At 40.0% G+C, this 72,089-nt stretch overlaps 2 long non-coding RNA genes across 2 annotated transcripts; one reads left to right on the forward strand and one right to left on the reverse strand.

Moving 5' to 3' along the window:
- Positions 1-4,842: 4,842 nt before the first annotated feature.
- Positions 4,843-31,473, reverse strand: LOC140502033 (uncharacterized). The gene is made up of 3 exons (XR_011966486.1): positions 31,267-31,473; positions 12,917-13,009; positions 4,843-5,492 (listed from the first exon to the last, which is right to left on the reverse strand). It is a non-coding gene; the product is annotated as an uncharacterized lncRNA (long non-coding RNA).
- On the forward strand, positions 30,567-37,584 carry LOC140502032 (uncharacterized). The gene is made up of 2 exons (XR_011966485.1): positions 30,567-30,834; positions 37,270-37,584. It is a non-coding gene; the product is annotated as an uncharacterized lncRNA (long non-coding RNA).
- The last annotated feature ends 34,505 nt before the right edge of the window (positions 37,585-72,089 follow it).

The following is a 72,089-nucleotide window of genomic DNA, read 5'->3' on the forward strand; positions in this document are numbered from 1 at the left end:
AGTTTAAATCCAGTTTCAGACACTTACTAGCTGCGTGACCCTGGGCAAGTCACTTAACTTCTGCTCAGTTCCCTCGTCTGTAAAATGGGGATAATAATGCACTCATTTCCCATAGTTCATATGAGGATCAAACGCTGTCTCAGTGTGAGATATCATCATTGTTAACTTTAAAGAGTTATGAAAATGTGTTTTATTATCATTTCTATTTGAGCCACTGTGACCAACGTGTCATCAATTTGGGAAAGTACCAACTACAAAGAAGAATAGATTTCCCAGATCTCTGGATGGAGAATCAAGGCATTAAAAAAGGGGCATCTTTAAAAAACAACCCAGGTCCTGTGTGCCATAGAGCTCCTCTGACATTTGTATGCTTGACACAGCTTATAGGTGGGAATTAGGCAATGGTCCAGAGTGCTTATTTATAATTCCATCTGACAAGTGATAACATTTAAAAATTGATTTTCCCTGAACAAATAAAGGCGTGGTAAATCATCTCTAATCTACATCTCCCTGAATGCCAGAGAATGAAAGAACTTAGTGGTAGTAAAGAATCCATATCGGAGACCCTTCACCCTATAGAAGACAATGCCATGGTTTCATCAAATGGAGACAAAGCTCTAGGTGAGAAGGATACCAATCATAACTCATGCTGAACCTTCACAAAGCTGGCATAGAACCTCACAGTGGTGAGGGACCTCGCAGGACATCTTCATGCAATCAATATTGGAACAAGAATGGACCAAGCAAATAAATGATCATTTAAAACTTGTTTGAAATCTCTGGCTTAGGGGAACCAACTGCCCCCCTGAGACAGCTCATTCAGCTTTTGGATAGTTCTAATTATTAGAGTGGTTGCTTCCTAACAACTAAATCCACCTGTGCCATTCCCACTCACTTTTGTTTTTTGAAGCAATCAAAAGTTTAAGTGATTTGCCCAGGGTCAAACAGCTAGTAAATGTCTGAAGCCAGGTTTGAACTCAGGTCCTCCTGACTCCAGGGCCACCATGCCCAATAGCTTCCCCCATTTCTACTCACTTTTGTTATTTCTGTTTTCTGGATTCAATCTGAATCATTTGAACACCTCTTCTATATGACAGGGCTTCCGATATTTGTAGACAACTGTCATATTCCTTATCCCTTTCTTCTATCCTCCCTACACCAAAAGTTTCCTCTTCTCCAGGCTAAAAAACCCCATTGGCTTCAGCTAATCCTCCTGTGGTACCATAATGAAATCCTGCACCACTAGCTGTTCCTTCTATGCCCTCTCTATAGTTTATCAATGTCAGTCTTAAAATATAAAATTACTCTATTTCAGATGTGCTCTGACCAGGAAGATCAAAGGAGATTATTACCTGATTCATCTGTCAAACTGATTTTCCTGAAGGGTGGGTTTGGTCATATCACCCCCTGTTCAGTAAACTTCACTGATTCCCTGTTACCTCCAGGATCAAATCCTCTGTTGACTTTTAGAGCCCTTCATAACCCAGCTCCTTTCTACATTCCCATTCTTCTTAGGCATTTGTGACCTGTCATATACTCTTCTTAAACTTTGCAACCCACCAAGTAATCTGCAATCCAATGACACTGGCCTCCTTATGGTCCCTCACATATAAGTTTCCATTTGTGAACTTTAGGTATTTTCACTGGCTGACTCCTATGCCTGGAACTCTCCCCCTTCTCATATGCAACTCCTGGATCTCCTGGCTTAGGGAAGAAAAAAAAATTTACATGATAACTTTATTATATATTTTAAAGGCATAGCAAATTACACACAATACATTGACAGCTTCATGTGCAATCATCTTTTTTTATTCTACTATGTTATGGAAATGTTTGTTTTATTTCATATATTAAAAAGAAAATAAATAAATAAAAAGAAGGAAAGCCCAGCATCTGTAAGAAGCTCTTCCCAGTCCTCCTTAATGTCTCCATGCTAGTGTCTTTCCTCTGAGACCATTCCCAATTTATCCCATAGAGATCTTGTTTGTACATGTGGTTTTGTTTTTCTTCATTTGACTGTGAGCTGCTTGAAAGCAGGGGCTATTACTTTGCCTTTCTTTGCATCCGCAATGTTTAGTGCATCCCTGGTGTTTAGTGTCCGGCACTTAGTCAATGCTTCTTCACTTGAACTCACTCATTCAATTTAGTATTCCTCTCAAAGCACCCTAACTGAATCAACTATTCTGACTGCTATATCACACACACACACACACACACACACACACACACACACACACACACACTCCTCTTTTAGATGACCTACCATCTAATCATGCCTAATTATCATGTGAAGTTGATTTTCTGAACCAAATCAATGACTTTACATTTCTCTCAATTACACATCTTATTAGATTCTGGCCAATATTCTACCCTTTGGGGATCTTGATTTGTCATCCAGAATGTTAGCTGTTCCTCTCAGCATTGTATCATCTGTAGAGTTGAAAGGCATGGTATTTATAGCTTTTTCTAAGTTATCAATAAAAGTGTTAAACATTAAGGAGCAAAGACAGGTCAGTGAAATACTCTATAAAAATTTCTCTCTACCTCGACATTGACCTATTAATGACACTCTTTGATTCTGGTTATTCAGATCCACCTGTCTAACTCGCATCTCCCTATCTCTATAAAAATATCATGACAAACGTTGACAAATGCTTAAAGAAGTCTAGGTGTAGTAGAGAGACTGGCCAATGAAAGCCCAGTTCTTTAAGTATACACAAATATTCTCTATCCTCCATTAGCCCATGTGGAATTTTGGGCAACTTTGATTTCCAGCCATGACTACTTAAAGTTTGTACTGTAGAATAAAAAAAGGTCTTCAGATTGGCTTCAGAGATGAAAGAATTTGTGACTCTGGAGAGAATGAGCCAAGAGTAAGTACATATACAAAAAAGATGATTTTTCTCCAGTAGTTTGGGATGCAGCTCATCTGGGACTGGTGACTTGAACTCATCAAGGACAGCTGTGTGCTCTTTTACTATCTGTTTATTAAGGCATCAACTCCCTTTTAACCATTATCATTTTTTTCTTTTCTAGCTAAAAATTCATTCTCTTTGGCATAAAAAATCCAAGTACTGGGTAGATAGCAAATTACACATAGATAGAAAGCTAGCCAGAAAGATCTGAGTTTGAGCCTTTCTGACATACTCTGGCTATGTCTTACTGGGCAAGTCATTTGATGCCTCCAGGCAACTATCAGACTAAGAAGCTTGGAGAAAAGACGCCAACCTGCGCTAGTAGAGGGACTTTCCTCACCAGAAATTCCCTATTCCAAAAAAATTACAGGTTCAGTCTTTATCCCTTTCCTCAATAATCATTGGTTCATGCCCTCACCCAAAATTTCCCCTGGCGATATCTGAGTTTAGCTCATTTTAAATTTTCCCCTTAAGGGTATGATTCATTTTTCCTGTTTACCAGCTAAAGCTACCAAGACTTTTGAACTGAGATAACTTTACTACGATGTATAAAAGGAATAGAAAAAAGAAGCCCCCTAAACCTCAAGCTCTCTAATCTTCACGTCTGGTTCCTGTAAAGACTCACATTGCTCTTGTGAGTGATGGGAGGAGGGCAGGTGAGCTGCCTTTATCACAGCTGCCAGCCCTTGTCGCCGCCCATCCTGTAGCTGTGGGCTTGTTGCTATTTGAATCATCCCCCTGAAATTCACAAACCTGGAACACTGGTGCTGGCACTCTCATCACCTGTGTCATTTTTTTGGTTTTATTTTTAATTTTATTTTTAAATTTTTTATTAATTTTCAATTAATTTTTAAAATTACATTTAATTATTTTAAATTATTTTTTAAATTTTTTAAAATTTAACTTAATTTTTTAAATTAACAAACATTTGCTTTTTTTTCTCTCCCATCCCACTTTGAAAGGAGAAAAACAAAACTTTTTAACAAATATGCATAGTAAAGCAAAAAAATTCCCACATTGGGCATGTAAAAATATATGTTGCTTTCTGTTTCTTGAGTCCATCACCTCTTACAGGAAGTAGGTAACTTTCTTCATCCCCCATCCAACCATCTTCTAGAATTATAGTCAGTCATTTGTCTTTGCAACGTTGTTGCTATGGTGTGTGTGTGTGTGTGTGTGTGTGTGTGTGTGTGTGTGTGTGTGTGTGTGTGTGTGTGTGTTTGTGTGAATTTTACTTGAATAACACAATTACATGAGGTAATTTCCCTCACCCTATTCCTTTCCCCTGGCTTTTCCTTTTTTCTTTTAAGATCAAACAAAAAACGATCTCACTCCTAGGTCCTCTGTTCTATTAAACCCCCTTTATGGCCCTGGATGATGGAGTTCAGAAAGGGGCACATCTGGCATCTTCCCATATTAAAATACAGAGTTTAATCTTGTTTAATCCCTTGTGACTAATGATTTACTCGCACTTATCTTTTTGTTTTTCTTGATTCTTGTGTTGAATTTCAAAGTTTCTACACAATTCTATTATTTTCACTAGGAATATTTGTAAGTCTTCTATTTCTTTAAAAATCCTTTTTTTTCTCCGTAGAATTATACTCAGTTTTGCTAGGTAAGTTTTTCTTGGTTGTAAACACTTTTGCCTTCTGGAATATCATGTTCCAGTGCTCTGTTCCTTTGCAGCGATGGCAGCTAACCTTTTTATCATCCTAATTCTGACTCCCTGGTCCTTGAATTCTTTCTTTCTGGCTGCTTACAGCAATATTTTCTATGACCTAGAAGCTCTGAATTTTAGCCATAATATTCTGACAAGGTTATCTTTTTTGTGGGGCTATGTGGTTCTTTCAGGAGATGACTGGTGAGTTCTTTTTATTTTTTACTTTAACCTTTAGTTCTAAGAGTTCTGAGAAGTTTTCTCTTGTGCTTCCTAGAAATATTATGTCTAGGCTCTTCTTTTGGTCATGGCTTTCAGGTAGTGCAATGATTTTTAAATGTTCGCTTCTTAATCTGTTTTCCAGATCAGTTGTCTTGGCTATGACATATCATATAGTCTTTCTACATTCAATAATCAGCCAGTATTTATTCGACCTTTGCCATGTGCCAGACGCTCTGCTGAGCACAAAGGACACAAAGACATACAAAAACCTAGTTCCTGCCCTCGAGAAGCTCACATTCTAATGAGAAAAATATCATTCAAAAATTAGATACATTTTGATAAATACAACATAAATGCAAGGTATATGGAAGATGTTAGAAGTCAAGGTTTCTTCACTGGTTATCACATTTTTAAGACAAACTTCAGGAGAAAATGAAAAAAAAGTCTTCTATTTGCTCTACATAATAAAGAAATTCATTGGCTTCCTTCACCCAGTCTTTCACAGTCACTTAGAACTGATAGAAAGTCTCAAAGTCAACTGTCCCTCTCACCCATTTGTGCCAGATCCTCATTCATTTGCATTATATATTTCTAGAATATTTATACTTGTATTGTTTGTGCCAGATCCTTATTCCATATGCATTATATATTACTCATCTTTTCATGGATTACAGAGGGATTTCTTGAGAAGTCTGGTGCTGTGGAAAGAGGACAGGAAGAGTCATGAAAAGACCTGAACGTGTAACCTTTTCATGGTATTTATCACATAGCACTTTGTATTAAATCAGATGAGGCAATCTTTGTCAAGTACTTGACACATAGTAGATACTTGCCTGGCACATAGTAGGTGCTTAATAAATGCTTGTTTCCTTCCTTTCCTTTGCTCCCCTTGTATTGTCCTTATATGCACAGTGCATCTTCATTTTTTGAATTCACAAGTAGGAAAGATGACTTATTCCTCATTCAGTAGCTCGTCATGGTACTTTACATGCAGTACTAGTTTAGAGTTACGCAGCATTTTTACCATCAATTTTTAGTCAAAGGACTTGAATTTTAATCCACTTGTGTGACCTTGGGCAAATCACTTACCCTTCCTGGGACTCAGTTTCCTTATCCATAAAATGAATAGGTTGGACTAGATGGCTTCTGAGATCCCTTTCGTGACCACTGGATCTATGATTCAATGATTATAATAATTCTGGGAGGTCAGTAGTTCAAGTAGCATCATTCCCATTTTAGAAATGAGAAAACTGAGGCCCAGGAAGTTAAAGCAACTATTTCCATATGGAAATGTGAATTGAGTGATGCCCAAGGAAACCTACATGGCTAACAGTTTCCCTTTCCCCAATCCCTATGTGACCAGTGATTAGGAAAAATGTGTCTTGGAACTTGTAACCTTATGGTAATGCCTGGAGAAGATGCTGTCTCTACAAATAATGAAAATATTTTCCCTTTGTAGATGCCGGCTTCAAAGCAACAAAAAATTGTATTAAAACAAAACCCTTAATCAACTGCACAGTGTACTGTCATTCTCGTCTACATTGGCATTTCTTAACCAAGAGTCCACAGACTTCCAAAATTTCCATTGATCCTCACACTTAATGGAAAAAAAATTACGTCTTTAGTTTCACTAACATCTAACTGGGATTAAGTATTACCTTCAGTTATTTGAAAGAATTCTCCTGAGGAGTCCATAGGTTCCATCAGACTGTTAAACAGGTCTGTGATACAAAGAAGAGGAAGAACCCCCATCCTAAATGTACTATTCAACATCCTTGTTGTTTAGGATGTCTTATTTGTGCAGTAGGAGAGGCTCCTCGGTGGCACAAAAGATAGAGAACAGCGAGGTGGTGCAGTGGATAGAGCCTGACCTGAGCCGGACCTGAGCCAAGAAGATTTTAGTTTGAATCTTGCCTTAGACACTTGCTAGTTGTGCAACCCTGGCTAAGTCACTTAATTACTGCCTGCCTCAGTTTCCTCATCTGTAAAATGGGGGTAATAACAGCAACTCCCTCCAAGCATTGTTGTAAGGATAAAAGGAAGTGATATTTAAGAAGGCACTTTACACACTTTAAATCACTGTTATAAACACTAGCTATCATTATTCCATTTTGGCTCTTGTTGTCCAGTCGTTCAGTCCTGTCAGACTCTCTGTGACCCTGTGGACTCTGTCACACCAACACATCCATGAGGTTTTCATGCCAAAGATACTGGCGTCATTTGCCATTTCCTTCTCCAGCAGATTAAGGCAAACAGAGCTCAAGTGACTTACCTAGGGTCATGTAGGTAGTAAGTGTCTGAGGCTGGATTTGAACTCAGAGATGTTCCTCACTCCAGACCCAGCACTCTACTCACTGAACCACCTGGCTGCCTCCAATTATTATTATATAGTGTCAAGATTAGTCTCTCTGTCTCTGTCTCTCTCTCTCTTTCTCTCTTCCTCTTTTCTTCTTTTTCCTTCTCTTTGCCCCCCTCCTTTCTCTTCTATTCCAGTTGGCTTAATATTTCTTTTTTTTTAATTGAGAAAAAATAGAAAATTCCAATTTCTTTTCATAGAAAATGAATGAGGATCTGGCCATTAGATTTGCAGTAGTTGTGAATCCCTACTTTATTTCTATCTAATTGGGAAAGACTTCCTGAAATCTATGGAGTCTCACATGGGCTCTGGGACAATTGACATCTTCCCAAAGAGCTGCCAAGAAAGGTCATTCTCTTTGCTTCTGAATTAAACATATTGGGATTGAAGGAAAGCTGCCTACATAAAAATACTTGATTGGGTAGGTCTGTTCACCTTGGAATGAGTAACTAGGTGACACAGTGGATAGAGCACTGAGCCTGAGATCAGGAAGACCTGAATTCAAATCTACCCTGTTTGCCTTAGTTTCCTCATCTGTAAAATGAGCTGGAGAAGAAAATGGCAAACCACTCCAATATCTTTGCCAAGAAAACCCCAAATGGGGTCACAAAGAATCTGAAACAAATGAATAACAGCAAAATTCTCCCAGGCATGATCTCAGTAGAAACAATGCTTATATTCATGAACCAGGCCAGATCTATCTTCTCTACCTTTTAGCCCTGCAGAGAATTATATAAAATACCAACCAAAAGATTTCTTCATTGTCAAAGTGGTCACATCAACTGAGCAACAAGATGGTGGACTAGATTTTTTCCTGATCCTTATTATTAAAAGTAGGCCAGAGATCTGATATGCTATTTCATAATTCCAACCGTGCCCAACCAACCAGTTTCCTATAGAATTGCCCTTGGAGTATAGAATGCCAGAAATGGAAGAGGTGTTGTAGGGGTCTTCCATTCCATCCTCTTGCCTCTGGCAGAATGGCCCCTAAAATGTCATCATGGTAACACTGGGTACCACATGCTTCAGAATATGGAATAGAATGTACTCTCCAGCTCAGAAAGGGTTGCCTTTTGGAGCAGATGCCTTGGGAATGCCTTTACAACCTGCCTGCTTTCTCCTCTGTAGCATAGGTGATTATTTTTCTTAATTAGCATTGCTTCGCATCTTGTTACATGAGCTGTCAGCATCTTAATTTAGTTGATGGCCTTTCCACAATCATTTCAGATTTACTTGGTACCTAATTTACTTAGTAAAGCTTTTGCTGTGAAATGTTAATCAGAGGCCCCCAAACCCTTAATAAGCTCAATATTTTGCTGTGAACACCACCGTTAGGAATGCTCCTGCAAAATGACACTAGAACTGAAGCTGGAGCTTCCAGAATCAATAATGTAATGGCAAATGAATTAGGAAGGTCTGAAATTTACACTCCAAACATGCCATTGCAGAGGCATTTGGAGGCAAGGATGCATTCCCATTAATCTGACCTCTCTGCACAGGGAACATTCTATGCTCTTACAGAGAATGAAAATCGAACCTACAGAGCTCAGTAATTGAATGATCTTTTCCCCCTTAAACATGGTGGAAGGAGCTGAGATTTCATCAGCATGGCAACTCCTGGTGTGAAGATTCCATTCACTAGCACATAGCCACCCATCACACAATCTTTTAAGACTAACTGTTAGATTCTAGTTCTTTTTATGCTACCCACCCTCCCTTTTAGTTCAGGAAGTGTTTTGCTTGTGAATATCACCTCATCATATAATACTCCCTGGGAGCTGTCTATGGCACACAGAACTTACATGACTAATCCAGGGTCTTTCAGTTGGTAGATGCCAGAAGTGAAATTTGAACCAGATCTTCCTGACTCTAAACCCAACACTACATTCCTTATGGCACATTGCCCCCTCTTTGCCCATAATTGAATTAATATTTTCAAAAGTGAATTCCTTCAACCTAGAAATTTTCATTTTGAGAACAGTGTTTTCATGTTTCCATTATCCCTTGATTTTTACATCAGTAGAGACAATATTTATGTCAATAGAGATATTTGTAAAGTGTTTAGCACAGTGCCTGGCACATAGTAGATACTTACTAAATGTTCGTTCCCTTTCCCCTTCACCATCTAATTGATTAATCAATTAGCATTTATTAAACTCCTACTATATATTCCAGGCAATCTGCTTGGAACTGGGGGTATGAGAATAAACATGAAATAGTTCCTGCCTTCAAAGAACCTACATTTTATCAATTAAAAGAAATCTTTTGTGTAATTATACACATATATACACATATACACATATACACACACACACACACACACACACACATATATATATATATATATATATATACACACATATAAAGCTGGGTGGTACAGAGTGCTGGGCTTGAAATCAGGAAGACTCATCTTCATGAGTTCAAATCCAGCCTCAGACATGTACTAGCTGTGTGACCCTCCCTGGGCAAGTCACTTCATTCTGTCTCAGTTTCCTCATTTGTAAAATGAGCTAGAGAAGGAAATAGCAAGTCACTCTACTATCCTTGCCAAGAAGGGGCCATGAAGAATCAGATACAATTGAAATGACTGAACATCAACAAAAACAAATACACTTATGTGTATATCTCATATATATGTTAATTCTCAGTATTGTACAGGCAGGTTAAACAGACACAACTCTAACCTTTGAGAATCTCACAATAGAAGAAATGCTAAGATGAACCCCCAGTTTAATGGAAAGGATACTCATTTTGGAGTCAGGACGCCAGAGTTCAAATCCTGGCTCTGTTCCTTATGACCTGTGTAACCTTAGGTAAACCATGTCCCTTCTCTGGTCCTCAGTTTCTTCATCTACAACATGAATGATCTCTACATGTTACCTTATGAGCATCATTAATATGTATGACGAAGTAAAGAGAGAAAAGTGCTTTTCCATTAGTAGGGAGAAGGTGAATGGAAAGGAGGAACTGTACCTTTTACAGACGGTGAGGATAAAGGATGTTTGCTGCCTGTTCAACACTTAACACAGAGCAAGTTCTCAGTAAATGCTTGTTGTCTCAATGATTCTCCACCTTATGAAGGTTTTATGGAGGAAGTACGACTTTGGGAATTATTTGAAAGAAGGAAAAGGAAGCTTGACTAGGCTGAGAAAAGATCATTCAAAGCTAAGGTCTAAGTCTGGGGGAAGGTTCAGAGGTGGGGGAATGGTGATGGATGGAATGGGGTGATGTGTAAGAGAAGTGGAGACAGAGAATAGGAGACAGAGGAAGGAAGGTTGCCCAGAAGAGGCTGATAGAGGAAGAAGGGATGGGGAGGGAGGAATCTTGATGTAAAGGGAATCTACTGCGTGACGTGACCACAGTGATGGGGTCTGAGCTGAGCTCTGGGTGTGGAATCAGAGAGAATCAAGATGGTGGATGGGTGTAATGAGGGGTGATTCTGGAAGTGAGAGCCCAGCTCAGTAAGAGATGGCATTAATCCTAGAGGGAGAAAGGCTAGTGGTTGCGGTTGTCTAGTTGTTTCGGTCATGTCTGACTCTTCATGAGTTCATGTGGAATTTTCTTGGCAAAGATGCTGGAGTGGCCTGCCATTTTCTTCTCCAGTTCATTTTACAGATAAAGAAATGGAGGTCAAATGGAGTTAAGTGACTTGCTCAGGATCACACAGCTAGTAAATATCTGAGATCAGATTTGACCCCAGGCCTGGGGCTCTATCCCCTGCACCACCTAGCTGCCCCAGAAAGGCTAGGGCCCTGGGCCAAAAATAGAGAGACAGTAATTGAGAAGAAAGGACAAATTCAGATTTCTCTAAAGAATCAACAATAATATTTGGTAATGGCCTGGGAGAGCAGAGCAAAAGACAGTAGTGAGTCAGAAGCTAGGGTTTTAGTTTTTTCACTTGGAAGACAAATGACATAGTAGTTTAGTTCTCTGTGATATTGAAGCTAGGTAAGAAGAAATACTTTGGAAGGCTTCTAGCCCTTGAATGTAAAATAAATTGCCCTGGTCTAATTTAAGAGATTTTTCAAAAGTTTTTTGTAAGAGCCCAGTAATCTCTTACATTTGTATAAGGCTTTGTATTTTGCAAATCATTCTTATATACATGAAAATATATACACTCCCCTTAAAAAAAAAAAAAAAAAAGACCAGGGTCTCCCACTGCACCCAGGGCTGCCACCATCATCCTGCCCTTTGTATTGCTGCTGGACTCCAATGACCTTGGAGGAGAGAGTGAGGGTGGTGACTTTGCACAGCCCTGCCTCACTTAAATCCAACTCACTTCCAAGACAAGATGTCACCCTCCTGCAACAATATTATCCCATTTTATACCATCACAACCCTGTGAAGAAACTGAGTCAAAGAAAAGCTGTGATTTGCGCATGGTCACACAGCTGGTTATCAGCAGTCAGAACTAGAATCCAGATCTCTTCAATCCTAATCTAGCATTTCTAGATCCACATCAGTGGCTGCTTGTGAATAAACCAAGTACTAAGATTTAAATATCATGATAAGGCCTATGTCCTTTGATGGAAGCCTACTTAAGTGAATAGGAGATCAGAGCAAACATTTGGCAGGATTCCAACCTTCCTTGCCTGTCTTTCCTAAATATAATTCACACAAGAAATGTAACAGGAATTATATTTTCTCTAAATTGTCTGCTTTTCTGAAGGATAGTACACAACCAATTTTTTCTTTCTTTTTCTCTCCTTTCCTTTTTCTTTCTCTTACTTTTTCCTTCCTTTTCTTCTTTCTTTTTACTTTTTACTTTTTTCCTTCCTTTCATTCTTTCTTTCCTTCTTCCTTCCTTTCTTTTTGCCTTTCTTTCTGCCTTTCTTATGATCAAAATAATCCACTTTGCTTCCTGTGATCCTGTCTCTTATTTAGTCATAAATTCTTCCCTTATCCAAAGATCTGACAGGTAAATTTTTCCATGTTCACCTAATTTACTTTTGATGTCACCCTTTATATCTAGATCATTTATCCTTTTTGACCTCATTCTAGTAAATGGTGTGAGGTGTTGGTCTATGCAGCCTATCACTTCTTGATGAACTGGGTATGCTAAAGAACAGAATAGTTAGCCTTGTGCAGGACTGAAGCTTGTGGTCCTTTCACTTTAACATGTTATCCGTTTTGAATAGATATTTATCACTAAGCAGCAGAAATCAATTGACTTGAGTTGATATGTTAAGGAGATAGGAATTTGTTTTGTTTTATCCCAGCTCCTTCTAGTTGATCTGTTTTTGATTGGTCCTGATTTATGTTCCTTTGACCGTGGGCGATGGCCCACTTTTGGCTTCCAAAGGGCTAATCCAATTATAGGGTCTTTCTCCATGATACTTTCCTTCCTCCTGAAGAACAGGTACAGTGATTACACAATAAAATTAGGAGTTCTGTGAAGCAAGCTCTCAAACTAATGAAGTCTTTTTCTCTAAATAGAAGTGACCTCATCCCTCCTCTAACATTGTAAGCAGTTAGTATAATGGCCTTGACAATGTTTTAATATAAACTTTTTATCAGAGCCAGACACATGGCAAATACATATTTTATATAGTCCCATCATATACATATATGTCTGTACACTGATTTTATAAGCTACGTTGTACACATCATTTGTTATATGAACCACACACTTTACTCATTAATTATCTACTATTTGGCATTATCCCAATTATTTTCATCTAAATGTTGTCTTAGCTCCCTGAGGTCAGAGACCATGGGAGGCAGAGCAGTATGGTGAGAAGATCATTGTTTCTAGAGTCACTGTACCTGGGTTGGTTCAAATCCTGCCTCTGATCCCTGACTACCTGTTGTTTTACCTTCGACAAGTCACTTAGCCTCTCCAGGCCTCAGTTTCCTCATCTGTAAAATAAGGAGGTTAGGGTTAGATGGCCTCTGAAGCTTCCTCCCGCTCTAGATTTCTAGTCATTTCTTTTTGTTTTCTAAATCTCTCTCTCTCTCTCTCTCTTTCTCTCTTTCTCTCTCTCTCTCCCCTCAACCTTCCTCCCTCCATGAATTATATAAACTATTTGGTTTATCCATAAAAAACCTGATATATTAGAAAGAAGTCAGAAAGTGTTAGAAGGTCTGAGTTCCTATGCCCAAAGGGCTACAAAAACGTGCAAACCCTTTGACTGAATAATATCACTTCTAGGGCTATCTCCCAAAGAGGTCATAAAAATGAGGAAAGGACCCACATGTACAAAAGTATTTATAGCAGCTCTTTTTGTGGTGGCCAAGAACTGGACATTGAGGAGATGCCCATCAGTTGGGGAATGGCTGAACAAGTTGTGGTATATGAAGGTAACGGAACACTATTTTGCTATTTTAGAGACGTCATTCAAATCAAGTCTTGTAACTTGATTTAGCACCACACAATGCTGTGCTAGAATGGACTTTAGAGATTAGCTAATCCAACTCTCTCCCTTTTTATTGAGAAAACTTCAACCCAAAGATACTTAAAGATATATTACTAGTGAATGGAAGAGGTGGGACCAGAATCCTGAACCCAGTTCTCTTCTGAGAACTGGTCTATACCCTCTCTCCTGCGCCATGCAGTCAAAATGCCATAGTTCATCTTTGAGTTATTTTCTGTTATTACTAAACTGTATTTATTAAGGATATATTATTAAACTTTATCAGGTAGGTAGTGACTCCACGGATAGAGGGCCAGGCTTAAAGTCAGCAAGACCTAAGTTTCAATCTGGCCTTAGACATCTAGTAGTTATGTGACCTGGGCTAGTCATTTAGTTTCTGTTTGCCTCACTTCTCTCATCCATAAAATGGGCATCATAATAAGACCTACCTCCCAGGGTTGTTGTGAGGATCAAGTGAGCTAATCATTGTAAAAGGTTTAGTGCAGGGTTCGGGACACAGTAAGTGCTGTATAAAGGTTGTTACTATTTTCATTTACACATATTCTTAATGGTCCACTGATGAGGAATTCATTACCTCCTGAAGCAGCCCATTACATTTTTGGACAGCTTTAATTTTCAAAAAATTTTTTCTTATATAAAAGAGATGGATCAGGGAAGCCTTTGATCAAGGAAAAGAGATTCCTAAACAAATGGATTATATTATAGAATGTAAGATTTTGAAATTTGACATTAGTCTTGGGGCATTAGCCTCAGGAGTTGTTGTTCAGTCCTGTCTAATTCTTCATGACCCCATTTGAAGTTTTCTTGGCAACAGTTCTAGAGTAGTTTACCATTTTCTTCTCCAGCTCATTTGACATATGAGGAAACTGAGGCAAACTGGGTAAAGTGACTTGTTCAGAGTCACATAGCGAGGAAGTATCTGAAGCCATATTTGAACTGCTGCACTGGGGCAAAGTAACCCTTCTTTTGTTAACTGTTCAATGCCTTGCAGGTGCCTCATTCTGTCCCAGCATCAAACCTTTACTAACAGGGTCCTTGGCATTTGGCTTGCCTCTTAACAGCCTCCCAGGCTGCTGCTGCTGCATCCCAAGAAGGGAATGACAAAGGCTGAAGAGCTACCATGGTAGAGGTAAAGATTTTAAGGTAAAGACCCTGAGGCAGACAGAAGATCAAGGCTTGTCTGAGGCAAGAGAGATGCCCAAGAAAAAACAGGATCCATTGGGTTAAGACTAGAGGCCCCTGCTGTGAAAACTCAGAAGCTGCTTAGGTCAGGCCAAGAGACTGATCTCAAACCTTAGCACTTACCCCAAGTTGTTTGTAGAACAATTCAAACAGATTCCAAACCTTTCCCTTCCTCTTTTCCAGGATCCTTCCCAGCCTGGGAAGAGATCTGGATGGATAATTAAGTGAAGCATTCTACCAGAGGTGAGCACTTGGTAAGCACCTGAGCAATCTGACCTTGTTATTTTAAACAATTATATGGCTCCAGAAGAATCAAATGCCCAGGTCTGATACATGAAGTTGGTGGACAAAGACAAGAGGCTTGCCATTAATGACATGGGGGTGAGTCAATTAAGATTTTCAGAATTTTAATGTATCAGAATGACATTCCATTTTAGTAGATCAATATTGAATCAAGGCCAGTGCCCTAAGCTCCATGAACCCTTGGAGTTCCAGGAAGTGGGAAGCAACCTGAGTTTATAGGCTGATGGGTAGTGATGAAATTATAACCTTTGAGGAGGTTTGCCCAGTAGCACTAGTGTATACCCTGATGGAACCACTGCATGCCTCGTGTGTATTAGTACCTGGTGGCTAAATTCTATACATCTCTGCCTTTCTGGTTGATCAATTAGCAAATTAACTGAAGAAATCAGCTCCTTCTCTGTAGGCTTGCAGGAAGCAGGTCATACATGAGTCATGTAAGCTACTAATGCCACTGCATGAGTGAATGAATGAACAAGCATTTAATAAGTAGTTATTTGCTAAGCACTAGAGAGACAAATAGAAAAATCTAGAAAATCTTGGCTCTCAAGGAACTCGTATTCAGAAAGGAAACACATGAGAGATTTCTATTATGGGGGAATGGAGAGGTTTGGAACTCCTAAAAGCACAGCAGTGGAACAGATGACAGGGACCAGGATCCTTAGAGTCACGGGAAGGTCAGATGACGGTATGGGGGTCTGGAAGGTAGGAAACAGGGAAGATAGTAAGTCCTGGATATCTCCTGGATTTCTGGCATTGGAAGCAGGGGAGAAGTTCAGTGTCCATCTAGAAGGGGAGACGGAAGGAGGAAATATGGATGAGAAGACTGGAGGCAAAGAGTATCCCAGGGCATTTACTCTGCTGGGCTGTTCAATGTCCAGATGCAATCTGGGAGGCCTGGGGAGAGGAAGGAGCAAGGCTTGGTTTTTTTTCAGATCATCTGGCCCAGATGGGCAAAGGATAGCCTAAATCAAGGAAGGCAAAGAAGAGTAAGATGTCTACACTACTGGGCAGTCCTCCTGTCCCTGCAGCACCTCAGGTGACACCTGCCTAGGGACACATTGCTGCCTAAATGTATTGTGCATCCCCCACTAGCCTATTTGTATAGGGCTCTTGAGAACAAGGAGCTTGTATAAAATAGGCTAGTAAGGACCATGTTTTACTCCTGATACTGTCTAGCACAGTGGTCCCTGCATAATGCCAGTCTGTAGCACTGAATTTAATTAAATTAGCTCTGAAAGAGGATTGTGTTACTCCCTTCTCCTCTCACCTCCCAAACTGCAGTGTCCTGTGAGGCAGGTACATTTTCATCATTGTCTCTGTATCTCTAGCCTAGCAAGGTATTTTACGTATAGTAAACATTCAGGGTTCCAGGTTTGGCTGGAGCCAACTTGAATCTGCTTGGCATCTGAGCTCAGTATGAGCATTTCTGCCTCAGAAATCAGCAAACTACAAAATCAGGGCTTGATGCTTCATTTTGTTGATTGTCTAGACTCAAAAAAATGATGAAGAAAATGTTATAATGCATATTAAACTGAAAAGTATGTCATTTATATGTGGTTTTTTTCCTGGAGAGCCAGTTGTTAAACATTTACCAACACATCCATGCACATAAAATGGAAAAGATTGCCAATTGACTGAGAAAACACCTCTTGCCCTCAGCCCTCAAGCCTAGTGACAGCTTGGGGATTTCTTGGCAGTCAGCTCTCCAAACCTCTCTCTGCCCTCCCTCCAACCTCTCTCCTTTTCCATGGATGGATGGCACTGTGGGACTTCTACATTTTCAAAGCACTTTCTTAGAGCAGATGTTCCCTTCCCTCCTCCCCTGTGCCCTTTCTGCACAAACAGCAGATTGCCTCACTTCTGTCATTTCAATCTAGGAAGGAGGGGAAACATGCTAATCATGTTATTTTTCTTTTCCTTCTGCCTGGCAATTAGTGTGAGTGGAAAGCCTTCCTTCCTCCTTGATGCTCTCCCCAGCACCAGCAGTCCCTGGAAGTGTTTTCTTTGGGCCTTTCTTACCCAGATCTATTTTTCTTTCCTTAAGGTTTCTTCCATAAACTGAAATCTTGTTTTCTATGGAAGTTCTGCTTTTCTTAACCTTCCAGGAACCCACAGAAAATCCCCAAGTTTTCTCCTTTTCTGCATTAAGAAAAGACAGAAAGGTCTTGCTTTCCAACCCACTAAATAGGCAAACCCTTGTTCATCAGGAAGCTAGGAAATGGGACATTTATCTAAGGTGAGCACAGTGGATCTCCACACTCACATGGGTCCAAGCAATGACTGAGTTAAGTATGTAACACAAAATCCACTGGAGGAGTTTGGGGGGGATAGCAAGGAGAAAGCTGTCTTGAGACATCTTTAAGAAGAATGACAGCATATCATGAAGACACTGAAGCCAAGCTAGAATACTTGGAAATTGAAATTTAAGCAAATTAAATATAATGTAGAACTTCCTGACATTGAAGGTTGTTAAATATTGGTGTAATTTGTATAGCTCAGAGTTCTTTGTTTCTTACTAAAATAGTACATAGTTGAATGTAATTCTCGTTAACCTCACTCTCATTTTTATTTTATTATTTTTGGTAGAGGCAATCAGGGTAAAATGACTTGTTCAGGGTCACAGAGCTAGTAAGTATCTGAGGCAGGCTTTGAACTCAGGTCCTCCTGACTCCAGTGCTCTGTCTACTGCCTCCTAAAATAGTAAATGAAAAGAATGCTTTGGCTATAGCTAACTTGGAATTGAGAAAGCTTTTGAGAAAGTATCTCATCTTCTTGTAGAGAAAATGGAGAGGTATAGATTAGACAATAATAGAGTTAGATATATTCAGAATTGGTTTGATGACTGAACTCAGAGAGTAGTTTTTCATAGTTCAATGTCAATATGGCAGAAGATCTCCAGTAGAATACTCAAGGAATTTATGCTTGGTCCTCTGCTGTTTAATATTTTTATCCATGAATAAAGTCATAAGCAGTTTGCTTATTAAATTTGCAGATGACACAAAGTTGGGAAAGACAGTGAATGTACCAGATGGAAGTCAGGATTCAAAAGGATTCTTGTCAGGCTAGAGCACTGAGCTACATCTAATAAGATATAATTCAACAAGGAGAAATGTCAGGTGTTACTCTTGAGAAAAGAAAATCAACTTCACAAGTATAAGATGAGAAAGTAGGGGGAAGCATTGTCTGCCAGCAGTTGTTCTGAAAAAAATCTGGGGGTTTTAGGGGACTGCAAGCTTAATTTGAAGCAGAAGTGTAATGTGGAAGGCAAAAAAACTAATAGTATTTTGGATTGTATTGAGAGGAGCATGGCTTCCATGAATAAGGAAATGATAATCCCACTGTGCTCTGCCCTTTTAGACCTCATCAGAGGTATTGTGTTCAGTTCTGGGCACCATTAAGAAGGATAAGGATAATGTCAAGAGGAGGCCAAGCAGGATGTTGAGTCCATGACATGAGAGCCAGTTGAAGGAACTGGCCTTGTGTAGTCTAGAAAAAAGAAGATTTGGGAGGAATATGATTTCTTCAAATGGGAAAAAAATCAGTTTGGTGGACTGTCACATAGAGGATGGATTAGACTTGTTCTATTTGGTCCCAGAGTGAAGAACAAGAGGTGGAAGTTGAAAGAAGCAAATTTAGGCATGATAAAAGGAAAAACTTCCTCACAGTTAAAGCTATCCAAGCCCCAATAGAATGGGCTGTCTTAAATATTGGAAATTGAGGAGATGTCCGTCAATTAGGGAATGGCTAAAAGAGCTGTGGTATAAGAATGGAAAGGAATTCTATGTTCAATAAGAAATAACGAATAGGGAGATTTCAGAAAAACCTGGAAGGACTTGTCCAAACTGATGCAAAGTGAAATGAACAGAACTAGGAAAACATTGTACACACTATCAGCAACATTGTGGAATGATTAACTATGAATGACTCAGCTCTTCTCAGCAACCCAATGATGCAAGACAACTACAAAGTATCCATGAAGGAAAATGTATCCATATCCAGATAAAAAACTGATGGACTCAATGCAGATTGAAACATTTTTTCTTCACTTGCCTCATTCTTTCTCAGGGCTTTTTTTCCTTTTGATCTGTTTCTTCTTTGTATGACAAATATGAAAGTATTTTTACATGAAAGCACATGTATAAACTACATCAAACTGCCTGCCATCTTCAGAAGAGGGGAGAGGAGGGAGGGAAAAAAATTTGGAACTCAAAATCTTATAAAAATGAATGCTAAAATTTTTCTTGAAATGTGACTGGGGAAAAATAAAATGCTATTAAACATTTTTTAAAGGACTGCCTTGAGGGAGGTGGCTTCCCTCTCCTTAGGGGTCTTCAAACAGAGACTAGACAGCCACTTATTGTGTATGTTATAGTGGGATTCTTTTTGGGTATGATTTGGACTAGATTTCTGCTTAAGGTTTTTCCATTTCTCAACTTCTGTGATTCTGTGCCTGCTATTTTGGATTTAGAGTTAAGCTTTTTAACTTGAAGTTTTGTTAATGTTTTTAAACTTTTCTTTGATTTCCAAAAAGCCCCCCATTTCTGACCTTATAAGAACCCATCCTTGCAAGAAAATACAGTTAAACAAAACAAGAGCACATATTAACCATAGCTGACAGCATATGCTGCCTTCTCTATGTATACAGTCCACTATGTCTCTTCCAAAAAGAGTGCATTAAATTTCATCATGAATCTTCCATAGTTAAAAACAGATATTGCATTGATTCGAGTTCTAGCGAATTTATCTTGTTTTCCTTTCCATCCCTGTGAACATTGGTGTATGTTGTTCTCTTGCTTACTTCACTCTGCATCAGTTTATATGTTTTCCCAAGTTTCTTTGAATTTCTCAGATTTGTTTTTTAGAGAAATAATGTTTTTAATTTTATCCACAGACCTCAATTTGTTCAGCCATTCCCCTGTCACTAGATGCCTACTTTGTTTCCAGTTTTTATCAAGAAAAATGCTGCCATAAATACTTTTGCATATGTAGAACATTTCCCTCTATCTTTGACCTCCTTGGGCTATCTACCTGGTCACATCACCAGGTCAAATGATGTGAAAAGGGTAATCTTTTTTCTAGAATAGTTTTAAATACTTTTCCAAAATAATATTGCGAATTCACAGTCCTACCAACAGTGTCCCTCCAACATTTATTATTTCTGTCTCCTATCTCCTTTGAAAATTTGATAAATGTTATATATAAATCCTCACAGTTTCTGTAATTCACAGATCTCTTATTATTAGTGATGTGAAGCACTTTTCATAGTTGCTAATCATTTTGTATTTTTTCTTCTAAAAACTGTTCATATCTTTTGACAACTTTACTAGAAAATAGTTACAAGTTTTATATGCTTATGTCAATTCCTTATGCAACTTGAGTATCAGATCCTTATAAAATATATTTGATTCAAAGATTTTTTCCTAGTAAATTATTTCTCTTGTTCTAGTTATTTTGGTTTTCTTATATGGAAAAAGCTTTTTAGTTTTATAATATCAAAATTATATATTTTGTCTTCCATGATGTCCTTTATCTTTTGTTTATGAATTTTTCCCCAAAACAGCAGATCTGAAAAGTATATCTATTAGATCGCCCCTACTTTTGTTATTGTTGACATGGTTTCATAACATATCCTCTCATATCAAGATCCTTTATCAATTTGGAGCTTATTTTAGTACGTTGTATAAGATGCTGGTCTAAACTTAGTTTCTGCCAAACTGCTCTCCAGAAGTTAGTGTGCAAGTCAAAGTCCTTCCCTCAGTAGACTGAATTCTTGGGTTTAAGGGACCCTGGATTTGTTCTTGCTTTTTGTCTATATGATTTACTTTCCAATATGTTTAATTAGTACCAAATTATTTTGATGATTACTGTTGGGAATATAATACTCGTTCTCTTTCATGCCTACTTTGTTCCTGGTTTCCCTTGAGAGTCTTGACTTTTATTCCTCCAAATGAGTTTGGCTGTTGTTTTTCTGGCTTTATGAAACAATCCCTTTATAATTTTCTGCTTCTATAAAACAACCCTTATATAATTTTATAACGCTAAATATTTAGATTGACTTGATCACTATTGTCATTTAATTCTATTACCTAGCTTAACAATGAATAATGTGCATCTCTCCAATGGTTTAAAGCTTCCTTTATTTTTGTATGGAGTGCCTGGAAATTGGATCTATATCAATCCTGAATGTCTTAGTAGGTTAACTCCCAGATATTTGTTCATCTTGTAATTATTTCAAATGAAATTTCTCCATCTTTTTCTCTGGCTTTGTTAGTAGTATTTGCATTCAAAATGTGTCCCCATTCTGTTCAGCATAGGTAAGCACATTCCTCACCTCTCAGGGGCACTTCCTCTACCACCATTGCTCAAGCTATCCTCCCTTGGGATTTACTCTATTTGTCTTGAGCACCCAGTCCAGATCTTCATTGCTATAATCTACTAGCCTCCAGATTAATCTCCAATTACTGCTCCTGTACTTATGGACTTCAGGATATACACACCTTCATACATATACACATATACATGCATATACACACACACATGCATATGTACACACACAGTATACACATGCATGTCCATACATATATACATTTACACACATACATATATACACCCACACATACATATATGTGTGTATGTATGTGTGCATATATATATATGTTGATGTATATGTTGATGTCCCCTCAAACACTGTGGTCTCTAGTGTACCAACTTTCTCAAACTCTATGACCTATATTCCCACTCTACCCCAGCAATCCACAGGCTTCTCTAATAATTGCTTTTTTTCCATGACCTGGAATTCTAGAAATCTTCTGTCTGATCATGACATCCTCTTAATGCTTGTTATCTATCTACCTACCTACCTACTTCTCCTTCCTTGGTTCCATTGCTTCACTCTGTTTAGATCTATCCTTTATTCTCACTTTGGCTGCCAATCTCTCTACCATGTGGATAGGTATAGAAAAAACCCATCCCTCTTTCTCTGGTCTCACTTTTACCCCCCTATAGATACCAACATAGTCAACTGATTCAAATATTTTCTGCTTTGTCTTCGAAAGGGTGCTCCCTTGTTCTAATAACACTTTCAACTTGCCAAACTTCAGCCCTGCTTTGTCCCCACTATCTACCTTCCCTATCCCTACTTCCATGCTACTTAATATTAGTCAGTAGACCAGTCAACAAATATTTGTTAATGTCCCACTATGTGCCAGATGTCACTGCAAAAAGTAGAACAATTGTACCACAACTTGGTCCACTCTCCATTCGGGTTATCTCATCTCTACTGGCCCCAGGACTATCTTTTCACTGTCTCCTTACTGATTCTCTGACACATTCTCAGAAGGTTCTATTCCAAACCTTGTCCTTTCTCTTCAGGACTCCTGTACCATCACCTCCCTACTACTCTTAGCAGAAGACTTAACCTCCTACATAGGTGAGAAAGCAAAGATTGTTTTCTAGAAGTATTCTCCTCTCCTCTAATTCTACCTCAAAACTACTCTATCCCATCCCTCCTTTCTTCCTTTGTTCCTCAGTCTCTGAGGCATAGCTGGTCCTTCTCCATGACGAGACCAAATCTTTTATTTGGTCGTTATTCCATCACCTTCTATCTATTCTTTCAAGTTCTCTACCTGTTCTCTCCTCACGGACTACAAACATATCCAGGTCTCTGACATCTTTTTTTTTAAAAGCCCCTCTATTTGACCCTGACATTCTCTCAAACCATCCTACTATATTTTTTTCCTCCTTGTCAGAATCAAAGTCCTAGAAAATCAGCTATTCTTGGTGCTTCTACTTTCTCATCATTTACTCATTTCTCGCCCCTTACAGTCTGACCTCCCACTTAATTAAAAGTGCTCTCTCAAGCATTAGCAAGAACTTTGACTGATTTTTCGTGATCCTCTTTAACCTCTCTGCAGATTCTGACACTGCTGACCACCCTAATCTGCCTTTTTTCTTTCCTTGCCTTTGATGATATTGGACCATCATCCATCTCTCTCCTCCTCTTCCTTTCTTCTCTTTCTATATTCCTTCCTTTACATGACTTCTTCCATTCCCATGGTTTCAATGATCACCTATGTGTATATGACTCATATATCTATATAATTAGCCCTAATCTCTCTCACGAACTCCAATTCCGTATATTTGTCTGCTTGCCAGATGTTGATTTTATCTGCATCTTAAACTCAATATATCCAAAAGGAAACTCATTATCTTTCCCATAAACCTTCTCTTCTTCCAGTTTTCCTGTTTCTGTTAAGAATACCATCCTCCTTCCATTCATTTAGATTTATGTGACATACAAAAAGTTTAAGAGTTATGGTTTCTGAGTAATTAATCACTTTATTAATTATGGCTAGAGATAATAAATACAAGGATCATTTGGCTATCTCTCTTAAACCAAAGACTTCTCATAGAACCCCTGGAAAAGTGAGTGTTTCTGAGGATAGAAATCAACTCTGATTCATTAATAAATAATCAGAGAATGAATATTATAATAAGAGATGAGGTTATCCTAATGAATGTCTGGGGGAATATGACTTGGATCACTCAGTTTTGGACAAAAAGACTTATCTATACCCATACCACCTAGGGTAATCTAGACAAAAGTGGGCATCAGCTTCCACCTAGACCTATCTAACTAAAACCCAATGGGCTGGAATCCACCAATTCACATAAACTAGAATTTATTTACCTTTTGATCAGTGTGTCTTACCCAATATTTCATCATTCCATCAACCCAGCTAGCTGGATAACCCACAGGGACTGATTTCTGAATGAGGAAATAGGAAGGGGACAATCCTTGGTCCCAATTCAATAACTGGTTAGTATAAAAAAGAAATGGTCATTTCTCTCATTTGTAACCTTATAGTCATCCTGGACTCATCCTTGAGCATCCTTTCCCACACCCCTATCATATGCAATAATTTATCAAGACTCCTTAACTCTCCTTCCATGACATCTCTTATACCTATCTTCTACTTTCCATTTCCATATATTCCACATTAGTTTACACTCTCAATTCTTGCCTGGTCAATTGCATAACTTCCTATTTAGTTTCCCTAATTCCAGTGCCTCCCTTCTCCGGTCCATCTTCCATACAAGTTGCCAAAGTAACCTTCCTAAGATAAAGGTTTGACCATGTCACCTCCTTTCTCAAATGCATTCAGTAACTCCCTATGTTTTCTAGAATAAAATATTAATTCCTCACCTTAGCATTTAAAGCCCTTCACAATATGTTCCAAATCTACCTTTCCAGGCTTATTTCATATTATTCATATTCATATTCCTCAAACATCTAGAACACAAAGACTAAACAAAAAATTCAATCCACCAAGAAACTCTATTTGTATAAGCATCTTTGTTAATCTGGGATATGGTATCTTAGTAGAACCTACTAAAGCACAATCTACTGGCCCACAGAACAAGGCTTCATCAATTTCAGGTACCCAGTCTCCATGATACCTAGCAACTTCATTGAAATGACTAATATTCTGCCATAATCTTACCTGAAAACAACTGATGTGCATTTCAGCACCACCACCACCATCCTCAGAATAGCTAACATGTATATTGTGCTTTCAGGTTTGCAAAAATGCTTTATATTCACGAACTCATTTGATATTTGCAACCCTGTATATAAATGCTTATTATTATCTCTATTTTATAGATCCAACCCAAACTAAGAGACATTTATTAAGCACCAACTGTATGCATGACACTAGAGATATACACACAAAAGGAAATAACAGATGAGGAAATTGAGTCAGGGAGGTTAAGTGACCTGTCACACAGTAAATAAATGTGGGAAGCAGGCTTCAGTTGTAGGTTTCTCCTGACTCCAAATTCAGTGCCCTCTCCTCTGTGCTTCACAGTTACACACATTCATGCTTTGTTATTGTAACTTTAAAATTCAGAAAACAGTGCATCAGGCAGAGTCACTTATGGCCCATAAGAAGCACTCCTCAGTTACCATAGCAACAGCCCTCCTCCTGCACTCCAGATAGACTCTCTGAAGGGAGGAGACAAGCAGAGAAACTGGCTAAAGAGAGGCCACCTATTTGCCTACTCTTATGTGGTCTTAGGAAGTACCTTGGCCAGGTTTGATCATTTTTCATCTTGAACCTTTTTAGAGAATCCTTGAGACCTTTTTCATAGAACTTGGATGACTTTGATTTGGATCTGAACATGAACTTGGAAACCATGGCAATCAATATACTATCCTTTTGTTTTTCTTTCCTTTGAGTTTTCTTTCCTTAATCAGGAAGTTGGAGTCAAAACTCAAAGGAAATATATTAGCACCTTGACTGGTATTGAACCCAGTGTAGATCAGAGTTATAACATACTTTAGTTTGTGTACCTGAGAAAAGAAGAACCAGTCTGGATCCTCTCATTCAAAGGATACCAACAGACAGAACATATAAACACAACATGACATCCTGTGACCCTCCTCCTACTGATGCCCCAATGTCAAAGCAAGACCTTTCACTACATCCTGCCCTTTTCAGAAGTAATAGAATCATGGGATCATAGGTTTATAGCTAGAAAGAGTTTTACAAATGATCTAGTACAACTTCCTAATTTTACAGATAAGGAAACTGAGGCTGGGAGAGTTTAAGTGACTTCCCCAGAATGATTATAGCTTATATGTGCTGAGGCAAGATTTGAACTCTGATTGTCTTGACTTAGAGCCCTACACTCTATTTACTGTGTCCCCTAGCTACTTACCTAGTTGCTTAGATTTTAAGAAAAGCCTGAGTAGAATTGGAAGCAGGGGTGGGGGGATGGGGGGAGAGGAACAGGGTGCTGTTGTGGGTGAAAAATCTATTATGCTAGGCTAACTCAGCTTCATTGAAATGCACACTACTGTAGTTTCAGGATAGCAAACAAGTCCAGGTCCTGTTGATTTACACAGGGTAATAGATGGAGGAATCAATCAGCCCTATAATAAATTAATGAGTGTCCTTGGTAGGCAGATTGCCTCCAGAATAATAATGGATGGGACCTTTTACACATCATTTTGGCTTTAGCTGACACATTGCTGATTATTGTGGAGATGACTCATCTGAGCCTTATGGAACAAGCTGTTCTAAGCCCTAATTCTATTACCCTTCCCCTTTTATGTTTTTAAAGCCTGTACCTTTAGAATTTACAGGCATTCAATCAGTGTCAGAATAAGAAAGAGGAAATGAAATTCGGAGGCTATCACTGTCAAATCTCCACGATAGATCAATACACGGAAGATCCCTTCCTGGGCTCTTGGCTTGAAGGCTGATTTCTGTGGGAAGATTATATCGCCCTGTCCAGACTGATGTCCTTGGTATTTAGTGACCTATAGGTCACTCTCCCACTTTGCTCAAATGATGACTTCAGTATCTGGCTCAAAATCTTTCTTTTCCTTGCATTCCTTGCTATCATCTTAATGGATGCACTTTTTACATCATGTCCCTGCAATACCCTCAGTTCTTCAACCTCCCTAACCACTACAACCTCTACCTTCATGCCACCTCAACTACCCAAAGGGTGGCTACACTTTTAACCACAACTTGCCCACCATCTCCCTTCCAGGATACTGCCATCTGAAATTTGATCTTCTGATTAGTCTCATTTTGTCCCAAATCTCCCAGGCTTACTCCTCTAGACCACATTTTTTACCTTCATGAGAACATTAATTCCTCAATCTCTTCCTAGTTTCCCAGTTCAATAGCCCTTTCTGGCTTTACTTTCCTCCCTCCATAGCCTTGATCCAATAGGGCTGCCTTCTATACCTTGAATTCTGTGCCCTTCAGTTCCTCCACAATTCCTCCCCAGCTAATCCCTGACCTTGGATCACCTCTACAGTAAGCCATCTCCTCTCATACTCCTGAGTCTTCTGGAGAAAGTTACCCAAATATGCTGACTGATTTCATAACAAATTCATATATTCTGGCCTCAAATGGGCTCTCACCAATGCAAAGTGGTACTTTTTATTAATTTCCAAATGACTCCCTATCTCATTCTTCAGTCTCATCCTTTTCATTTCTCCGACATTCTCCAAATTCACCCCCAATTAATGACCTCAACCTTCTAAATTTTTAAAATTTTTATTGAATCATCCTTTCAAGTTGCTGTCCCATATCTCTCTGTCTCTTTACTATTAAATTGTTCAAAAAATAGCCTACATTTATTGCTTCCTTTTCCTCTAGAAAAACTATGTTCTTACAGAGTATAAGCTACTTGAGGGCAGGAAATTTTTCATTTTTGTCTATATACTTGCAGTATCTCTCCTAGAAAATGTCTTGCACAGAGTGGATGCTTAATAAATGTGTATTGTATTGAGTTTATTATTACCAGTTTCTCCTCAGTCTCTGTGTACCAATCCCAGCACGCCGCTGAAATTGTCACCTGAAGGTCACCAATGAGCAGCTATCACCAACTGCTAAATCTAATAGCTTTCCCCAAGATCTCATTCTCCAGAAACTGTGGCATTATTGACTTTGTTTGGGCTGCTCCCCAAACATAAAATACCTTCCCTCTCTTTGCCTATTGAACTCTATTCAAACCCAATTGAAATGTCACCCCAGAATATCTTCCCTTATTGCCCCCAGTGAGAACCAACTTTCTGGTTGGTTGATGAATGATGAGATGGATGTATAAGCATTTATTGAGTGCTTCCCTACATGTAGGGCTAAGGTTAATATATGCTAAGTATAAGGAATATAGAAATACAAAAATCAAGACGGTCCCCAACCTAGAGGACCTTATATTATAATAGGGAAAGACAACATATATAAGGTAAGGGTGGTCAGGGAATGGAATATCTAGGAAGTTACAGGGTTGATGGACTGGGGGAATCAAAAAGATCATAGGCATGGCAATTGACCAGCCCTTTCCAAAAATAATGGAGCAATGGCACTGTGAAGTTGATCATTCTGCCCAAAAACAAAATGTAAAGAGTTAAGGGGATGGGGGCATGAAGGGAAGGGAGGTGGGCAGAAGCAAGGTGTATGTACAATGCACAAGGCAGCAAGAAGATGGCAAGATGGCCTAAGTGAGTGCCTGGATGAGATGCGAAGGTATGGACTTTTGCCAATTAAATGTAATGCAGTAGATAGGTTTTCTCTCAGTCATTCAAAGTCTGAAGTTGAGAGCTTGAAAGATTAGTAGGTTCCTTATAAAGCCTTACATTCTTTTCCAACTGTCTAATAACTTATATAACATATATAATGATATAATATTGTATATTTCCACGATGTGAACTATATCTTATCTAAACTTTATATTACTCCCCAGTACCTAGCACAGTGTTCTGAATATAGTACATAATGTATATGCATATATAAAATCATATATATGTGCATATATATTATTACATTCAACGACTTGGACTGTAAGAACTATAAGATGTGACTGACCCACCATTGTCAGTAATCTTTAAATGAGCACTGAATTAACAAAAAATATATAAACGAAAAGCCAATCTCCAATGGGTAGACGAAGGATATGAACAATTTTCAAAAGAAGAAAATCTCTAAAATTAAGAAAAATGCAAGTCAAAAGAACTTTGCGTTTTTAACCTCACCCTCAGGAAACTGGCAAAGATGAAATAGATGAGGATAATCGAAGTGAGAGAGTCTGTGCAGAGAGGTCCAATAATGCGCTCTTGGTAGAATTGCTCATTGGCCCAGCTGCTCTAGAAGGCAATGTATGCAGAGAAGGAAGCTTTGTATCTGTGATCCTGCTGCTAGGATATACCCCTAATGAGGTCAAGGAGAAAGAAAGCTTGCACATACAGTAATATATGTATGTAAGCATTTATGGTAGCAAAAAACTGGAAACCAAGTCGATGCTCATTAATTAGGGAACGGCTAAATAAATTGAGGTAAATGAAACGTGATGGAATACATTATTGTGCTATAAGAAACAATGAATATAATGAATGCAGAGAAGCATATCTGAATAAATGGAACCAGGAAAGGGAAATACACAATAACTACAATAATGGAAATGGAAATGATAATAATAAAAAATATCAAAACAGCACTGTGCAATTATAATGCCCAAGCTTGGCTCTGAAGAAAGCTCTGGAAATATACCTCCCTCTCTTTTATAAGAGGGCCAGGAGGAGGCTATGAACAGACTTGATTCATGGATTAATTTGTTTTGCTGAATAGGTTTTTTCCCTTTTTCTTTTTTATTATTTATTAATAAAGAATGACTGTCTGAATAGGGTTATATTTGGAAATGAAAGAGATGAAAGAAAAACGATATCAATAAAAGTTCTTATAAAAAAGACCGTGGAGGAGAGGCTGAAAAGAAGAAATTATCAATTTCTTTTAAAGATAATGGGTAGAGTTTTCTAGTAATAAATCAATACACTTGACAAATTTCTGGCAAAAATATAATTTTTTTAAAAAGTTATGACTTGTAAATCCCTAGAAAAGGAAGTCATGATCAAAACAATCTTGAATGGCTTCATTAAGATCAAGTTATGCCAGACTAAAGCCACTTTCTTTTTTGAGAAGGTAGAGGTAGTTACCCTAGACCTCATCAAAGCAGTAGAAAAAAGTCTTTTATTGTTATACTTATGAGCAAGATGAAGAGATGCAGCATATAAGATAATCAATAAATTCAGAATTGTCTGAATGGCCATACGCAAAGAGTAACTACTAACTGGTCAATGTCAGCTTGGAGGGAGGTCTCTACTGAAAGACCTCAGACATCCATTTTTAGCTCTGTACTTTTAATAGTTTTATAAATTACACCCAAGAAAGAATAGGTGTAATGCTTAGCACATTTCCCAATGAAACAAAACTGGTAATGACAGTTACCCCACTCCCTCTAGTGATATGTTGTTTTTTAGTCATTTTTCAATTGTGTCCAACTCTTCATGACCCTACTTGGAATTTTCTTGGCAAAGATATTAGAATGGTTTTCCATTTTCCTTCTCTAACTCATTTTCCAGATGAGGAAACTGACGCAAACAAGGTTAAGTGACTTGCCCAAGGTCACACAGCTACTAAGTATCTGAGGCCAAAATTTAACTCAGGAAGGTGAATCTTCTTGACTCCAGGTCTGGCACTCTAGCTACTGTGCCACGTAGCTGCCCCAGTGATCTACTACTGGATAACAAAGTTAGGAACCAAAAAGATCTTTGAATCTCAGGCCACAGTTAACACTGATGTTGAACCCTACTTGACTTTACAAAATTACAGTACAAGATAGAGAAAGTATGTTCATACAGCAGTGTGTATGAAAATGGTAGAAGAGTCTTAGAGGTGGAAGGATCAACAAACAGGGCCAAGGGCTCCGTGTCAAGAGGGTAGCCTGAGGACTGCCTCCCCACCTTCAGTATGGGCCTAAGAGTTAAGAATGGTCTTTACATTTTAAAATAAAGATTTATTAAATTTCTTAAAATGCAAAAATAATGTAAAATGTAAAAAAAAGATTTATTAAATTTTTTAAAATGTAAAACTTAGCTACCAGTCTACAAGAGCAGGAAACCCACTGGATTTGACCCTCAGGCCCTCAGGCTATAGTTTGCCAACCCCTGATTGTGAGTCAACAATGGGACGTGGTAGCCAAACATGCTAATGTGATCCATGTTAGGCTGTATCAAGAGAACTGTATCAAGAGTACCGGATATGGCTGGTTGATGAACCTTGATCAAACCAGTCCTAGAAACCATATTTTAAGGACACTGACAAGCTGTGGGAAGATGGTAAGAGGCCTTACCACTACACCATATGAAGCCGGTCAGGGAAAGGAACTGGTGATGTTTAACCTGGAAAAGGCTGAGTGAGGACATGAGAGCCGGCATTAGAGTATTTGACGGGTTGTCATGTGAACCAGGTAGTGAATTTGTTCTACTAAGCCCTAGAGAACAGAACTAGGAGTGATGGGTGAGATTTGCCCAGAGAAAATTTAAGTGCGATATAAGGAAAACTAGCAATTAGAATTATCTCAAAGTAGAATGAGTTCTTTAAAGACATGATTGCCTCCTCCCCTGATACTACAGATATTCAAGCAAAAGCTGATTGATCACCTACTGGAGATATTGTAAAGGGCATTCTTAATCCTCTAAGGCATGCCCATGTCTGAGTCTCTTATAATAATAATAACAATTAACATTTATATAGCTCTTACTATGTGCCAGGCCCTGTGCCAAGTGCTTTACAATTATTATCTCATTTGATCCTCACAACCACCCTGGGAGGTAGGTGCTATTATTGTCACCATTTTACAGGTGAGGGAACTGAGGCATACAGAGGTTAAGTGACTTACTCAGGATCACACAGTGTCCAAATTCTTCTTCTCTCGACCCATGATGATGATTTGGGGAGAGGGAGATTGATGATCATGGTGCACACAAGAGGGCAACTGCTTGTTCCCACTCAGCAGGATTCACAGGGAAGGTGGACTGGAGAATGGAAGAAATTCATGCAACAGCTTTAAGTGACATAAGATCTGCAGACTGAGGTATAAGCTGCCTCTTATTCCACTTGCCACCCACATAATTCAGACTTCCTGACAGCCATGATGACCTCAAAGGGAAACAGATGGTGCTGTTGGTGACAGACTTGTGGGTCACCAAACATGGATCTATCATTGAACTCAAGTAGAATGGAATAGCTGGAGCTAGGGCTCCAGTGGCTGCAGTATTGGCTGCTGCTGTTGCTACCTCTGGACACTCAGGCACACAGTGAATGCCTTTAAGACCAGCCTGTAGAGATGACTCAGGTCCTGGAGCAGAGATGGGGATCAGTGTGTGAGAAGGGTACTTGGTTGCTGTTAAGAGACCCACTGTATGCTGAACAGTGTCAGAGTAAATGACTGTCCCCATCACTCTTCTCCTGCTTTCCAATATTCCCTGGGGCTGGGGTCCTGGATGTACATCTTCTCTTATTTGGTATCCATGAACAGCAGGTCTATGTGGCTCATGAATCCCCTTCCATGACATCCAAAGATCTGGGGTAGGGTGATGGGGAAGTCTGAGAGAAGGCTGGAAGTAGATGTTCCCTCAACCCAGTACCTTCTTAGGAGCAGTCATTTCCTTTAATTTTTCACTATGTTCAATAAACCATGCAATCCCATTATTTTGAATATCTGACTTTCCAACATCATAGGGTCATGACTACAGAAAGGAGAACTCTTGTAGAAGACCTAGAAATTCTGAAGATTATTGGTTTTATAATTTATGCTGGAAGGGAGGGGATCACCATATTCTATTTCATTCTCTAGAACCCCTTAGAACAGCCACAAGGGTTTGAAAGGCTTACTCAAGCTGCTGAATTACAGACCTGGCAGTAGGGGGAGGAGTCTAAGAACCTGTATTCTGAGCACTCTCTAGTGGCTAGAAGAAACAGTGCAGGCTTTTGAAAGACTTTCCTATTCACGAGCCAAAGAAGTAAGATGATTACTAAACTGAAGGCTCAAGTAACACTCCACCTGGTAAGCAACTCAGTGCACCCCTTCACTGGATGGTTAATAACACTGTCATGCTGTCTTTCTGTAGGCTTAAGGAAGGGATGACATGAGCCTAGGTTGACCACTTTCAGTGCCCCAAATACGATAGTTGTTGTGGTAAGGTATGAGTTGGACTAGATGGTCCCTTCAAAATCCAAGTTTTTGTTATTCTGGATACTCTGTCCTCACTTAGGTTCGACTATGTTGCTCTCCTGACTGTTCCTTCTTGGTCTCCTATCCTTAGAGCTTTAAGTATTCTGCTGCTCTCTGTCTTAGGAAAGGCTGGAAAGACAGGCATGAGTTAATATACTATTAGGGGCTGGGAGGGGCCTGAAAACAGGGAATGGTCAGAGCTGGGAGGGCCCTTGGAACAGGGAATGTCAGGGCTGGGAGGAGCGTTAGGGCAGAGAATGTATGGGCTGGGAGAAAATCTTTTCCATTCTCTCTGATTTTATTAATTGGAGAAAATAAGGAGAAGGGAGTTGCCCAGTAAAAATGTTTCCTGTTCACTTGCAGATCACTTATCTCCTATGATCTTGACTTTATCCCAGGGAGTGAGGCCAGTCAGGGACCTTCATCCCTATTTGACAAGGGTGGTACCTGAAGCCCAGAAAGGGAGAGCTTGCCAAGAGGCTTAGAGGGCAGGAAGATGGGCAGCTAGGTGGTTCAGTGGATAGAGCACCAGTGAAGGAGTCAGGATGACACAGAGAGAACCTTCTATAGTCTTATTTTTTCCCCTTTTTTGGGCATTTTCCCAGTTACTTACTTGGCTTTTGAGTCCTTTATCAAGTGGAGGTTATACCCTGGGGAACCTGTAAGTTCTCAGTTCCTCCAAGGTAGCACAATCAGGAGTAAACTCCTCTCTTGGCCTGTATTCTGGCCTGGGAGCAACCACAAGCAATCTTATCTGCCCAGGACCTGGGAGTAGGATTCCCTTTCTACAGCCACCACCAGCTTCACCACACCAGGCCAGCGCTCCCCTGTTCCTTCTCACCCCAAGATCACCACTCAGAACTAAGATCCAGATTAGCTGCTCTATTCCCATGTCTTTAGGGCCAGGGCTCCAAAAGTGGACACTGCTGCTCTGGGGCCAGGGCTGGAACTGGACCTTGCTCCCCTCTCACCCAGATGAAAGAGCTTTCTCACTGACACTTGAAGCTATCTTTGGCAATTGTGGATTAAGAAATCTGGGAACCGCAGCTGCTACCTGTGATTCTGTGCCCTGAAGCCTGCTCCAGTCCTGTCCCTGCCATGCCTCATGGCCAAGGCTGGGCTGCACCTCGTGGGCTGTGCTGTACTCTGAGACTGGTGAGATAGACCTTTCTTCTTGGCCTTCCTGGCTGTCTTGGGCTGGAAATCTCTTTTACTCTGTCGTTTTGTGGTTTCTGCTGCTCTAGAATTTGTTTAGAGTCATTTTTTACAAGTATATTATGGGCTAGGGGGGGAGAGCTAGAGCAGGACAGTCTTTCTCCTCTGCCATCTTGGCTCTGCCTCCCTACTTCCAATTTTTCTAACTTACTTTGTCTGGATCTCTCTTTTGTTCTAATACAGTCTATCTACCACACATATCCATGCATATCTTTTCTGCATACACCTTCCACCACTAGAATCATTGAGAGCAAGACCTTCATCTCCCATCTTTGTACTTCCAGTTCCTATCACATTACCTTACACATAGAAGGTATTCAATAGATTATAAATATTGAAATATTAATGAATAATATTGAATTAAATTATAAAATAATTATGAAATTGAGTTGGGCATTTGCTGACCAAAATGTCAAGAGTATGGATGAAATGAAGAGGAAATGTGTAATCTAAATATTACAGGTCTTTTGTAAGATTTCAGCCACAGGGGTTTAAATTATAACACTATACATTTCTTCTTGAACTTTCATATGTGAACTAATCTAGTCTTTGTCCCAACATAGTAAAATCCACTTCTTGATAGCCTTTTGCTTCCATGTGTTTCTAATTATGTATTTTGAATTAGCTCTATAGCCAGAGTTGGTACCTAGTCTTCAATGCTTTAACTTTAAGGCAAAACTTAATGTAGCAGTAATAGTTCCTTATGTCCTTTCACTGTTCTGCTCCTCCCCCAAGTTTGGAAATATCCCAGATCCATTTTCATCATCCCACTTTTTCATTTAAGTGAAAAATTTCTGCTTGTTAAAAAAAAATGAAATAAATCTAAAATTATTTTGCTGTATAAACCTCAGTAGAGGTTACATGAGTCATTTAACCTTTCCAGGCTACGGTTTCCTCATCTATAAAATGAGGAGGTTGGAAAAGAAATGGGCTGCCTGGAGAGGTAGTAAGTTCCCCAAAGCAGATTCTAGATGACCATTTGTAAGGAAAATTTGAGAGGAGATTCATGCATCAGCTGGGAACTAAAATGGCATTTTAGTCTCTCCTAGCTCTGAACTTCTAAGATTCTGCTATCTACTAAAACTCTTAGTGAGGGGAAAGAAAATCATTTTCAGGCAATATAAAGCCCCTTTCCTTATAACAACCTTCCTGAAATCTGGGAAACCAAGACAGAGCCTACCAATGTGCCAAGTATGCTGTGATAAACATCAGCTCTGTGAAGGAAAACATTGCCTTTTCTTCTTTCCTTTTCTCCTCTAAACATTATTATCCCCAGCCACAGAGGAATGTTTAACTGCAACAGTATAATGACATGATCCAGCAGTTTTTAAACTGGAGTCTGAGAATTTATTTGTTGCTTTAAAAAAAATCTTAATGACTATATTTCAATATAATTGATTTTTTGTGATCTTGTGTATTTTATTTTATGCAGTTAAAAACAATATTCTGAGAAAAGATCCATAAGCATCACCATATTACCCTGGAAGTGGTGGTGGGGAGCTATGACATAAATAAGATTGAGGACCCCTCCTCTAAACTAGGTTGAATCCTGGCATTAAGCCATCCCCTTTTCTTAAGAATGACAGGAGGCCAAGTCATTTATTTTTTTAGCCAATCAGTGAGTTCAAATCTGATGGGTCAATTTTAGAACCTTAATGCAAAGAGTAGACTCAAATCTTTTCCAGGCTCAGCCCAGGGTAACTGGGGATTGAATTGGGATCCACGCTCCTCAGCACATGAGACTGAAGCCCTAGCCAGACCTGGAGATAATCCAGCTTCACGGGAATCCTTGGAATCAGTGACTGACTTGGAAGTAGGCCAGGAGGGTTAGGTTGACTCCAAAATAAAGCAACCTTCCATGTCCCATCCTGGTAGGTGGCCCTGTCCCTGGGACTAAAATCAACTGAATTGGCCAGTGTGGATGGAAGGGACAGGGGGACATACTTTTGGCCATTTTCCTAGTTTGTTCAACCCCTATTGACTTCCATGCAATGGCAAGATGGAGTTGTAGAGTAGGAGAAAAGGAATGAGAATTAAGTCCCTTTCTCTCCACACCTCCCCCCACTGCTTCTCTTCTCTTGTGCATGCTGCCTGCCATTTAAATTTAGTCTAGCTGGAAAATCCTTTTACTTACACTCCATGGTGTTTATTTGGAAAGGATCACTGTCTGAACAGCATTCCTCTGACTGTTCCAAGTGCAACTGAAGCTAATAGGCCAGATTCTTATACTCAACTCCTTTCCCTTTGTTTCTATTTCCAGTGTTTCTTTCAAACACAGAATGCCCTTCAAAGCTTCAACTCTGGGGCTCTACAGAAAAGACATGGGTATGGGAGAGAGTAAAACTCTGCCTGGGTAAAGATATGCAAGCCTGATCATATTATTCCCTGGTCCCCTCTATTCTCACAGCCAGGCTAAAGAAGACACTAATTCTATGTATTTTCTGCATTATCCAAAGAGACAAAAGTTTTGCAAATATAATGTTCAGACTCATTTTCACGCTCTTAGGTCAAACCAGCCAACAGGACCTAGTCTGTTCGATATAATTCCACTATTATATATATCCTCTCCTCTATCCATGCAAACATACTTCTTTCTCCCCTCCAATCACACCATTTGTGCCTCCATGCCAACCCTGCTGTGGCTACCCTTTAAACTTAGATAACTCTTCTTATATCTTTCATCTTCCTAAATGTTGGAAATTTTTTAAATTTCTCATTATTTCTGTAATACTTATATGAAAGAAGTATATCTAATCAGAAGAAAACTACATTTTCCATGAGGCCTTGGGTCCCAGCACTTTGGCCTAATTCAAGAAAGACCATACTTCCTATGATGTTATGTGGCCAACATATGAATAAGGAGAAAAATAGACAGAGACAGCAGTGTCCAGTGTAGGAATAGGAACAATGGTAGTGTAGCTATATCAGCGGCAGAGACCATAGATATGGTAGCAAGCACCCTAGCACACCCAGGATGACCTGCTGGCAGAGGTTCTTTGCTCTGCTTTGCTAAAGGAAAGACAATTTTTAAAGGGGTCAACAATCTTACTTTAATTACATTCACTAGTTCAGGGAAAAGGTCATCACCCTGAATGCAGAGAGAATACAAACAGAAAATACAAGCAGAGAAATTAGCACAAAGATCAACAGGCAGGGCTCCAACTATTTGACAAAGAGATACAGCCACCTACATACACTACTGGATGGAGAAGCACCAACATCTGAGTCGTCAGGGGGCTCTTAACAAACAGCTACTCAGAGTTCCATCCAGGAAATCAAAAAGTCCTTCTCATAAGCAAAACTCTCAAAGCAAAATATCAACCTCCCAATATATATAGTTTTCAAGTAATAGGCTCAGCACAGCTGTGAATTATCTTTCAGGTGTTTTCAATTTAGCCTGAATCTAGAAAACTGAACTCCAAAAAAGAAACAAAATTTTGTTTGGGTTTACAGGTGATTAAAACTGAGAAAGAATGGAAATATTTCACTGTACCTGACACTGTGGAGACCCGGACCCTGCATGGATGAAGAGCCCAATCTTCCAACCAACCAGCCTTTATTCCAACCACATCAGCTACCTCTCCACACTTTTTCCATTTCAAAGGTGCTCGCTTTAGATGTGGTGTTTTCCTAGGCTACCTGAATGGGAAAGAGAGATGAGATTGCACTTATCTGGGAATAGGTGCTGAGACTGGTTTTTCATTGCTTTACTTTCATCCTGTCCCAATCAAATGTTATGTTATTCCAATGAACATTCTTTGCCCATTCTTTTAGCAAGTTTTGTTTTTCTTTAAACTAACCCAAATTTAGTTGAGTTTTAACCTTGGGAGTTCCCAGTGAAATTGTATAGTAGAAATCATTAGCCAAGACAAGCTATTTACCAGCTCAATCGATCAACACCCTTTTATGAAGTGTCTTTTATGTATCAGGAACTACAATAGGTGTTGGGGATGCAAAGATAGAAATGAAGCCATCTCTGACTTCAAGGAACTTACATTCTTATCAAGGGATACAACACATACACATGCATTATTGCTGTGCGTTGTTGTTCAGTAGTGTCCAACTCTTTGTGGCTCTGTGGACCAAAGCACACAAATACTGTCCATGGGGTTTTCTTGGCAAAGATACATTTCTTTCTTGAGTAGATTAAGGCAAACAAAGGTTAAGTGACTTGCCATGGTCACACTGCTTAGTGTTTAAGGATGGATTTGAACTCAGGTCTTCCCAACTCCAGGCCTAGTGCTCTCAAGCTACCCATCTGCCTCCCTTATACACATATAATTTCCTTTTAAAATAAAATATACTAAATAAATACAAGACAATTTTGGGGAAAAGCACTAATGCTGGAGAGCAGGATGCCAATAAAGGCCTAATGTCAAAGGTAATTCTTAAGCTGAGCTTTGAAAGAAATTAATAAGCTAAAGTAAGAAGAGGGGGGTTTGAGGGATGATCTCTGTAAAAGAATACCAGAAGAAGATGGAATTTCCTATATATGGAACCAAAAAAAGCCAGATTAGCTGGATTATAGAGAGTGTGACAAGGAGTAACATGTAAGTCTGGAAAAGTTATGAACAGTTTGAAATGCCAATAGTTGAGCTAAATCACTGAAAAATATTCCTTCTAATCCCTGTGAAATCAAATATGAGTGGCACAGAGCTTTCACTGAAATCCTACCTCTTATTTTCAATTTTTTCTGGGCTGTACATGAGTTGGCAAATCTTGTGTACCCTTCTTCCTACCTCCCCCTACTCCACCTCCATTTTCTAAATAGACATCATACACACTTCAGTCTTTACTGCACTGGTTAACAAGTAGCTTAAACAAATATTCATCCATAATGTAAGTGATTTTATTTTATTTTATTTTAAAATCAGCATGTGGGCCTATATATGCTTTTGGCTACATCAAAGTTGCCTGCTTTAGATGGAAAACTTTTGAAGGTTTGAGTCGATGGCTTTGGTCACTGGAACAGTGCAAAGTTGTCTAGGTTCTGTCCCACTGAGAGAAAGAGGTCCTGATTTTCTATCAAGATGGCTGCCTGAATGACACCCAGACCATCCAGCTCCCACATACCTATTCTAATAAAAACCTGAACTTTTCATCAAAATAAATAATGATCAAGAGATTCAATAAGACCTCTTTCACCCTACAAAAGTCTTGTCAAGTAAAGTCAAGTATTTATTAAACACCTACTATGTTCCAGGAACTACGCTAAATACTGGGAATACAAAGAAAGGCAAAAAATGCAAAAGCAACGAGCAAAAACTCCCTGCTCTCAAAGATCTCACAATCTAACTGGGGAGGCAACATGTAAACAACAATGTACAAACATGATATGTACAAGATAAATTGGAGATAATCTAAGAGGGAAGGAAGATTGATAAAGCTACTTTGCAAGAAGGGGGAAATTTGGCTGGGACATGAAGGAAGCAAGGAGGTAAATATGAGAAGGAAAAGAATTCGAGGCATGAGAAAATTCTCTGAGTTGGGAAATAAAGGGTAGTTTTTGACACCAGCAGAGAGATCACTACATCTTAAAGTATGTGGAGGGGACTAGTATAAGGAGACCAGAAAGGTAGGAAGGTATCAGTTTATTTAAGTTAAACCAAATAAAGAATTTAATATTGGATCCTGGAGGCAATAGGGAACCAGAAGATGAGGTTATCAACTGTAGTCTAGAGGACTCAGACCAAAACCAAGCAGGACAGACCACCCCACCCAAAAGCACATCACAAAACACCGTCTGGATCTGACACAAAGCCCCAGATCAGAAACTAAAGCTGGAGAGATAAGTAAATCAAAGAAGATGCAGTATAAAACATTATTATATATCTAGAGATCCCCAAAAGATGGAGAAGGTAACTGTAACAACAAAGGAAAAAAATGAATTTTCCACAAGTACTCCATTAGAAGAAAGCTAGTGAGTAAAGAACTAGAAGGAGAATAGTTTAGAAGAGAAAGTGATCAATCTTAACCAAGTAAACTGATTTCCTGAAAACTAGAAGAGACAAAACAGAAACTGATAACTCCAAGAGAAAGCAAAAAATACTAGAATAAACTCAAAAGATTAGGGATGGGGAAGAAGAGAAGAAAATGGAAGATATCTAATATCAAAGGCAACTAACCTGGACAACAACTCAAGAAGAGATAGTTTAATACTAAAATAATAACTTTTATATTTAATATAATACTAATAAAATAATGATTTAATAATCAGTGGACTCACGGAACACCATAATTTAATGAAATAAAACAAAAGGCTTGGACATTATATATCACTATATAAGACCTAGCAGCTTCTACTAAAAATGAGAGGAGATGTTAGAATACAATATTACAAAAAGCAAAAGATTTGGGCTTGCAACCAAAAGTAGCTTGCCCTGAAAAGCTTAACATAATCCTATGGAGGAAAAAATGAACTTTTAGTGGAATCAAACACTTTCAAACATTTCTGATGAAAAGAACAAAGCTGAATGGGAATGTTGTTGTTGTTGTGTTCACCCCTTGTTGCCAAAGAAGACCATGCCAACAGAGAAATGATGACATGACTTGCACTTGACTTTGTTTGAGTGAGGGAGGGCTGTGCAGGTCACCAGACTTACTTCTCCTCCAGAGCCATCTGAATCCAGTGACCAGATGTTCATCAAGTTGACTGGAGATGACCCAGCATAAACTGAGGGACCTTGGCCCCTTTAAAGGGGTAGGGGGAAGTTTCCAGAGAAACCTAGAAAGGTAAATGTATTTGAGCAATTAAAATGAGTTATATGATGATAAAATATGATGATGGAGTGCTAACATTCTAATGGGGGAGGGAAAACAAGTGTCCCTTGAACCTTAATGTCTTCAAAGTGTATCAAGACACTTGAACAATAAAAACAGAAGACTTAGGGCATGAAGTGGATCTGTTCTGAGGGTTTGAAGAAGGGAAAAAGGGGAAGGTTAAAAGGAATAAACTAGCCTAGGAATGAGACTGAAGGAAGTGGAACTAGTCATTTCTCTTACATGAGAATAAGAACATGTAAACATGAAGAAGATGCAGGAGAGAGAGAGAGCATCAAATGGATCTCACCTTATCTGAAATGGACAAAGGAGGTTTGAACATACATACAACTAGCTATGTGGTTGTGTGCAAACCACTTAACCTTTGTTTACCTTAATCCACTGGTGAAAGAAATAGCAAACTATTCTAGTATCTCAGATGCCAAGAAAACCTAAAATGGGGGTGATGAAGAGTTGAACACAATGGAACAACAACACATACATGTACACACACACACAGAGTCTGGTGTAGAAATATATCAGATCCAAACTGTGCATTCCCTTTGATCCAACAATACCAGTACTAGTTCTGTATCCCAAAGAGATTACAAAAGAAGAACCTATTTATAAAAAAATTTATAGCAGTTCTTTTTGTGGTGGTTATGAACTGGAAATTGAGGGGATGTCCATCAGTTGGGAATAGTTGAATAAGTTGTGGTATACAATTGTAATGGAACATTATTGTGCTATAAGAAATAACAAGATTTCAGAAAAACCCGGAAAGACTTACATGAACTGATGCAAAGTGAAGTGAGCACATTATACACAGTAACAGCAGCATTGTATAATAAACAACTACGAATGACTCCTGTTCTCAGCAATACAGTGATCCAAGATAATCCCAAATGACTCATGATGAAAAATGATATCCCCTTCCAAAGAAAGAACAGATAGCATCTGAATACAGAACAAAGCATGCTATTTTTCACTTTCTTTTTATTGTTGGTTTTTTTCTAGTTTTCTTGCACAAAATAACAAATATGGAAACGTTTAATACAATTGCACATGTATAACCTACATCAGATTTCTCAACATGTCAGGGAGAAGAGAGGGGAAGAAGGAAGGGATAGAATTTGGAACTTAAAACTTTAAAAAAATAATAGTAAAACTTGGTTTTTTTCCACGTAACTGTGGGAAAAGAAAATATTATTTTAAAAAAAGAATATATCAGACCCAATAGGGAAAGAAGAGGGTATAACGAGATCAGGATTTAGAGCAAGAGTGTTTTGAAAGGAGGACTCCACAGATTTTTAAGTTTTTTATGTACCTGGGTAATCAGCAAACTTTCATTGATTGTCTAACCTTAAGAAAATGATGGAGAAAATATTAGTAATGCAGATTCAACTTAAAAGTGTGTTTAGGAGAGTTCGTTGTTAAACATTTACTAGCACAATCCTAGATAAGAGGGTGGATAACAATAGGGAGGCACAGTTATAAACAAAATGAACTTCCTTATCCTGAAGGGGTACATAAAGGGGAAAGAAAGAAAACCAGAATCTAAGAGGTACCCTAGATTGCCTCTTGGACCATTAGTGAATGTCTGAACAAATTGTGGTATATGAATATTATTGTGGTGTAAAATGAGAAAAGACACAATTTCAGAGAATCCTAGGTGGTACAAAGTGATTGACGCAGAATGAAATGAGCAGAACTGGAAGGGAAGTTTCTATAAAGACAGCAAAAACCAAAGGAGAGGAAAAGCAATTTTGAAAGACTTAAGAATTCTGCTCAATGCAATGACCAACCGTGTTTTCCCTCCAGACAGCCTGTGATAGAGCAGGTTATCCCCTTCTGAAGGGAGAAGTGATGGATTCGGGGTACAGAAACAGATATGTTTTTGCACGTGGCCACAATATGGATTGTTTTATTTAACTACAGTTGTTTGTTGCAAGAGTTTATTTTTTCTTCCACCTGGTGTTTAATTGGGGGGGAGGCGGTAAATTGGTGCAGAAAGAAAGAGAGTAACACTGATCCCTACCCTCCAAAAGAAAGACATTGAAACATTCTTTAAAATGTACAGAAGAAAACAATAGTTCAGAGGAAGCACAGATTAGAAGGACACTTTTGAAATGTGTGAAATTGTGTGTGTGTGTGTGTGTGTGTGTTTTAAGCAAGTGCTGTGAAATGGAGATTCATGGTTTCATAGACAATCCTCTTTTTCTGGAGGAATTGGATATGAAAATATCCTTTTTGGTGTTGAAGTTAAGAATTTTTAAAAAATAACCTTAAAGAGATCCTCTTGTTGATATTGGGGTTGCCTTTGCAATGTGGGAGGGGAGGGAAGGGGATCTTTTCTTATTAGCATATTCTATGTTAGGTTATCATTCAGTTGAACTCAATTCAACAAGTATTTATTAAGTACATACTACGTGCCAAGTATAGAGGTCACTAGATGGTTCAGTGGATAGATCACTGAGCCTGGAGTCAGAAAGACCTGAGTTCAGTCTCACACACTTGTGTGATACTGGGCATGTCATTTAACTTTTCTTTAATCCACCAGAGAAGAAAATGGCAAACCACTCCAATGTCTTTGCCAAGGAAACGCCAAGGACAGGATGGCCTGTGCACCCATAAAGATTTGGACAACAAATGCTGGAATAAAAGTGCTTTCTCACAGACACCCTCACATCTACAAGAGGCAGATGGCTCCAAGAACCCAGCTCTACCTTGGAGTAGAGGAGTAGAACAGAACGACCAACAGATTGTCCTAGCTAGAAGGTTTCTGCCCAGGGAGGGGCTAACAGGGTCACCCTGAACTGTCCAGGATGGGAGGCTTCATTCAGCCGAGCTTTTGAAGCTTTCTTGGACTTTGTGGCTGTGGCTGTCCCTGCCTGAGCCCTAGCTCGCCTGCTTGAAAACTTGCTGACTCTGGATTACCTCTAATCTCTCTTAATCCGACTCTGCTACCATGACCCATGTTGATCTGATTATAACCATGACAACCAGTGCCTACCTGATTCTGAATCCTGACTCATCCTCATGACGTTCCTCCCTCCTACCTGGGTCTCCATGTTCCCATCCTTGTGACCGTTCCAGATGGGTGATTCTGGACTCTGCTAAGGTTTGTGTTCTTACAGGGAACCATCCTGTGTTCATTCCTACCTAAGCCTTAGCAGTATTCTCATCTAAGCCTACTTTACCCAGGTAGAGACAGATGCTCACCACCCCCTTAGGACAGGGAAGAGGCAATGGCAGGATGTCCAAGTGAGCATACCCCATGGCACAGACACACTGTAACTGGACTCTAATATAGTGAATGTCATTGTGGTTCCCCTCTAGAACAAAGGACAGCAGCCACAGGAGAAAAGGACACTGACACACGTACATGAGACGTGGAGGCTTAAATGCAGAAAGCTGAAAAATCTGCAACCTGTAAAGAAAACTGTCAAGCCCCATCAAGCCAGCAGCCTGGACTGTCAAATCGGAGTCTAATGCAGCAGATCTGAAACTGTCTTTTGATTAGACCTGGTCCTGCTATAGTGCAGTGGACTCTGTGGGACCCTGTCCTCCATCGTCACCCCCATCAATTTTCTGTGTTAAATGGAATCCTGATTGATATAATTCCTGATGAGATGTGGTTAGATATCTTCATTATCTGTGTAACAGCAGAGGCAGTGTGGTAGACAAGGAGCAATAACTTTGAAGTCAGAGGACTTGAGTTCAAATCCTAAGCGAGCTGAACGAGAAGGCCTCTCAAACATCTCCCAGGCCCTGTTCTTACGGTTGTTAGTCCTTTGAGCAGTGACCTCAGGGAGGTGATGCCATAACTTGGGAGTGAATTGGATCTAGAAACAAGATCTTAGCCCCTCTTTCCTTTACCCAGGTCCCCTCCAGCTCTACAAGTCTAGCTTCCACAGCTGTTCAGGGGAAAACTGATTAAGATGATTATGGAATACTTTAAAAACAAAGTCCTATAGAAATTCTCAACGGAAGTGAGCCATGTTGCCGGAGTTTGTCCATGTTTGGTTTGTCAATGAGCTACCCATGGCTAACCCAGCTCTGATTCGGCATCACTCCTCCTAATTAACAGAGACACTCATTCTGGGCCGAAGTAAAAGCCCTCTCTTTCTCGGCCTGCGATACATAATCCTGCCTTTGTGACTCCAAATGAGGGGTTGCCATGGAAAGGATTCATCACAATGGGCCAAATTTAGGCATTTTCTTGCTGAAGTCAAAGGCAGGTAGATATGAAAGCCCTCTGCACTTTTGGTTGCTGTAGCCACTCAGGGGCACACAAAGAGGCACAGTGATGATGCAGTGATAGTTCTTGATTTAGGAACAAACATTATTTGGGTGAAATAAAAGATCACATTTTAAAATACAGTGGGTCTTCCATCTGATCTGATCTGGAATCCCTTCTCTTCCCCTTTTCTTCCCCTTCTCTTTCTCTTCATTCAGCTCTCCTTCCAAAAGGTCCAATATAAAGTTTAAAGGGCAGAAATGATCTTGCCTGCTTTCTTCCTTTTAATGATAAGAAATCTGGACTGGCTATCTGATGCTAGGGCTAGAAAGCAGATCTGGAGTCCAGAAAACCTGAATTCACATGCTTTCTCTGACATTTAATAGCTGTGTGTCAGGTTAAGTCATTTAACCTCTGAGTCTCTGTTTTCTTATCTATAAAATAAGATAATGCCTTCAATACCTACCTCACAGGGTGCTTGTGAATCCTCTCAGATGTGCTAATAAATGTAAAGCACTTTGCAAACATGAAAATGTTCTATAAAAGCAAATCATTAGGATGCCTACAGGTGGATATAGGAAGAACTCGAAGCCTGAATGAAAGGAGGAAGCCCTTGTTTCTCCCATGCAAACGTAACCACAGTAATGAGCTGCACATCCATGCGAGGCCATGTGATGATGGGATAGATTTATAGAGAAGTGCAATGTGTTTTAAAAATAGTCTCATCAATAAGAGAACTTCCCCAGTGAGCAAGTCCATGACTCACTCGTGACCTTCAGAATGATTTACTTGCTCAGGGCTCACATAACTCTTTTTTCTCAGTCTGAATTTGAGAGAGAACATGGCTAGAGGAAATATTCCAGTTAAACAGTTACTGCTCCTCCTTGGACCCACATGTCTCCAGTTTCTGTGTCTTTGGAAATCAAAATATGCATTTCTATAAAAATATAGTTTAAATGAAGTGCACCCTGCCTTTAAAAATATCAACAGTAGCACACAGGAAAAAATAGGAATATTTTTTAAAAATAGATGTATATATATACATATATTAAATATATGTACAAACATTAAAATCACAGATCCAATAAATGTATCCATATGTATGTATATAGATATATACATGTATTAAATATATACACAAGTATTAAAATCACAGGTCTAGTAAATGTATACATATATATGTATGTAGACATCTATATTATGTATGTATATACATACATGTGAGCATATATCTATAGATGTATATATGTATGTGTCTACATGTGTTTATGTATATGTAGGGTAGCTAGGTGGCACAGAGTGTTGAGCCTGGAGTCAGGAAAATCTGAGTTCAAATCTGACCTCAGATGCTTATTAGCTGTGTGACCTTGGGCAAGTCACTTAACCTCTGTTTGCTTCAGTTTCCTCATCTATAGAATGACTTGGAGAAGGAAATGGCAAACTACTCTAGTATCTTTGCCAAGAAACCTGCAAATGAGATCATAAAGTATGAAACATGCCTGAAAAACTACTGAGCAACAGCATACATATTTGTGTGTATATGTAAATGTATATCTGTAACATATATATATATATTTTTTTTACTAGGTCTGTGATTTTAAACACATAAGGAATGCCCAGGTGAGGGACACTCTATCTACCAATGCAGTCTGCAAATTCTTTACAAATTATAGTTTTATAGAATTCCCTAGGGCATTGAGAGATTAAAGTAGCTTGCCCAGAGTTACACAGCTAATATGTGTGGCAGGATTTGAACTCAAGTCTTCCTGACTCTATATTCAATAGACACATTGCAAAGAGGGTCATTAGTCACATTACAGGAAAATTCTTCATATCAGAGAGGGATACCTGTAAATAGGTACATCCTTCAGTGTATCTAAGATGATTTGATTTACAGACAACTCTTCAGGAGTATGTCTACTGTGAACACACACACACACACACACACACACACACACACACACACACACACACACACCCTTTTGTGATTCGATGAAATGAAAGAGCGTTTTGTGCTGGGTCTTCTAATTCCTGTTCACGCCTGTTGTTGGGAACATAGACATCTGTTTTATTGTCCAGAGGGAAATTCCCTTTACCCTGGTTTTTTAACTATCCTGATTCTTCATTACTCTCCTAGAGACTGCTGAAAACTCCACTGGGATTTGAATCCAAGGTAGGGGGAAGGCTGTGTAGGAGAGCTGGCTGGTCTCCCAATATCAGAGCATCTCTGAACAGCAGCTATGTTGAATGCATGCCAGCAGGGGGCACCTGTTGCTCCTAAGGGCCCTGCTGTGGAAACTCCCATTTTCTCTCTTCTAAAGAAGCTTAAATCTCTGCCTAACACACTTAGGCAATTGCTGGCTTACTGCTTAGGCTGCAGACTAATTTGCTGAATTAGAATCATTTGGCTTCTACCATAGCAATTAGTATGCAAATTACCGGTATATTACCTATGAATCACAAATTACAATGACAAACTTAACACTTGCAGATTCAATATATATGAGTTTAGGTAATTTTTCTATTTTGCAATAGTTGGAGAGACTAAGGTTATTCATTGCCTTAGTGAACCATTACACATTAAATCAACGGTTGAAAAATTAAGCCTGGTTCCCAGCATTTTGTTATGCATTTCGTTCTTTCAGTGCTCTCTAAAGTGGAACATTAAATATGTAACATGTCTAAGTATGCTAAATGGCTGGAGAATACATTGAACCCTAAAATAGTTCCTTTTTTCACTGAAATGCAAAAAAACCAAAATGACTGAGATGCAAATCAATCATTTGGATACCACAGTACAACCTGCTGGGTTCCTAGCTGGCCCTTGAGGTGGGGGAATGGGGATGGAGGGAGGAGTACATTGGAGCTTTTCCACATCCTGCTTTCATTTCCCTGGAGGAATGCTGTCATTAGTTCCCAGAAGATGATTCTCAGTACTGCTACTTACTAGTGAAACATGGACAGTCAGAGAGATGGCTTTCAGATTTCAGAAATATGAAGTAAGCCAGACAACTACCGAAATCTATTTGAACATCTGCCATTCTTTCATTACGTTCATTGTGGGTGTTTTCTTATTTTTATAAGAGATGATATTTATTTGCTTACAGTGAAATACCCACATAGGCAAGTAACACAATGGATGAACACATGTGGAAAGTGGACAGGAGCTGTTTCTATCAATCTATGTATTTATGTATGTTCCTTCTCCCTCCCTGTTCACCCACCCCACTCCATGCCATCAATTTACTGAGCTTATAGAGGGCTGAAGGAAAGCCCTGGATTTTTTTCCCCCATTGTTGTATCAAAAAGGAGGAAGAAACAAGGGATGTTATGAAGGGAGAATCAAAAAGACTTGGTAGTTGTTTGGATATGGTAGGAGGGGCTGCAGGGGACTACACCTAGATTATGAACCTCAGTGAATGGAAAGATACTGGTGCCTTCAATAATATTAGGGAACTTAGGAAGAGGAGAAGGTTTTGGTGGAAAATAATAATTGTAGTTTGGGACATGGAAGGAAAGAAGGAAGGAAAAGAAAAGAAGGAAAGAAAGAGGAAAGGGAGGAAAAAAAGAAGAGAAGGAAGGGAGGAAAGATTTAAGTGTCTTTTCTGTGCAAGGCCCTATGCTAAGTGCTTTACACATATCTCATTTGATCCTCACAATGACCCTGTTTGGTAAGTGCTAGTATTACCCCCATTTTACAGTTGAGGAAACTGAGGCAGACAGAGGTTAAGTGACTTGCCCAGGATTAAACAGCTAGTAAGTGTCTGAGGCTGGATTTGAACTAGTGGTCTTCTTGACCATTAGTCAAGTTTTGAATTTGAACTAGAGTCTTCTCGATTCCAGGCCTAGAACTCTATGACACAGTCAGTTTGAGATGTCTAATAGACAATTGGAGATGTGGAATAAGAGGTAAGGGATGGTTAGACCTGAGAATCAACTGGAAATTGCTCTTTTTAGAACATTTGGGGTCTTTATTCTGTTTTCCTTCCCATTTTTTATCAATGAGACCCTAGGAGTGTAGCCATGATGAACTATGCTACCCAGAAGGACTATCCCTAGAAAACCTTGAATGTAGCCTTGTAGGCAAGCCCAAATTCAAGAATCCTGGAATCTGGCCTCTATCCAAAGAAGACTGGATAGTGTCCATCTTGGAGCTTTCCTTGAGAGAAACTATAAGCTTAAAACTCCTGCAATCCACTGTTGTAGTAACAGATTGAGGAGCTTTCCTAATCAGTGTGGTCCTAGAATTAGACCTTTTCATCAAATATGGGAGCTTTCTTGGAGAGCACCAACGTCAAGGGTTGTTCCATTTCTAAGACCAGTGGTGAGGAAGAAGAAAAGGAGGATAGATCACATGGTAATGCTATAAATCTCGAGGCAGGGAGGGAAAACTACACAGAACCCTGTAGAAAGATGGGATCCACCAATACCAATAATTTATCGATAGCCTGAAAGTTATTATGAATTCCTTCGTGGGTTTTCTCAGTTGTTTATTTTCTCCTGTGAGTCCTTTGAATTTTCTGCATTGTTTGGAGGGTGAAATAATGTATTCAATATGCATTTATTACCTTGAGGGCTTATACAGGAAATAGAGACCCTTTTACCCTAATTTGTGGAAACCTAGATACAAGTCAAATTTAGGATTTGCCAGAATATAGTTGGGAGAGGGTGACATAGTAAACTAAAAATATGTTGATCTTTTTAGGGTAGACCCATGATCAAACATGGTCTGTGTAAAGCCAGAACTTGACCCCTTGGATATGAGTGACATCTATATATGTGCCATGATTGGGGCCAATTAGATCAATATTATCTCAACTCAGCTTGTATTAATGGATCTAGTTATACAAATAGTTTGTATTAATTGAGTTCTTTATAGCCTACAAACCGCTTTTCTCAAAAAAGCCTTGTGCAATCATTTAAAATGATAGAATCATAAAATTCTAGAATTGGACAGAACTTTCCAGGTCATCTATCCACCCTCCAGCTGAAACAGATGCTTTCTATAGCATGTTCAATAAGCAGCCTCTGATGGAAAACCTACTTGTGATGGGGAGCTCACTATCACTTCTGAGTATCCATTCCATTTTGTGATCTCTGTAATGGTTAGGAACCTTATGCGGAGCCAAAATTGGCCTCCTTGTAGTTTCCACGCAATACTCATATTTCAGGGTCAAATAGAATAAATCAAATCCCTTTTCTCCATAACCACTCATCAGATATTTGAAGACATAGCATGAGACATTCCTCATAAACCTTCTCTTCATTGAATGAACATCCTCATTTTTTTCAACTGACGTTAGGATAGCAGGGTTTCTAGTCTTTTCTCCATCCAGATTCCTTTTCAGCGGGTCATTTTTCTTCCTAAGATGTAACACCTCAAACTGTACTTAAGAGTCCAGATGGGATCTGACCAGAGCAGGGACCATTCTCCTTGTTCTGGACACTATGCTTCTGCAAAGGTAACCTAAGATCAATTTGACACACTGGCAATTATCACGAACTTGGCAGTCCACCAAAGCTCTAGATACAAAAGAAATGGATGGAACGCTGTTTCACAACAAGAGATTCTACAACCTCATTTGGGAACATGCCATTATTTGCCAACCCTTATTATTTACACATGTGGAACAGAGAAGTTAAATGACTTGCCCATGGTTACCCAGTTAGCAAGTGATAGAAATGAGGCTTACACTGGCATCTCCTGGTACCAAAGTCCGTGCTCTCTCTGCTACCCTACCATGCAAAGTACACATCAGACTCATGAACTTTCCCATAATCCCTAACCCTAAATCCCATAACCTTCCAATCCCTCTCTCCCCTCCTCTTCAGTCTCCTTTTCTCCCCTACTCCCCAACAAAAAAAGTCCTTCCTCCTATTGAGTCCTATACCCTAATGACAAATTGAACAAAGGCGATTTTGCAATCCTAAAATTATAATTAATATGTCAAGAGAAAGATGATTTGATATAGTAAACAGTGATGTACCAAGAAAGGTTACTAAGACAGAAACTAAGATTAGGTTCAGAGAGGTCCCAAGTCAGGGTGGCAAGAATGCCCCAAATTAGTAACTGACAATCAAAATATCATTTGCTTCTCTATGCCCACAGACTATATTTGCAATTTATGTCTGAATAGGGGCATGTCTGCTCAGGGTACTTGTGGCATTTTGAACTAAGTATGTCTTCACTTGGAAAATCAGAGGATTAGACTAGATGCCAATAATGGACCCTTCCATTCTTCTATGACCAGGATTGAGTAGAAAGAGCCTAAAATTTCTTGGCTTTCCCATCCTGTTCTATTTTACTCTTCCCCATCCCTCACTCCATGCTGAAAGCAGTCATCATCACATCCAACACTGACAACAACCACCAGCCTGAGCGGAGCTGCCCTCTGTGTAAACTCTCTGTATCTGGCTCATCATTTTCTTTTGTATGCTCAAAGTAGAGACTGAGACTAGAGAGGTCATTGAGCAAAGGTAGAAGGGAAAAGGGACCTCCTGTTACTGCAGATGTATCCTCAGGACTGGAAACTCAGCACCTCAGCTGCTTGTGGTGGAACACACTTATGGTCCATGTTACTGAAGAGGCCAAGGCTGGAGGATCACATCACTTAGTGAGTTCCAAGTACAATATAACTTGTTGTTTATTTGTTTTTTAGTCTCATTCAACTCTTTGTGACCTCTTTTAGGATTTTCTTGGCAAAGTACTGGGATGTTTTGCCATTTCTTTTTCCGGTCCATTTTATAGATGAGGAAACTGAGGCAAACAGGGCCAAGTAACTTGTTCAGGGTGAGACAGTTAGTAAGTGTCTGAGGCTGGATTTGAACTCCATTCTTCCTGACTCCAGGCCGGGCACTCTATCTGCTGCGACACCTAGCTGCCCCCACTTTTCAGTACAACTAAAGCCAATTAAATGTTCACATGAAGTCCAGCACGGATATGGAAAAACCTTGGAGGGCAGAGTGGGGGAGGAGAGCGGGACCCATGTCTGCTCAGGCAACCCAGGGCATTTCTGGATGGCTCTAATTATTAGGAAAAGTTTCCTTTATATCAAGCCTAAATCTGTCCCTCTTTAATTTCCATCTCTCCTGGTTGTAGACAATGTGCCAAATAACTTAGCAGAGAAGGTAAGAAAATTCGGCAGGCCTTAAAAGCAATGCTTTGACTCTCTACATAAGCAGCCAGGCCAGTAAACTGCAGGGAAAGCACTGAAAGTCTACTCTCACCACAAAAATCCTCTCACAATTTTTCATACTTTGCTGATATGTCAGCAGAGAATCTCACATTTCATTGAATAATCCATGAAAACAATGACCAGGTCATAAACATAAACTTTAAAGTATGGACTTCAAATCATCTCTTGCCAAAGAATGAGTTAGTTCTCTTTGGGTTTTCCTTGCACATTTAACATACAACATAGCACCTGTGATATACATAGTACTGTGCTAGGTGAGTTGAGAGAAAAGGACAAAGAAAAAGAAGCTTCTGATCAAGAAAAGGAGAGGCGACATATGCATAAGAAAATGTAAATGACAGCACAGGATCTCAGAAGGCAGTGTGGAATTCAATGATCAGTAAGTGGTACAGATGAGGTCAGAGGAGTCAAGGGAAGAAGAAAGAAGAGGAAGGAGAGGGAGAAGAAGAAGAAAGAGAAGGAGAAGAAGAAGAAAGAGAAGAAGAAGAAGAAGATGAAAGAGAAGAAGAAGAAGAAGAAGAAGAAGAAGAAGAAGAAAGAGAAGAAGAAGGAGAAGAAGAAGAAAGAGAAGGAGAAGAAGAAGAAGAAAGAGAAGGAGAAGAAGAAGAAGAAAGAGGAGAAGAAGAAGAAGAAGAAGATGAAAGAGAAGGAGGAGAAGAAGGAGAAGAAGAAGAAAGAGAAGGAGAAGAAGAAGAAGAAGAAGAAGAAGAAGAAGAAGAAGAAGAAGAAGATGAAAGAGAAGGAGGAGAAGAAGGAGAAGGAGGAGGAGGAGGAGGAGCCAAGGAAAATCTTTATGGAAAAAGTGAGACAATTTTGGCCTTGAAAGATGGACAAGAGTCGATATTCATTAAAAAGATTCAAGAATGCAAATGGAGCAGAAGGGGAAGGAAATATGAGTACAAAAGCCCAATCTCTTCCAGAAAGCTCTAGGGCAGAGCTGTGCATGGGTGGGCAAGTTTCCTCTCTCTGGATAACCTCTGATCCTCACTATCTGTGTGATATTGGACAATTGCTTAAGCATCTAAGACTCAATTTTTTATGCTTAGAATGAAGAGTTTAACCTAGATCGGCTCTGCAGTTCTTTTCACCTCAAGATCCCTGATCCTGCTGTCCACTTGGCTCAGAGTACATTCACTATGTAATGTTACCTAGGCTATGAAAATACCTTCCCACAGGACCGTGTCTCAGGTACACAGTTGGATCTTGGAAGGGAAAGAGACACACACAGAGGCACGGGGCATGAGAGGTGCTTCTCCCCATTCTCACTCCTACAGTGCTGTTCTGGGGAGTTCTCACTTCACTGTCCATAAGAATCATAAAGACATGAGCTGGACCCCAAAATAGGCAATGGAGATAGATGGACTGAAAAGATCACAACTACTAGGTATGAGGCAGCCAGCGTGGTTTGTGGCAACCTGCATTGCCCAGCAAGGGCAAAATGAAGCTTCAACCTGCTGTACATGTTCATGAATTAATTGGCATGAAAAACTGTTATGAACCCCCATTCCTGTAATGTGGCAAGTGAAAGAATTTTACTGAGCTAGGAAACCTCCTGTTTCTCACAGTTTGGGAGACTGAGGAGAGTAGGGATAGAGTCCCAGGGCTTGGTGGTGGAGAACCTGGAAGTGTTTGAGATGTCATGTTTATGACCCAAGTGGATCCTGCTTTTGTTTCTTTTAACTTGTTTTTCCTAATCTGATTGAACTAGGTTTAAGTGGCTGAAATAACACATTGGATCTGGAAGGAATAGGGTTTGTCTGTGGGCTGAGGTGATAAATGACAGACCAAAACAAACTTAGCTAAAAAGCCTGGGATGGGCTAGAGAGGGTCAGAGTCCTGGGTGATTGACAGTCACTCATCTCAAGTCATGTTGCAAGCAAAGGAAAAGGAGATCCTATAAAAAGAATACACCACCTGTTACATGAGCAAAGGCAGGGAGGGAGGAATGTACATACAATTTATTCATCCTCCCTTCTACATTCAACCAATAAAGTTAATTGGGAACCAACCGTATGAAAAGTTGAGCCTCTCTAAAATTCAGAGTCTCTGGGTTTGCTGGGAGAAGGGACACGTCGCTGGGAACAATTGCTGCTAACAGGAGAGGCTGCTGAGAGACACCAATGGGAAACCTACTAATGGAAGCATCTGCCAACCACCATGCCTCAGCAGCCACCCAGTGCAATTATTGGAAACTTGACTCCACAGCTGTCCCTAGAAACAGCAAATGAAATGTCAGGTCTGAAGAAACCATGTTCGCCTGAAAGCTTCTTTATGTCAGCACCACTTGTCTATGATGGAGAAAGGGATTAGACCCATTGTGTACTTAATATCTCTGGATCAAGGGAAGATGGTTGGTCTTTTGCTGCACTCTTCCCCAAAGAGAAAGAATATCAATTTCCCACCAGGTAATCTGGTGAACCCCACAAGATGCCTGAAATAATAAGTGGGGACTCGAGCCAATTATGTAGACCTTCCTACGTAATGAAGCCCTTAGATTCTCAGCTCAGCATGGGAGGGAGGTGGACCCAATGAAAGATTATTTTAGAAATAATATCTTATACGCTTTCCCCTTTGACTGAACGGAGCAGAAAAGACACGATTTTAGATCAAATATTATTTTAGATAATCTTAGAGAGCAAAGTAGTCAGCCAGGTAGTCCTAGCAATAAATTGTAACGAGAAGGTTGGGGGACATTAGCTCGGACTTCATGGAGTAAAAATTAATCTTCTGTTCCTATATATGTACATGTCGAGTAAGCACAAATTGAAATGTCTAAGAACGAGCATCATATGTGCTGTAAAAATGTTATGATCAATTTCTCCTCACTAATATTTTATGGAAATTCATGAATATTTATCATTTAGAAGTTTGCCTTCCTCGGTCTCCATCCTGCTTGTTCTTTGTGTAATAACGTATAATTGATTGGAGAGAAACCGCAGAAAGAGGCAGAGGAGGGGAATATTTTTAACTCTCTCTGGTTGAGGAGTTAGATTTCAATCACATGGCTATAAAACTGTGAAAGCAGCAGATTTATATTTTTAGTGGTGATGGTGGAGGAAGTGTGCAAATGAGCTTAAAGGTGACGTGGATCAACGTAGGCATCTTACAACGACGTCTTTTTACAGGCTCTCTACCTTCGTACTTAATCAGCGTGATTCTTCACAGCACCCAGCAAGTAAGTGTATTCTTATTCCAGAAATGGAGATCCTGGAGTGGGCAGTCACTGCTTGATTGACTTGAGATTTTCTATATAGTCGGTGCTGAAGAAGAATTCAGAACTCCTAATCCCAAGTCTAGTCTTCTGCTCTTAAGCAGAGCAGAGAAAGTATCTGATGTTACTTTTTTTCTTTTTAAGTGGATAGAAGGAAGTCCAATCCTGTGCTTTCATTGGCATAGGAATCTCCCTTTGTGGAAACTCCTTCTGTCAATGCAGATTGGTGCCTGCTCAGCAACTTGTAGTCCAAGAGAGTTGCCTGAGGCAATGAGAAGTTAAATGACCTGCCCAAGATCAATATGTGTCTGGCCATGTGTCAAAACCCAGGAAGTCAGGTAGTCTTAACTTAACAAGAGGGTGGGGCGGACATTAGCTCAGACTTCATGGAAGAAAAATTAATCAGTCTGTGTTTTTCCCTCTCTGTGTGTTTTTGTCATCAAGTGTACCTTGTTATGTCTTATCAAGGTCAACTCATAAGACTTAAAAATAAGTTGTTTTTTTTTTAAATGGCATTGTCAGTTATTGGGATTTATTTTTAGTGAAGATGAAATAGCCATCTGTCATCACAAAAAACAGCAACAACCAATGAGCAAAGATACTCTCCTGTTTATGCATAGGTGAGAAAAGGTGAGTCTGGTGCTCACATTGAATAAAGAGCTCGTATCCTACTGGAGAGTTCTCTCCATAGATGAACAGGTACTGGCATGGGTAAAACCAGTTCCATGCCATGGATCTTGCCCCAGAGGTCAAATAGACTTTTATAGTTAGACATGAGATTCTTCCTTTGAAAGGAAATCAATTAGACACTAAATGCTACCCTGAATCGAGAATTGAGCAGGGACCAAGATCCCAATTGGTTGCTTTCCTGAATAGGTGTTGGTATGATAATTTATTTCAATTTCCTCATCTCTATAATAATGATCCTCTGGGGTGGCCACGTATCTCAGAATACCTGATTTCTGATGTACTGATCTAAAGCTAATGAATGTCAGCCTGTTGTTTGTCTTTCCTTATAGAACAAGACCAATAACATGGGCAGGGTGCTGTCTTGACTTGCATGTGAATTGGATTTGAGTGAGGCAGGATTGTGCAAAGTCATCAGCCTCCCTCTCTCCTCCAGAGTCATCAGAGTCCAGGGGCAAGACAAAGGTCAAGATGATTGCCAATGGCCCAGTATGCGATTTGTGAACTTGGACTTTCTAAATTAAGGTCTTTTCCAGCAGCCCGTCTGCCTGAGGCCACACCCATTCAATGACTAAAAGCTAGATAAGAAGTGAGACCAAAGATGGCCCAATTTACCATCCCAAAGATATCCGGTCAGCCTGTTCTGCCCTGATGAATTCACCTGAAAGTATAATCAATTTCTTCTTTCATGATCTTGGGGTAGGGTGGAAGTGTCACCCACAACTGCAGAGTATAAATTAATGGAAATAAATTAGGATATTCCTTATCATTTATCAGTAAGAGAGAAGCAACGTAATATAGTGAATTGAGAGCCGACTTCAAGGACAGGGAGACCTGGGTTCGACTCCTGGGCCTTGATGCATACTGTCAGACACATACTAACCTTGGGCAAGTCATTTAACTTTTTATTACCTCAGACAACTCTCTTGGACTGTAAGTTGCTGAACAGGCACCAGTCTCCTTTGGTGGAAGGAGTTTCTGCAATGGGAGATCCCTATGCTAATGAAAACACAGGATTGGACTTCCTCCTACCCATTTAAAAAGAAAAAAAACAACACTAGATACTTTTTCTGCTCCCCCCATTTCACCTTCCTTTTTGTGCCCCCTGGATTAAATTTTAAGCTCCTTGAGGTCAAGAGTTATCTGTTTTTATTTGTGTTTTTAATCTCTCACACTTAGCATGTACCTGGCACATTTTTTTGTTGTTTAGTTATTTCAGTTGTGTCCAACTCTTGTGACCTATTTGGGGTTTTCTTGGCAAAGATGCTGGAGTGGTTTGCCATTTCCTTCTCTAGGTCATTTTACAGATGATGAAACCGAGTCAAAAAAAGTTAAGTGAATTACCCAGGGTCATACAGTTAGCATGTGTCTGAGGTCAGAAGATGAATGTTCCTGACTCCAGACCCAGTGCTCTCTCTACTGCACCACCTTCCTGCCTGCCTGGCACATAGTAGGTATTTAGTAAATGTCGATTGATTGGTTGTATGTGAATTTCAATCTAGTATCTCATTGTGCTATAAAGATGACTCTAAATTTTCAAAGATTATGCCCAGGTTCCAGCAGGTCTTACCAGGGCTTCAAGCACAGGTCTGGGGAGGAATTTTATATCTGTCATCCAAAAGCCAGGCAAGCTAAGTTTGAGGAGGCAAACATCACCCAAAGGTAAGACAACAAGTGACAAATGTTTTTGACTTCAGCAACTTACAGATGGCTGCCTAGTAAGGCAGGGCGGATATGCAATCTGCTCAGGCAGAGGGAGTAAACACTGAATGGAAATCATGGATACTTGAAATATTAAAGCATTAATAACAAATCATATTGCAAGCACCAAAAAAAGTGGCCACTATGGGTATGCAAACATCTGAGTTGTCTCAAGAGGCAGTTGATCACAGCTCACTAAGTTATCACAATCACACAATCTGGGCATTCCTCCAGAGTTAATTTTACACATGTCAGCCATTCACCAGCAGTATGTGTACGGTTGCCAGTCTGAAGGATGGTTGAAGGTGGGCCATGCAGAATCTCTCATCAATGTTGTAAGCACTCATCACTTTACACAGAGACCTCTATGGGGAGACTGCTGAGAAATCTGTGCCAAGTAAAGAACTCAATATGTTAGCAAGAAAGGAAAAGAGAAGGCATGGAGAAGAGGTGCACATTTCCAGAAAATATGAATTTGAAAAACCAAATAAAAGTGTTAACTAGACACTGAAAGAGGGGAGTGATTTGGTTTAGCCTGAATTCAACACTGCTTGAGGAAGTAGTTTCCAGTTATTTTATTAGCCCTTTGTGCGAGTGCTCCCATCACATTTTAAGAAAAGATGAAAGAAATGAGGACAGTTAAGTGGCACAGTAGATAGAGTGCCAAGCCTGGAGTAAGGAAGGTTCTTCTTCCTGAATCCAAATCTGACCTCAGATACTTCCTAGCTGTGTGACCTTGGGCAAGTCACTTTACCCTATATGCCTCAGTTTCCTCATCTGTAAAATGAACTGGAGAAGGAAATGGCAAACCACTCCGGTATCTTTGCCAAGAAAACCCCAAATGGGGTCACAAAGAATTGAACATAACTGAAACAAATGAACAACAAGAAGAAAGACATGAGCCTTGGTCTCATCCAGATCTGACAGGGACCCCATTGCAGAACGGAGAGGAAAACCCAGGGCCCTTTAATGGAGTGCTGGAAATGGTACTGGATTTTGAGTTTGAGGACCTAGGTTGAAACCTGACCTGACCACTTGTTGCTCATGTAAGTTTGGGCAAAGTATTGGCCTCTCTGGGTCTCAGTTTCCCCATCTCTTAACAAATGGGGATGTACTAGGTAACCTCCAAGGTCCCACGCGGTCTACAATCCTTACTTTTCTAGTCTGCTCTTCCACCTACCTTGCCTTTCAATTAGCTGCCTTGGTGATTTATGAATACAGGGACAGTTTGTTCTGATAATCTTTCCTCCCCCCTCCCTATTGCCTATTTTGATACATATAATATCCAAAGCGCAATTCCCTAGAAAATGTAATGGAGATGTTTTGCATTGTTAATGGCTCCTTGCTGCCACCAGACCCAAAGTCCCTTCCAGCCCTGGCTGGTGTTTACAAGTGCATGCTGTCAAGAGCTTCATCTCCAGTTCTCATTTGTACTCTGCCTTTAGCACTATCTGTTCCAAATAACCCACGTTTTCAAAAAGAGCAAGAAGCAAATTATTCATATTCCAGTCACAATACCACTTTCAGAAAGGAGAATCATCGGCTGCTCTCCATGCTCTCCACCCCCACTCCCCCTTTTCTGCAATGAAATGGAAAAAACCTGAGTCCCATCCACAATGCAAATTTTTGTAAGCGTTAGGAACCATTCTGCTTTAGAATCCAAACCAGGGAATTGTGGCAGAAGCTCCAGATGTCTCTGGAGAATATTATTAATTTTCCCCAGAAACCCTCAATGCTCACATGAAAGTCTAGGCAGCATAATCATTGCACTTGCTACAGAATTCACTCCATCAACACACCTTCATTTTCAAAGCTGTGGGCACTGATTCATTTCAGTGCCATGTTCTTATCCCATATTTGTGCAAGGATTAAAAAAAATTAATTTCAGTGAAAGCCAGATAGAAATGAGTAATTAATACCGTGCTTGTGCCCCCTGCTTCCACGCCCACACAAACACACATGCACTCACTGGAGATACAAAATGTAGAGTGGTTTTTCTTCAGATAATTGTGTGTACTTAATGCATTTTTCTAATCATTGGGAACTTTTTGAAGTAAATCTCATTCTCCCATGCATGTTGATTCTGAATATTCAAGTATTTGTCAAAGGCAGTTTTCTTCCTGTCTTGGTTCTTTAGAGTCTATGACAATACATTATTTGACAGCACATTCTGAAAGTACTTACAGTAATTTTCAATTATATGTATTATTAGTCCCATAATCAGTGAATGTCATAGAAACAGCAAGAGTAGGAACTGGGATTTCAGCCAGTCAGAAACTAGCTGCTAATGGGTTGGCATTAGGTTTCCTACTACTTTTGACTCCTCCAGACTATGGAGAGTACTGGCCTGGTTCACTTTTGAGTCTCATTTCCATTAGCTACCAAACAGTTCCCAGAATGCTGAGTCTGCTTATGGAGGCAACTGCCAATACTTTGGTGGAATCTGTACCATCAGTAGCATCCGTGATCTTGCCCAAAGTGTCCAACACCAAAGCAGAGATCCAATGAGTACTCAGTTTTGGCAACCAGTATTTATTGAGCATCAGTTCAATTGAAGTCAATTCAGTGCCAAGCATGGAATCACTTCTCGCTTCACTTCCCTGACCGGGGGAATGCTCTTCACAGAAACAAATTTCAACTCCTCTAAGATTCAGCGAAAGAACTTTGAGAGTTGCTGAGGCCACAAAATTTATCACTCTGAAGTCTAGTGCACTAGGCCAGATTGACAGCAAAGCATGTACTTCACTGGTTTTCAGATGAGAATACTGGGATGATATATGTAGAGCTAGAAAGTCATCAAGTCCAAATCCTTTATTTCACAAAGAAGAAAAATGAAGCCCAGGGAGGTTGTGTCTTCCCCAAGGTCACACAGGAAATGTCAGAGGCAGGATTTGAACCTGTATCCTGAGTCCAGCGTCAGCATTCTTTTCCCCTTGTATCTGTTTTCCTAGGGTGGTAGAACCTGCCAGACCTTATGCTTCCCTGGTATTTGTCATCAATGTTGTTATTCAGTCATTTTGATCGTGTCTGATTCTCTGTGATCCCATTTGGCGTTTTCTTGGCAATGATCCTGGAGTGGTTTACCATTTCCTTCTCCAGCTCATTTTACAGAAAGGAAAACTGAGGCAAACAGCGTTAAGTGACTTGCCCAGGGTCACACAGCTAGTTAAGTGTCTGAAGCTGAATTTGAACTCAGGTCTTCCTGACTCCAGGCCTGGCACTCTATCCACTGTGCCACCAAGCGGTCCTTGTGCATCCCTGGCATAGCTGTCAAGAAGTGTTACTCCATGACATAAAATCATAGTAGGTCTTTACTGAAGGCGCTAGATGCTTAGGAATGAAAATCAAGCACAATCCCTGCCTTGAGAAAGTTTAAAATCTAGTAAGTAAAAATGAGACGTGTACACAAATGACTGTAATACAGAAGTTATTATTAAAGACTGAGACAAGTGCTGTCAGAAAGGTGTAAACAAGGGGCTACGGAGGCATTGAGAAGAGATTCTGGGAAGAAGCTGGCCTGGAGCTGAGCCTTGAAGGATAGGCAGAATTTTAACAGGCAGAAATTGAGAGCGAATATCCAAAGCCTGCTGAATAACACAGATATGGATGCTGGCTTTTCTCCTCTGCCTAATCTCCTCCTTCCACTGATTGGGAAGGGTGCGTCTTTGGAACTTTCTTTCTGATGCAAGAATCTAAGCATTGGTAAGCAGATGCATGCCAGCTCCAGACATGATTGCTAAATTTTCATTGTAAGGATTTACACCTTGGAATTCAACAAACACCACAAATCAGAACTTGATGTATTGTTTTGTTGACTTTTTTAAATGATGGAAATAATGATAGTATGCAGATTAAACTTTCAAGGGTGTCGTGTGTACATTTTTTAAAGAGTAACAATTACTAAACTTTTACCAGCACACTCCTGAATCTAGGAATAGATTACCCTGTAGTTGTCTCTTATCCCCAAATTATGGGCCTCCAGCATTCAACTCCCCAAGCACAAACCACAATTCTCTCTAGCCCTTAGAAGCATACACAGATCACTCAGGAGTCCCACTCTCTGAGGTACACAGAAACTAATACACATCTGCCCTGGACTAGTCAGGGTTGTCCTTGGTAAAGATCAGGATGCATGTAAGTCACAAGAGAAATGAGTGAGCTTTGCTGGAGAAGAGTTCATAATAGAGCAGATTTTATAAATGCTTACTTTTAATAAACTCACCTATGCTTCAATGCCTCTTTTCCCTTTTTTTTTTTTTTTTTTTTTTTTGCGGTCAGGGGAAGGCAATCAGGGTTGAGTGATCTGCTCTGGGTCACACAGCTAGTAAATGTCTGAGGCTGGATTTGAACTCTATTCCTCCTGACCCCAGGGCCAATGCTCTATCCGCTGCACCACCAAGTTGCCCCAGCTTCAATGCTTTCAGGGCAATATGTGACAGTGGCTCTGATAGATAGATATCTGCCAGGAAAGGTATAATCACTACCTTGACCAAAACGATCCTTGGCAGCAATACTTGGATTAGGTGGGTTATTTGTCTTTGTGTGACATGTGGGTACTTAACCGTGTAATAGGCATTCTGTGTCAATCCCACAACCAGTAGTTTGATTCAGAACTGGGTCAGTGCCATGGCTACCATCGGTGAATAAGCAGCATAGAGATGAAACACCAACAAACAAGATGTGCTTGAGGAAAGCCTTGTACTCCAGTTTGGCTATCACAATTGGTGGAGAGTACGAAAAGGAAAGAAAAGGTGGGCCCAAGTCAGAGAGAAATATTCACTTCTTTCTGGAGGTAATAAGAAGAAAACTGAGATTTCTGAATACGAGAGTGATGTTCACAAAGGTGAGTATTAGGAAAATTCATCTGGATTTGGGCTGAGACTAGAGGTGGAGACTATAGTGAAAAAGTTACTAATAAGACCCATATGAAAGTTAAGGAGAGGGCAGCTGATGGGTCACCGAGAACATCCCTCTGCTGGGCTGGCCTCCTTCTCCCATTCATGAATTCCTCTTAGGTCCTCCACTTGGAGGAGGGGCCCATGCTGTGTTTGAGTGCTGGTGACTTTCTAGACTTCAACATCATGACCTCACGCCAAGTACTTTCCACCCACACCTTTTGCATTCCAGTTCCCTTGGGTATTATCTTCCCCCACTATATTACAAGCTTCTTGAGGACTGGTACTGTCTTTCTTTTTGTCCATATTTGTATCCTCAGTCTTCATGACATCAGAGAAATGATGACATGACTTGCACTTGACTTTGTTTTGAGTTCTTAGTACAGTGTCTCCCACATAATGTGCTTAACAAATACTTCTTGCCTTACCTTGCCGAGTAGGAAGGCGGAGTCTTGGACTCAAGAGTTCTGAGCCACAGTGGGCTAGGCTGATTGGGTGCCCCCACTAAGATCAGCATCCATATGGTGATGTCCCAAAAACCCTGGTCGGTAATATAATAAGTCAAGTTCTCATGTCAACCAATAGTAGGACTGGGCCAGTGAGTAGCCCCTATACTTCTGGACAGTGAAAAATAGAGGAAAGAAAGAAAGAAAGAAAGAAAGAAAGAAAGAAAGAAAGAAAGAAAGAAAGAAAGAAAGAAAGAAAGAAAGAAAGAAAGAAAGAAAGAAAGAAAGAAAGAAAGAAAGAAAGAAAGAAAGAGAGAGAGAGAGAGAGAGGAAGGAAGGAAGGAAGGAAGGAAGGAAGGAAGGAAGGAAGGAAGGAAGGAAGGAAGGAAGGAAGAAAGGAAGAAAGAAAGGAAGAAAGGAAGGAAGGAAGGAAGGAAGGAAGGAAGGAAGGAAGGAAGGAAGGAAGGAAGGAAGGAAGGAGTAATAAAGAACTGTAGGGAGAGACCCCTGGTAGTCCAAAACCACAGAAATGAAGAAAAGAAGTACTCTAAAGAAGCTAGTCAGTAGGATCAACATCTACAGAGAAGTCAAGAAAAATGCTTGAGAAAAGACTTTGGTGATTAAAGGTTTTGGTTATTAAATGACCATATGTGACCTTTGGAGAGAGCAGTTTCAGTAGAGTAATGGGGATGGAAACTACCTTGCAGAAGACTGAAGAGTAAATTACGGTGAGCAAGGGGAGGAAGCACAAGGAGACTACACTTTTCAAGTAGCCAAATAGTGAAAAGGAGTATAAACAAAGGGCCATGAGAGGAGCATTGTCTAGGTTAGAGAATGCAGGCAGAAGGGAAGCAAGCAACGTAAAGAGAGACATTGAATATATGAGAAATCTGTGGAGTAACTGGTAGAACAAGACCCCAGAGGAAGTGGAATGGATGGGATCAAAGGCACACAAGTTCAGCAATGAGAAATCAAAAGATTACTTCATTTTCTGAGAGAGGAGAGAAAAAAAGATGACTGAGGATAAAAAGACTGTTACTGGTTTCTCACAGGGACTTCATTGGGTAACAAACTTCACATGTTCCATTAGGTTTCAATTTTGTTGCCTTTTTTTTGTCTTAAGCTTTTTCTCTAATTCTTCAGATCTATTCTAATTCATTAAGAACAGTTCCTATTTCAAGACAAACTGCGTCATCCATTTTAATGGCATGGGTTTGCTGCTAATGTGAATGACAAGAACATTTCAGAAGGAGTTGAATCGGATGGCCTTTGAGGTCCCTTTCAGCTCCAAATCTCATGATCCTAGAGTCTCTCTAAGTGAGCTCTGTCACCCTGAGATGACAGAAGGACTGCCCTTCTCCAGCTCTTTCCTCTTTCATGGAATTCCAAATGCTTTCTAAGTAGCATCTCCAAGTTTCACATTAAAACCTCTGTCTTCATCTTCAGCCTGTCACAATCCCAAGCTGCAGCATTTCTACGAAGCAAACTCCCAGAGGGGGGACTAGAGATTTCTGTGTAGAGTACAGCACGTTATTTATACAAATGGTAGCATCCATCAAATACTCTGAAAAACATCAGAGCCATAGGAGCTCTGTTCATGATAAATTCTGGATGCCTTTAAAGGCCCAGGCATCTTTTGTCAGGGTAGGGAAACAGCCAGATGTTCTGAGAATAGAGGAAGGAGGCAGAAAGTGCCAGCAAGGCTGGAGTGGAAAGGGGAAATCTGAAAGTGACTGGATCAGCTGTTTGTGCTTCTCCCACAATCTCTGAGTGTGTCTGGGGCGAGCGAGGAATGACCCCATTGTGGATAGCTGAAGGAGGGAAGAAGGTCAGTCTTCGCAAAGATTCTTGCCTCATCTCCCAGTGATTTGTAGCAATAGCAGCAGGGACTATCCCTGGAGCCCATCCAGCCTCAGGACTTCCTTGCCATGGATCTACAGCCAAGTTTCACAGGCTAGTTACAAAATTCATACAGCAGAGTGATCATCCAATGACTTAAAGCTAGACGAGCATATTGAAAACTACAGGTGGTAACTGAGTTTTCACTCGGTAGGAGGCCTTGGCAAATGCTTAGAGAATTCATTCTGGGTGAGTCCTGAACCGCTCCTACCAAGCAAATGCTGATGGGTCAGACTGTCGGCCAGGCCATGGGACTTTGTCATAGCTTCATTTAACAAGTGGCCTGGCCTGTCGATCTAGTGTCATTTAGATCATCCATTTTAAATAGTGAAATTAGAGCTAATTGTTCCAATTTTGTTTTATGGTTTGAATATAGTCCTTAATGTGCATTTGATGCTGAAATACAAAAGCTTTGGAATTTTCCCATTCACACTATGTTGGGGGCAGTGAGAAGGCGGCAGGAAGAGGGCAGGGTGGGGAGGAGCAAAGCCAGCAGAATGCAATCTATGATTTTTTTCCTCCTACTAAAATTACAAAATCTAGGGTATTGCTAGGAAGAACAACTCTGAGTCTGTGACATGGGTCTCATTTTCTGAAAGCTACTGTTTAAAAACAATTCTCTGTAGTTCCTTCCCTGACATCAGAAACAGAAGCTAGGCACTCATTCCAGTTGGGACTTTCACAAACAGGGGCTAGTGCCTGTAGAGCACTAAGGTAAGGGGGTAGTGTGGCCTAGTAAAAAGAAAACTAAATTTAAAATTAAGTCACATTCAATCTGAGACTGACTCTTTTCACTGTCACATTACCGGTATGACCTTGGTCAAGTCAGTGGGTCTGAGCTGCATAAAATGAAGAGGCTGAATTAAATGGCCTTTGAAGGTCCTTCTCTACCCTGTATCTGATAATATGATCTCAAATTTGGCCATAGACTGAGTGGTGGAAAACTTTGTTCTGTACAAAATTGAATTCATAAGGCATTTAATAAGTGCCAGCTATGTGTTGGAAGTATACCTTGGTATAGACTACCAGCAATTTAAGATCAACAGAAATCCAGCCTTTCCTTTCTTTTACAAAAGCCCCTGAGTTCAGAAGAAGGAATGCCACTTTGAGCTTGAATTGGTTTCCTATCAATACAAGGAAATATAAGGAGAATACTGCATTCATTCTCAGTGTCTGGTACAGGCAGAATTCTAGAGCATGCAGTTTGAGAATAAAATGAATTTAGAAAAAATCAAAGCTAAGTTGGCAAATTGATGAGACAATGTTTGCAATGCGCTATGAGTTCTCTGGGCAGCTAGACAGCAACAGTGGATAGAGTACAGGCCCTGGAGTCAAGAGAGTATGAATTCTAATGGGACTTCAGACACTTCCTAGCTGTGTGACCCTGGGCAAGTCATTTCACCCTGTTTGCCTCAGTTTCCTCATCTGTATAATAAACTGGAGAAAGACATGGCCAATTACTCCAATATCTTTGCCAAGGAAACCCCGGATGGGGCCATGGAGAGTCAGACGTAGCTGAAACGTCTCAACAACAGAAATAAACTCTCTGGACAAAAGGCATTACGTTAGTTCAGATCATCGTTATGTAAAGTCTTGCCTGTGAATGTCATTAATTGTCACATAATATATTATTTCCTCACTGTTGTTCTAGTCGTGTCTGATTCCTCATGATCCCATTTTGGGTTTTCCCTGCAAGGTTTACCATTTCCTTCTCCAGTTCATTTTACAGATGAGGAAACTGAGGCAAACAGAGTGAAATGACTTACCTAAGGTCACACAGCTAGTAAGTGTTTGAGGCCAGATCTGAATCCAAGGAAATGAGTCTTCCTGACTTCAGACCCAGTACTCTCTCCACCATGCCACCTAGCCACCCTTGCTCACCTTGCTCACTCTTTTCTAAATCTTACTTCCTGCCCACTCCCCAAAACTCACTTAAGACTGTTACTGAGAAGTATTTCTATGCTTTGGTTGATCAAGGAGTTCACATAATATGAATCCCTTTTCTTCTTGGAAAAACTCTCAAATGCCTCTACATTTAGCCTGTTGCTTCCTTCTCAATTGCTTTAGCTTCCAAGGTTACCAAAGCAATTTTCAGGGCAGTGCCAGTGGGAGTGTGATTAAATTAATTGTCTTAATTGTCTGTTGCACTTTAAAGACCTACTGAGTGAACTTGGCTTAATGGGATAGATGGTATCAAGATCTAAGTTTCTTTGCAGTGGAGGAGGGAAAGGAGGTAGAAAAGGAATGTTTTTAAAAGCCTTGTATGAAGTTCACAGTTTCTATTTCAGAGTTACTATGTTCTTTTTTTTTTTTTTTAAGACAATCAAGGTTAAGTGACTTGCCCAGGGTCACACGGCTAGTAAGTGTCTGAGGCCAGATTTGAACCCAGGAAGATGAGTTTTCCTAACTCCAGGCCCTACACCACCTAGCTGCCCTTATATACTATAGATACTTAATAAACATTTGTAGAACTGAATTGTTCAATATTTCATAATCATAAAGTATAACCGGGGGAGTCTTAACATTTAAAATGGGCTTTGGCAACAGGATGTTTGAAAGATCCTGATTTCCATTCTCTGCCTTTCATTACCTATGTGACCTTGGACAAATCATAATCTCTGGGCCTCCCTCAGCTTCCTCATCTTGGAAGTTGGACCAAATGACCTATAATATCCCTTTATAGCTCTACAGAAAGCCTGGCACACATGAAGAGTACATTAAATGGTGTCTTCCCACGTGGAGAGGTCATGAAAACTGCTTCCAGCAAAGTCATGATACACATGATGACACGCATGCTTTGTTAGCTCCCGAAGAGTAGAATATATTCCTTTGGGTAGAAGCCACACATCCCAGATGTCAGAGTGAGAAACAGCATCAAACTTTGTACTCAACTCATCTGATCCTGGAGACTATAATGAAGTGTTCCTGAACAAGTGTTTAGAGACTCTCTGTAACAGAGAATGAAAGGGAATAGCCCTACTAAGAGACAGTAGCAGAGTTGGTAGTTGGTAGTCAGTAGGGCTATAATGCATTGTATAAAACTGTTGAGAGAGAGAGAGAGAGACAGAGACAGAGAGACAGAGAGAGACAGAGACAGAGAGAGAGAAAGAGAAGGAGGGGGAAAGAGAAAGAGAGAAGGAGGAAGAGAGAAGTTATTCTTGTTCTAAGCCAGTTTGGGCTGGATTCTTTGAATCTATGAATTGGAGAGTTACAAAGGCTAATGAAATGAATGCTGGGGTCCAGGGGCTCACTTCTCTGTCATTCATTACTAATATGACTTTAGACAAATCACATAATCTCTGGACCTCAGCTTCCTCATCTGTAAAATGAGCAGGTTGGACCAAACAACCTCTAATATCCCTTACAGCTGTAAGGAAAGCCTGGCACACATGCAGAGTACATTAAATGGTGTCTTCCCACATGAACAGATTACAGAGCCTGCTTCCAGCAAAGCCATGAGGACATGTAATGAGGGTGCCCTGGAGACATACTGGAGCATGTGTAGACATTTTGTCATTGGCTCTAGTTGGTGACTCTTTGGCTGTGGGGGCATTCCAAGAGGCTTGAGGATAGTAATGATAATAGTAATTTTAAGCCATTTTCTGTTCAGCTGTACTCTGGTGGTTTGACTTCTTTGTTGACAGCATCTGGTAAGAGACGATGTTGTAAAGGAAAAGTCCTTGTGTGCTCTGTCCTCTGAAGCCTCGAATACAGGCCCGGCCTCTTTGCCTGATGTGATATTTGGTTTTTTGCTTCAGGTAAAGGAGTAGTGGTGCCCTTACTTTCCTGTATCTAAGTTTTTGCAACCAGTTGAAGTGGGCAGGTGGCACAGTGGATAGATTATTGGGACTGTTATCAGACGTGAGTTCAAATCTGGTCTCAGACACTTACTAACATGATCCTGAGCAAGTCACTTAGCTTCTATTTGGCTCAGTTTCCTCAGAAATAAAATAGGAATAATAAATAGAATCTATCTCTTATGGGTAAGAATCAAATGAGATAATACCACAGTATCTGACACATGTGTATTTAATGCGTCCTTCCTTCCTCCCTTCCTCCCTCCCTCCCTCCCTTCCTTCCTTCCCTTCTTCCTTCCTTCCTTCTATCTTTCTACCTTTATTTGGGTCAGGAGCAAAGAAGAACAAAAGAGAAGAAAATAAGGAAGAGATATTTAGGCTATCGCCCTCCCTCACCTTTAAAGTTGCCAGTACAAATGTGGGAGCTGAGGCTCCTTTCGGGATCCCCGGCCACATGGCCTGGATGTAACAGACAGATTTATGATTCCTAGAGGAGCCTTGCCTGAGGGCAGGGCATCCTAGCATGTTCTTCATACACTATGGGGACTAGAGGGGGAACCACCTTTTAAGCATTTTACATGCCTTATTGTTCAAGCTATCTCTCTCAACAGAATATAATACATGGATTAGTTCTCATTAGAGTAGCAGCTGGGTTCGTTCCATGGGGCAAATAGGCAGGATGGCTGCTGGTAACTGGCAGGACCCTGTTGCCAGGCATGGTTACCTTGACAGCCCCACGTGCCCAACACCAATGACAGTAGAACCTTTGGCAATTATTTAAAAACCCTCCTGGTGGCTCATTTGCCAAAACTGCATGTAGAAGGACTTGTTCCTTAGTAAAGGAAAACAACCCAGTGGGATTTCCCCTAAGAAATCAAAACCAATAATTCCAAGGGAGACTACATATAGGTATGTGAAGAGAGGCAGACCATGTGCCTGGTTTAGAGCTCATCTGTGCAGTTATCTCCTTGTGTCCACAGCGGATACAGCTCAGGTCTAGAGGGCCTTGGGTTTTCATCCCATGCCTAGATGTGTGTCGGTGCACTGGAGATTTGACCTATCTAGGCCTTAATTCTTCATCTCAAAAATGAGAATCTTTGTTTTCCCAGTATCTAGCACAGTGACTGATGCATAATAGGCACTTTATAAATGCTTATTTATTGATTAATTTAAAAATATTGACCACAAAACCTCACGTTTTTATAATACTTCAAAGATTTGGAAACAATGTTGTATGTAAAGTGACTTGTACGCTTAGGAGTCATACATAAATATCAGTTATTTTGCATATGGTTCTTCCACTTTTATAAGCTTCTTCACATTCTGATATCTATCACCTTGGCTGATCTTCCTACAACTTTTTTAGATGGATAAGCAAATATCTTTGTCCCCAGGTGAACGCTGAGAAAACTGAGGCCCAGAGAAGCTGTGTTTGGAAGAGCTAGGTCTAGAACTCAAGTGTGAGAAGCCTGTTAAACTATGGGGTTGGGAAACAGAGAGGTAGCTAGGTAGCATGGCTCTCAATGTGGAGGGAAATATCCTATGGCATTGCGGTCTGGGAAACGAGGTGTGACGGAAAGTAGTAAGGTTGCTGGTATCAGTCAGTCAGTCAGTCAACAAACACTGTTGTCTACAAGGCACTGTTCTGAGTGCTAAGGATCTAAAGAAAGGCAAAAACAGTCTCTCCTGAACCTCTTCCCCTCCTCCCCCAGGAAGTCATATTTTAATGAAGATGACAATATATAAATAAGGACATATAAGCTATGCACAGAGCAGAGAGAAAGTAATCTCATAGGAAAAGGAACTAGCAATGAGAGGGAGGTGGGCAAAGTCCTTCTACAGAAGCTAATTTTTTAGCATTCATTTTTTTAAAAAAATTTTGGATTCCAAGTTATCAATTACATAAGTGAAGTCATGCGAAATAAATTTTCATATCAGCCCTGCTACAAACAACAACAAAAAAATTAAGGTGAGTTTTGAAGGCATCCAGGGAAGCCAGGAGGCAGAGGTGAGGAAAGATAACATTCCAGACATGGGGGACGGCCAGTAAAAGTGCAGCCTAGAGACAACGTTGCTTGTGAGGAGCTGCATGTAAGCCTGTGTAGCCACATCGTAGACTTTGAGGACTGGAAAGGTAGGGAGGGTTGGGTATATAGGCAGAGACTGGTTGTTATCTGGAAGGTGGAAAGTTTGATGTGGAAGAAGCATTTGGGGTGAGTTACAATGTTGGGAAGAGACCAGGAAGCTAGGAGGCTTGGGCAAGGTCTCCTGTGCAGCTTTGGGGGAGCTGATGACATTGGTATCAGTTCGCGTCATGCCTCACATTGGTCCTGGGCTCACATTCACAGCATGGCCCGTAATGGAAAGCAGGTAATGACAAAATCATAAGATCAAATCCTCCGTGGGATCACTGCCCGTCTTAAGAGCATCAGCTGAGCTCACCACACCTTTCTTGTCCCAAGAGAAAGATGTTCCACTCTGGGAGCACATGTGATCCTTAGTCTCCTGAGTCCTCACCCACCAAGGCTGCAGAGTGGCAGGCTCAGAGTCCCATTCCAAGAGGGTGAGGAAGGAGTTGGTAGTGAGGAAGTGGAAGCAGCAAATGTAGACTACCCTTTCTAGAAATACAGTCTATTCTTGGGTCATTTCTGGTTAATTTTTTATTATTCCCAGGCTGAGGTATATTTTTAAATTATTCTTAGGTCTGCCCTTCTCCCTCCCAATTTTTGCCCCTGGACTCTGCAGGACAGGGTCTTCAAGGAAGGTTCAGCAAAGGGCGAGGATTCAGGAAAGGGGCAGCGTTTGGGGAGCATAACGGAAAGCCGAAGCATTAGGGCTTTCAGACATTCTGCAGTCCAAATGCAGAGATGGCTCCTTTCCTGGGCACACGCGCATTTTCATTTTCTATCCTCAGGAGGATACAGAATGTCTTCAATGGATTTTAAGGATGAGAAGAACACATGCATGAGCATAATGGTACTATGGAAATATATGGATATATATGTATAAAGAGATTAATATCTACATAAAGGCAGAGAATTCTATTCCCTACAGGACTCTCAGAGGCTCTGATATTATCCATTGCTTCAGAAGAATTACAGGAATTATGAATTTTGACTTGGCAAATGAAGGAGGAAGGAAATAATTTACAATATTTGATGCAATAATTTAAATTCTAAATATTTTTTCTTCTTTTTCTTTGCCTCTCTGTCTCTCCCTTTGTCCCTTTTCCCCTCTTGCTGTACACACACACACACACACACACACACACACACACACACACACACACACACAGAGTTATATATTGTTTCAGCCTTTTATTAATACAGGATGAATTCCATTTTGCTATAATACTGGAGTGGACCTTACCATAATGAGTTACACAGCAGTTTATAAATAATAGAAATTGAAAGTTACATAATGTTTTCTTTCTATATTACTG

Source organism: Notamacropus eugenii, chromosome 4 (assembly GCF_028372415.1).
Source record: "Notamacropus eugenii isolate mMacEug1 chromosome 4, mMacEug1.pri_v2, whole genome shotgun sequence".
In the NCBI taxonomy this organism is placed as follows: domain Eukaryota; kingdom Metazoa; phylum Chordata; class Mammalia; order Diprotodontia; family Macropodidae; genus Notamacropus; species Notamacropus eugenii.